Source organism: Centruroides sculpturatus, unplaced genomic scaffold (assembly GCF_000671375.1).
Source record: "Centruroides sculpturatus isolate CEXI.00-Female unplaced genomic scaffold, Cexi_2.0 scaffold342, whole genome shotgun sequence".
In the NCBI taxonomy this organism is placed as follows: domain Eukaryota; kingdom Metazoa; phylum Arthropoda; class Arachnida; order Scorpiones; family Buthidae; genus Centruroides; species Centruroides sculpturatus.
In genome coordinates, this window is record NW_019384666.1 from 380,742 (window position 1) to 452,830 (window position 72,089).

At 26.9% G+C, this 72,089-nt stretch overlaps 4 protein-coding genes and 1 non-coding gene across 5 annotated transcripts in view; 3 read left to right on the forward strand and 2 right to left on the reverse strand.

Moving 5' to 3' along the window:
* The first annotated feature begins 589 nt into the window (after positions 1-589).
* Positions 590-25,758, forward strand: LOC111626649 (tolloid-like protein 1). Its single transcript, XM_023370101.1, has 19 exons — positions 590-1,086; positions 3,414-3,735; positions 7,217-7,409; positions 7,486-7,595; positions 7,950-8,070; positions 8,153-8,331; positions 8,402-8,635; positions 8,705-8,926; positions 12,037-12,159; positions 12,254-12,399; positions 12,478-12,673; positions 14,115-14,237; positions 14,311-14,471; positions 14,553-14,739; positions 15,371-15,496; positions 22,661-22,788; positions 23,053-23,266; positions 24,883-25,133; positions 25,251-25,758. Exons 2-19 carry the CDS (start codon positions 3,570-3,572, stop codon positions 25,389-25,391), a joined length of 3,021 nt encoding a protein of 1,006 aa, XP_023225869.1. The 5' UTR covers positions 590-1,086; positions 3,414-3,569; the 3' UTR covers positions 25,392-25,758.
* On the reverse strand, positions 15,167-15,254 carry Trnay-gua. The gene is given in 2 exon segments: positions 15,167-15,202; positions 15,218-15,254. It is a non-coding gene; the product is annotated as a tRNA-Tyr (tRNA).
* Positions 25,759-32,525: 6,767 nt separating the features above from the next.
* LOC111626660 (tolloid-like protein 2) lies at positions 32,526-34,529 on the forward strand. Its single transcript, XM_023370119.1, has 3 exons — positions 32,526-32,763; positions 33,648-33,904; positions 34,022-34,529. The coding sequence occupies exons 1-3, from the start codon at positions 32,526-32,528 to the stop codon at positions 34,160-34,162; spliced, it is 636 nt and encodes a 211-aa protein (XP_023225887.1). The 3' UTR covers positions 34,163-34,529.
* A 16,480-nt stretch (positions 34,530-51,009) lies between these two features.
* LOC111626663 (cadherin-86C-like) lies at positions 51,010-57,835 on the forward strand. Its single transcript, XM_023370123.1, has 18 exons — positions 51,010-51,039; positions 51,109-51,249; positions 51,315-51,393; positions 51,465-51,583; positions 51,650-51,850; positions 51,927-52,085; positions 52,155-52,319; positions 52,393-52,463; positions 52,549-52,798; positions 52,872-53,120; positions 53,203-53,282; positions 53,346-53,417; positions 53,519-53,593; positions 53,668-53,710; positions 53,792-53,907; positions 53,986-54,090; positions 56,416-57,648; positions 57,727-57,835. Exons 2-17 carry the CDS (start codon positions 51,169-51,171, stop codon positions 57,623-57,625), a joined length of 3,075 nt encoding a protein of 1,024 aa, XP_023225891.1. The 5' UTR covers positions 51,010-51,039; positions 51,109-51,168; the 3' UTR covers positions 57,626-57,648; positions 57,727-57,835.
* Positions 57,836-66,332: 8,497 nt separating this feature from the next.
* LOC111626661 (cadherin-99C-like) overlaps positions 66,333-72,089 on the reverse strand; it is a gene marked incomplete at its 5' end in the record, with an annotated part of 28,231 nt that continues 22,474 nt past the window's right edge. The window contains 7 exons of the mRNA XM_023370120.1: positions 66,333-66,695; positions 66,766-67,043; positions 67,129-67,225; positions 67,298-67,555; positions 67,666-67,740; positions 69,990-70,085; positions 70,159-70,250. Coding sequence (XP_023225888.1) covers positions 66,575-66,695; positions 66,766-67,043; positions 67,129-67,225; positions 67,298-67,555; positions 67,666-67,740; positions 69,990-70,085; positions 70,159-70,250 — 1,017 coding nt within the window. The remainder of the gene's footprint in view (positions 66,696-66,765; positions 67,044-67,128; positions 67,226-67,297; positions 67,556-67,665; positions 67,741-69,989; positions 70,086-70,158; positions 70,251-72,089) is intronic.

The window sequence follows — 72,089 nt, forward strand, 5'->3', positions numbered from 1 at the left end:
ATTATTAAGTATAATTAATTTTTATTATATATATCTGGTTTGTTTCATATTAGTAAATGAATATTTATAACCGTAAATAAATGATTATAAATTTTCAAATGCTTATTTTAAATTTCATTTTATATAAAACAAATAAATAAAAAAGGTACTTTAAAAAATTTTATAAAAGTACTTTTAAATCTTATATTTTAATCATTTTAAAATGTTTATTTATTTAGTTATTTTTAAATTTTATTTTATTAAAAAAATTAGTAATTTATTTATAAACAAATAAATAAAAATGTTAAAACTATATATAAAAATCTTTTAAAACTTAATTGAATTTAAATTGATCATTTTCAAAATTTAAATAATAAAATAAAAAATTAAAATAAAATATTTTTAAGGATTTAAATCTATTTAGACACTTTACGGATTGGAAAGAAATAAATAACTTTTTTGTTTTTAATATTTTAATGGATTTAAAACGAAATTGAAGCCATAGACGTCGTTTGATATGTCTGAATGTGACGTCACGTTTTGACGTAAGCGTGAAGTAGCCCAGTCGAAAAATTTTGCAAAGACAAAAATATGACGTATAACTCTCGATTCTATCAAGACCTGTTATTTAGCTTGAATTTTAGACGTCAAAGAAAGAAAATTGATCTTTCAGAATAGAAAAGATAGAGCAATGGATTGAGAAGTTTGTAAACTTTTCGATTATCCTCTTCTCTGTCTGCGAAAATTTTTTCTTTATTTTCATTTTATTCTATTTACAGAATTAACTTATCACGAAATTTATTCTGTATATTATTATCGCCGACTGTAATGTTCTAATGCCTTTTTTCTTTTTCTTCTTCTTTTTTTTGTATTTGTGTGCTTTGACAAGCGAGTTGTAGGTTCTTAGATTAATGCTTTTCAATCGTTCTGGAGGCAGGAGACAAAAACATGTCCACCTGTTTTGTCAGCCCGAGGAATACATTCCAAAATCACGTGATTAAATAGGCATGCGTGATACCAAGAACAGATGAGTGAGTAGAGATGCTTGAATTTGACAGCTGACTAAAAGCAATATAGAAACTAGAGAGAGAAAAGTTGCAAGGAAAGGTATAAAAAAATTATTTTTTAAATAAATAACAATAATAATAATTCCTTAATTAATTTTTACTATAGTAATAAATATAGTTTTACTTAGAAAAAAAAAATTAAATATGCTTAATTTAAGTGTCAATTTTAGTGAATGGGAAAGCAATAGAGAAGCTTCAGTTAATGTGTAGAATATGTTAATTTTATTTAAATATATTTGCAAAAATGTTATGTTTTTATATTTAAATTTTTATATTTTACTTAAAGAATTTAAGGCAAGAAATTTTTAAGTTGTAAATTTTTATTAACCCTGACCTGAATATCCTTATATAAAAATCTATCACCTGTTCTTGGAAATCATCTTAATATTATGTATCTATCACCAGATGTATTACGAATTCGATCTTGATAAACATAAAAGTAAAAATTATCATCATCGTCTCTATCATATTTCATAAATAACGACATTTAATACATAATTCTGTAAACGATTTATTATTTTAAAATTTGAAAAAACGGTCGCGATGATGTCAAAGAAACCGAAACGTCTGATTGGCGGAATAAAATTTAAAATAGTTTAAATTAAAAGTTTAAAAAGAGGCGAAATCTTTCGGAACCATTGATCATATATTATAGGCTAATTGATCGACTCTCATTATTTAAACTAGAAAATATTTAATTTTATGAAAACCGCCGTTCCTTTAAATATAAAGTTCTTGGGGATAATCTAAATTGATAAATCACATACAAGATGAGTCACTCATTGCCAAGGTTGGGGTATCTAATTGCATTTAATGACATCGAAGATGAGTAACATTTATTGGTTACTATGTTACTTTGCATTGACCAAAAGTAATAGTTACACCAATTACGAGTAACTAACTACAGAATGTTAAATTACGTACAGTTCACCGTTNTATTATTAATTCTTTGATCAAAAAATTCATTTATAAAGTATTATTTTATGTAATTAGGTTATTATTATGTAAGAAGATTAATGCAATCTTGTATAATAATAGTTTTAATAATAATTAAAAACATAAATTAATAATTTAATGTTGTAAAGAACATTAAAATTAATTAAATATAAGAAAAAATAATAATTTTATCGTATAAACGAATGTAAAAGTTATCGATATTTATAAAAAATGCAATATTTTTTCGTTTATTTTTACGTAAAGAAATGCTTTTTCTATATACGCGAGCGCAAAAATTACTGGTGTTTATATAAATATTAATCATTTTGACACTAATTTATGCAAAATGTATGATTTTTTTTTGAATAAACGAGCTTAAAAATTAGTCTTATTTATGTAAGAAAATGGTCATTTTCATGCTCATCTATGCTATTTAAATATATTTGCAAAAATTTTATGTTTTTATATTTAAATTTTTATATTTTACTTAAAGAATTTAAGGCAAGAAATTTTTAAGTTGTAAATTTTTATTAACCCTGACCTGAATATCCTTATATAAAAATCTATCACCTGTTCTTGGAAATCATCTTAATATTATGTATCTATCACCAGATGTATTACGAATTCGATCTTGATAAACATAAAAGTAAAAATTATCATCATCGTCTCTATCATATTTCATAAATAACGACATTTAATACATAATTCTGTAAACGATTTATTATTTTAAAATTTGAAAAAACGGTCGCGATGATGTCAAAGAAACCGAAACGTCTGATTGGCGGAATAAAATTTAAAATAGTTTAAATTAAAAGTTTAAAAAGAGGCGAAATCTTTCGGAACCATTGATCATATATTATAGGCTAATTGATCGACTCTCATTATTTAAACTAGAAAATATTTAATTTTATGAAAACCGCCGTTCCTTTAAATATAAAGTTCTTGGGGATAATCTAAATTGATAAATCACATACAAGATGAGTCACTCATTGCCAAGGTTGGGGTATCTAATTGCATTTAATGACATCGAAGATGAGTAACATTTATTGGTTACTATGTTACTTTGCATTGACCAAAAGTAATAGTTACACCAATTACGAGTAACTAACTACAGAATGTTAAATTACGTACAGTTCACCGTTAAAATAATGCTATTATTAGCATATTATGCAAAATTATTCAGTGTGCACGTTAAATATCGTTAGTTAATATAATAAAATAATATAAATTAATATTATTATCGAATATAAAAGTATATATTATTTATTTTATAGATTATATTGCAGATAGATAGCCTTAAAAGATAGCTATATCTATATATTTATTTTTAATGCATAGATATTATTAAATAAATCTTAAAATATATACTTTTCTTATGTAAATGATTATGTAAATATTATAAAAAAATTTTTTTAATAAATTTATTCGTAGAGTACGGGATCGAATTTCGGTCTCAACTACCAGTTATTCTGGAAAGTATTCGCTTAGGCACCACATTACCGCTATCGGGATACCAAGTGTGTGTGTGTGTGTGTGCCATTTGACTGTCTAACAATATAGCAGATCGTGTGTGCGTGTGTGTGTGGGATGAGGCAGAGAGGAGGGATGCAGCTCACAATCTGCTTCACTATTTATACTTTTGCTTTATTAGAATCAGTTTTTTGTGGAAAAACTTTTACAATACAGGAGCTCTTAACTACCAAATTTTCGCGTAAAGTTTCTGATGACTTATATTTGGATCCATGTAAATCAGGTGAGGAAAAAAATATTTTTTTCTTATTAAAATTCTACTTTAAATAATTAATTCGCGCCTTTAATTAATGTGTATAAAACTTGTTTATTAATTAATAAATTGTATGCTTATCTTTTTTTATTATTTATTTAATGATATATCATAAAATTAATAAATTAATATATTTTACTTAAAAATATGCAAAAGTTTTTAAATTTAATCGATATTTTTCTGGTTTTTTTCCTGTTAAATCATACGTAAAGTTTTGAGATGGAGCAGCAAAAATTTATGAATGATTCTCTTAACTTTTCCTTGTTTTTTTTAAAGATTCAATATATATTAATGGTTTCTTCAAATAAAAAATTAATTTTTCCAATTTTATAAATGACTATTGATGTGAATTTTTAACATGTATAAAAATAGATATAAATTGAAAAGGATTTTTTGGAGGAAAAAACTTGAAGCGAGAGAGGAGGAAGAGAGATAGAAGCAAAATGGGTGCAAAATAACATTTTTTTAAGTGTATAAAATAGGCGTTATACGCTAAAAAGTATGGTTAAAGATATCTTTTAAAATATATAAAAATAAATAAGACTGTAAGCTATTGAAAAAGCATTATTTAAACATATTGATTCAAGTCAAATTTGCTGTTGAAGCATTTCTGAAAGTGTCCACTTCTTCAGTGTGATTAATGAACAAAAGTAATGCTTTAAATTATTAGAAATATTTTATAAAGTAATTAATATTATATTAAATCTTATATTTATCATCTAAAATTTAAGGATAATGTCATCTTTATCTCTTCAAATTGAATTGTTTATCCTGTAGATTTTACTTTTTAAATTTTTTTAAAATTAGATTTAAATGTTAAAAAATTAACAAATTCTGCAATTTGAACTTTATATAGTTAAATTAATTTATAATGCTTAATAATTTTTGTATTAAATCTTTCATTTACTATCTAAAATGGAAGCATAGTATCATTCTCATTGTTTGACTTAAATGTTTATCTTATAGATGTTACTACTTTACTTCTTTAATTTTTTTTAAAATTTAAATCTTTCTAGCTTAAATTTTTATAAATTTATTTTGCCACACTTTAAATTTTATTACACACAAGTCTATAAGATATTATTCTTATGAATAGGGTGTTATCTATTGTTTAGAAAGGAATAGTTCAAGTCTAAATTCTTAAAATACTTCTTACTTGTTGTTAATTTTGAGATTTATTGTGGAATTCTTTAAAATATATTAGATATCCTATCTTACCCTAAGTTGTTTTTAACAAAACATCAAAAAATGGGAGGATAAATGAAGGTCAGGAGTGCAAGTTAGGTGAGATATATAAGTTGCTAGGTAGTTAGAGGTCAGAAAAGGTCATAAAAGTAATAATTAACTTACATCAACTATGAAAATTGATATGATAAAGTTTTTTATGTTAAATCTTTTAATATTTTTTAAATGTAGAAATTTTTTTAACATTCAAGAAGATGCTACTTTATAGGAGAACATTGATAATATGAAGCAAACATGTAAAGAGTTGTAAATACTTTATTTATCTTTAAAAAATTACTTTTTATAAAGTACTAATTTTTTAAAAAGAGTGTTTTTAATCATTTAAAAGGTAATTTTTTTTAATGGCCATCCACTCAAGGTGTCAAAATGTGGGTTGGAAACATCACTCTCTATAGGTCAAGGTTAATGGTATTTTAGGTATTCTAAGATACAGGCATACTATAGCACTTTTTAGAAGTTGAATATCATTAAATGATGCATATAAGATATCTCCCATTTTATGATGCTTCAAGTACATTTTTTCTTTGAATATTATTAATTCTTTGATCAAAAAATTCATTTATAAAGTATTATTTTATGTAATTAGGTTATTATTATGTAAGAAGATTAATGCAATCTTGTATAATAATAGTTTTAATAATAATTAAAAACATAAATTAATAATTTAATGTTGTAAAGAACATTAAAATTAATTAAATATAAGAAAAAATAATAATTTTATCGTATAAACGAATGTAAAAGTTATCGATATTTATAAAAAATGCAATATTTTTTCGTTTATTTTTACGTAAAGTAATGCTTTTTCTATATACGCGAGCGCAAAAATTACTGGTGTTTATATAAATATTAATCATTTTGACACTAATTTATGCAAAATGTATGATTTTTTTTTGAATAAACGAGCTTAAAAATTAGTCTTATTTATGTAAGAAAATGGTCATTTTCATGCTCATCTATGCATAAAATAATTTTTTTTTGTATTTATGAGCGTAAAAAATATAAATATTAAGAAAAAAAATTAATTTTTGTTTAAATAATTGAAAGAATTATTGATATTTATATAAATATTAATCATTTTGACAGTAATTTATGTAAACTTAATAAGAATTTTTTTGTTTAAGCGATGTAAAAATTATTTTACTCTCACTTTTACTTTCATTTATATATGAAATAATGCGCTTTTTTTATAGCTACAGAAGTGCAAAATTGATTAATATATATAAAAATAGTAATAAATTTTATATAAATTCTCGTGATTATGAGAAAAATGTATTTTCAAAAAAAAAATATCGAGAGGAAAAAAAATCGAGAGCTATGACAAAAATAATTTGTCTCTCTTGATTTTTATGACTCCTCTCGGTGAAATAATATTATGAAAGAAGGATTCTGATTGGTTATCGATGCGCTTAATTCTAAGTTTTATGTATCCTGCTGTGGTTTGAAGATAAGAGTCATTACGTCATTGGATGGTGATTGATACGATCTTAAAACGATATATATCCTGTTTTTATGATCAGAACGTTTTACTAGTATCTTTGTAACTAAATCTCTTATTTTAAAGCAATTTTAATGAGTTATTTTTTTAAAAAAATTAAGAAATAATACACCTTATATAGTTCCTCATACGTATTCATTCCAAGAATGGTAACCGTATCAGGTCTTATGTAACCTGTTAATCTTAGAACACTTCTTTCACTTTAAACCATGTTTTTATATGGAAAAAGGTTACATTTGGTAACGATTTATAGGAAATGTATAAAGAAAAACTGTTATGTTTTATAGGAAATAATTCATTAGTTATAAATAGTTTATGGATATTTAAGAAAAATGGCAAAAATTCCAGTTAGTTGAAAGGGAAAATCATCTCTCACTCCCTGTCTTCCTTCATGTACGTATCTCACTGTTTTTTCCTCCTGACTGTAGTAATTAAGCCATGCTGAGATAAGAGTTGTGCGGTTACCTTTAACACCCTATACAAGGGGGAGGGTTGGTGCTATCGGAAATGCACAGTTCCCCTATAATTACTTGGTAAGCATAGCCGATAAATGTCTCATTAATAATATGCATTTTGTTCAACTTGGCAGTTGAGGTGGATGAATTTTAGAATATTAAAGTCAATTTTGAATGGTGAATAAATGGATTTTTTGAAAAAAGTTTATTCTCATTCCCCCCTTTTTTATTGTTATTGTTGTTTATTGTTACGTAGAGAAATTTTATGGAGATATCGCATTGACACGAAGCGATTACTTAGCATTACCATTACGAAAAAATCATATTACATCATCCTCTTTATCATCATCATCATCGTCATCATCATCCGATGTACAAGAAGCTAAGATGATAGCGAAAAACCTTAAGAGAAAAACAAAACGTGGAAGAAAAAGGAAATTACGACGAAGGTAAGAATTAAAATTTGCTGTGTTTCTGTTAATATAGTGTTTAATTATGCTAAATTTTATTATTTCTTCATTCTAGGCATAAACATTTACACGGTAAAAGAAGAAAACCCCGTGCAGCAACAGCTAAAGTTGAAAGATTGTGGGATAATGCTATTATACCTTACGAAATCGATGCGAATTTCAGTGGTAAATTGAAAGAATATCTTAAAAATTTTGTCATGTCTAGAAAATTTATAGCTTAAATTTTATTTTGTAAATGTAATTTGCATAAATTCTTAAAATATTCAACCAAAGAAAGAAATAAACACAGCTGAAAACCGAACCTACGCCTTTGTAAGACGTGGGTTCGGTTCCGTCTCGACTAATATGCATTTTGTAAAGACATGGATTTGGTTCCTAACTGAAATTGAGAATATTCTCCTCAGTTTAAGTCATAATTCCTTTCATTAAAGGTCTATGGGACTTATGCAATTTTGTATTAATTCTTAAGATTACCTATACTTACTTCACGAAAATTAATTTTATTTACAACATTTACAGGTGAACATCGTGCATTGTTTAGACAAGCAATGAGACATTGGGAGAATTACACGTGTGTAAAGTTTATAGAAAGAACATCTGAACACACAAATTTCATCGTATTTACAGAAAGGCCTTGCGGGTAATCCATTAATTCTAATTTTAAAAGATAAGTGTAAGTATTGTTATAAACATCTAAAATAATGTATTTTTACGGCTTTTAGATGTTGTTCTTACGTTGGAAAAAGAGGCGATGGTGCTCAAGCTATATCAATAGGAAAAAATTGCGACAAATTTGGTATTGTGGTACATGAACTTGGTCACGTTGTCGGTTTCTGGCACGAACACACGAGACCAGACAGAGACGATCACGTCAAAATCGTCACAGAAAACATTATGAAAGGTATATTAGCCTTTAAATTTGATCAAAAAATCATTGATACTGTACTAAAAAGTATTCATTTCTCAAACAGGACAGACATATAACTTCGACAAACTAACAGGGGATGATGTGAATTCGCTAGATTTACCATACGATTACGATAGTATCATGCATTACGCACGTAACACATTCTCGAAAAGTACTTATTTAGATACAATCCTACCACAAGGGGATCCTACAATAAGCAAATTACCAGAAATTGGGCAAAGAGTTCGACTTAGCAAAGGTGACATCGCACAAACCAATAAACTTTACAACTGTCCAGGTCTGTAACTTAAATATATCTATACTTTAGTGATATATTTTAATAATTAAAAATTAATGTGTTTTATAGTTTGCGGCCGAACGATACAAGAACCCAGTGGTACTATTTCTTCATCCGATTATCCATTTCACCAATTCTCTGAAGAACAGCTGTGCGAATGGAGGATTTCTGGTACTCATGGTGAAAGAATTGCTGTAGATATCACAGAATTAGATATACATGATTCTGATGACTGCGAAACGGATTATTTAGAAATTAAAGATGGCTACATGCAGAAATCGCAAATTTTAGGTATGTTCCTATCTTAATTTGTGGATTAATTAGGTGCGGTTTGGGTCGAATTTCGGATCAATTTTGCATTATCTGAGAGTCATCAGAAGTTTTCTAATCGATTAATAAACGATTAAAACAGAAGAATGAATGATGCTTTTATCAGAAAATCACTGTTTATGACACTTTCATCTAATTTTTCTTAACTTTAACTGTATTTAGGTCAAGGCTAATGGTTTGTTTCAAATCAGCATGTGTTAATCTAAAATAAATTTTATGCAAGACTTTAGTTTGTCAGGGTTACTGTAAAAGTAATCTTATTTTATATTTAATTATATTTATATATTAAAAATATAGCGATATATTTTATAAAAATAAACTTTTAAATGAATTTTCTGCATGGAAAATCACGAAAATACATTAAAAATTTTCTAATTGTCTTTTATTTTTTTATATTTTTAATCGTTCCAATTATAAATATAACTAATATATATATATTATGGATACAACTATCATTACAAAAATGAAAACCTACATTTTTTCATTTTTTTGCACTCCTACAGTTTCGAATACTATAAAACTCTTGCTGATGGTTAAACCCTATAGGATATAGGCCTACTTGTATAGTGGGCGTAGTGTTATTAACAAAGGGGAGATGATGATAATGACATCTTACCCCCAGTAATTTCGGGGAACCTATTATTTTCATTAACAATCGGAGGTCAAAGTTAAGTAGTCGAAGTGAGGTCGAAGGTGAGGCCTATTCTTCTCACAACATTCTCAGTATTTTAATGGTTATTAAACCGATGATCGTCGATAAGTAGGGTTTTGATAGGAAAAAAATTACGATTTATCACTCAGATTGTCCAAATTCTTCCATTTAGAAAAGTCCCTTTAGCGATTTTTGAATGTTCTTTATTTTTTTTTACAAAAACAGCGGCTCTAATGCAATCTTAAGTAGGCCTATACAGTATTCTTGTTGCAATATTTGTGATAGTATATTATTTTATAATTTTATTTTATGCATGGAATAAGCAGGTATTTTCATAAAAATTGTTCATATAATTGTGAGATAGTGTGATATTTCATGAATATATTGAGATCTTTTGAATTATGCTGCTACATTCGTGAACGATGGTAGTATATTCATAAAATATGCTACTATATTTCTGAAGGATATTAATGTATTTATTATGCTGGTATTATATACAAGAGAAGTTATTACATCCACGACAGATATTTCTACTTTTCTGAAAACTGCTACTGTATTCACGGATGCCACTGAATTTATCAGGCTGCTACATCCATCAGGAATATTTGAACTTTCGTGAAGTATCACTACTGTATTATTGAAAATGCTGTTGTATTTATCATGTTGTTATTGTATACAAGAGAGATGCTTGTACTTTTACCAGGGGTACTATTCGCGAGAGATTCGCAACATAAGTTAATATAGTTAAGAAGAATAACAACGTAAGAATGCCAGTAAATATGCCAGGGATGCCGCATACTTACGAGATAATTAGACATTCATAAAGATTGCTTTAATGATCCTCAGATGGTATAGTTTAGTATATTTAAAAAAAGGATACTGGCGTATCAAGATATTAGCATATATACTGGAGTGATGATAGTGAAGTACTTTGATATATCGTACTACGTATAATGTGGTATAGAATTGCGTAGAGGAGTAATGAACTTTTTTAGAGATGCGTGCCAAAGCAAGGTGAAATAACATCTACCAAACAATTGCGTGCCAACTCAAAAAATTTTGTCACAAGTTCATACCGTTAACACTCATCGCAATTTACTTTTACTTTAGATAAAAGCCGACGTCCTCTTTACAGGACGTTGGCTCGAAAAAGAACAAAAAAAATTTACTTTAAAATCTAATTTAAAACAAATAGTTAAGTAAATTAATTAGACCTCTTTTTTTAATTTTATAGAATTTTAATCTTACGTTGAATCAAGCAAGTTTTTAGCACTTTTTTTTAAATAAATTTATTGAAATTTTTAAAAATTATATTCTTATTTTGATACTGTTTTATTGTTAAAATATGGTAATAAAGTTTCAAAAAATAAGATTTAATTAATAAACTTTTTTATTTAAAAAGTTTGAATGTGCTTAATTTTTTGCATAATTTTTTCAATAATTATTTTTGTATATTTAATCATAAAAATTAAATCTTTTTATAATTTTTTTAGAAGGGGAACACTTTATTAACTATTTTATTAAATTTTTTAAGCTTGAAACATTATTTTATATAAAAACTAAAACCAATAGAATTAAGTTTTAATCAAACAACACAAAAAATTTTTGGAATTAAAATTATTTGATAAATTAATAAAAATAAAAAAAATGCAGGACATTTTTTAAAATTTGATATGTGACACTATTTTATTAATTATATTTTAGTTTAAAAAATGTAAAACAAATTTAATATAATATTAAAATGCATAAAATTTTTAAATTATATTAATTTTTAGGTTCGTTTTGCTTAATTAATCTAAAATCTAAAAAATAGAAAAAACATATTTTGGAATTTTTTGAAAAAAGTAATTTCAACCTTTAAGAAAGAGACTATCAATTAATAAAAAAAATATAAAAAATGACCCATTTCTATAAAAATTCACGCAACATTCTACAACCTCTTAAATTATATTTTTATATTGAAAATTACGAGGCAATTGTTTTAAATCTACATCAAAAAATCCTATAAACGTCAAAAGAATTTTTTAAAGAAAAGTTATCGATTTTCCCCCTTTAAATTTACAAAAATAAAAATATTATATTAATATTCGCTCTTGTATAATATATTTTAATAGCCCATTTTTATATCTAAGTGCGGGTTATTAACAAATTAATTGTTGCTATAACTATTACAAAAAAGGGGGGAAAATCCACTTTTTCCAAGATAACTTCTAAAAATGCTCGTTGCAAATAAAGAACTTATCTTGTTATGGGTTAGTCTATGGTGTTTTTTTCAATGGCCATAACTTCTTACACTACTGGATCGATCGTTTTAAATCATTTTTATTACCGGATCGATTTAAATTTTATTATTATTGTTATTTTACTATTTTTTTTTCCTAAAAAATTTGCATATCTTTCTTACTATATTTTGTTTCAGGTCGTTTCTGTGGAAGCGGTAAAGTGCCAGAAAAAATTATCACTTCCGGACATAGAATGATTATCACCTACAAAGTAACTACAAATCAATTGAATCATAAAGGATTCAAAGCGAAATTTGAAGGTATGATATATTACAATAATAAATCATTATATGCAGTTTTTAAAATGAAAATATAGCCTATATATACATATATATATATTTCTTTGAATGAAAGCGTTATGCGGTGGTGAAGTGGTTCGTGAAGAAGGTGTTTTGCAAAGTCCGAATTACCCTGAAGATTATCATCCTGGTAAAGAATGTATTTGGAAGATTACTGTCCCTCCTAATTATCAAGTTTCTCTTCGTTTTCAATCGTTTCAGGTAAATTAATTTGCATATTTTGCATTATACTTTGAATTTCATTTAATAGTTAATTGTATGCAATTTTTTCCCTTGTAGATCGAGAATCACGACAATTGTGTTTATGATTATTTAGAAATTAGAGATGGACACGATTCGAGTAGTTCCTTATTAGGGAAATTTTGTGGACATAAAACACCGGATGAAATTCGTTCTACTTCTAACAAATTGTATGTGAAATTTGTATCCGACACTTCGGTGCAAAAACCGGGATTTTCTGCTGTTTTTGTTAAAGGTAACTAAATTATTTATTTATTTATTAACTAGTTAATTAATCTGCATGATGTGTAACGGCATGGTAATGGGCACGTTTTAAGTAACTTGAGGTTCGAAGAAAGAGGTTTCTAGTAGTGATGACATTCGAAAAACAGGGCTTGTGGTAACTGGGATCAGAAAATTTAGGATTATGATAGAAATAAGTTCGAAAAAATCAAAGTTACGGTAAGAATTGGGTTAAAAATGTACGTTTTCTTATGTAAAATTTGTATATAAAAATGTAACTGATGATATATCGAGCGTCATCAATTAGGAATGATCCGAAACGTCATCAATTACAAGTATAAAACATGGTGGTGCATCGGAAAAATAAACAGGATTTAACAGTAGCGATGTTAAATAAAGTCGACCTTGACAGAAAAATTTAAATGCAGTTAATTTAAATAGATTAACAAGGTGAAAAAAGGATACGGCTTAATGATTTGTTAGTGGCAACAGTTGTTGACAATTAACTGGGCAACATATAATCAGTTGCGTCATTCACAAACTTAATCTGTTCGGAAGGGTTGAAAATTAACGTCAAAACACGAAACATCCCGAAACGAATGCGGTTTTGCGCATGGTTTACGAAACGACTTTAAAAAGACACGAAAAATGCATTAAAGTGCAATGTCGATGGTAAAAAATGTTGTAAATTTTTTTACAGAAATTTAAGAAAATTAGGAAAATTTTCGTAGGTTTTCTTTTAGTATACCGTTTTTTTCGATAAAATAACCCTGTAACTTCTGTTGCTTTTTGTTATACTATTTGCTGTTTTTGTTTTCTACTTTCGGATAGATTCGACTTCTTTTATGAAACTAAGTGATGTTTACTTTTACAATTTAATTGTATTATAAATAGTTAATAGTATAAGTTATACTATTAATTATTGCAATAAGTAGCAAACGTACTGGTATAGAATATACTAACTTTGATAAGGTAATAAGATAACTGTTCTTTATGAAAATAAAGATAGATTATACCGTACTTGGTTTCTTTTTATGGGGATGGATTACTGTCTTCTGTTTTTGATATTGGCTGGTCATAGTTTGTATGCATTAGTTTGTAGGCATTAATTACATTTCTATCTTTTGATAGGAGTGAATATATTAATTTTTATATTAATAAGCTGTATTTTCTACTGTTTTTAGTAGGATAAGCAAGTAGCCTACTTTCTACTGTTTTTACTACAGTGGGAAAATACTTTCTTTAGTTTTTTAGTAGAGTAGGCAATGCTATTAGTTTTTTAAAATAAGTATTGTGTTTTAATAACATTTTATATACGAGTATTGTTTATTATTATATATTATGTTTTACTGTTTAACAGAATATTAAACTGTTTACTGTTTTTAATGTGTTCAGCTCGATAATTATTTCAAAATTTGATTAATTTACTCTACCCTTCGTGGCACTTTTTATAGAGTATGACGAATGCAAAGGAACTGATCACGGATGCGAACAACAGTGCGTTAACACAGTGGGAGGTTACAGGTGTAACTGCGACATAGGTTTCGAGTTACACTCCGACGGAAAGACTTGCGAAGGTATTTTTAAAAGATCATGACGTAACCGCGTGTTTCGAACACAAAAATTGATGGCAATTTTCTTTTCTTATAGATGCGTGTGGAGGGGTCATCGCTGCCGTTAATGGTACTATAATCAGCCCTTCCTTCCCAGAACTGTACCCACCGAATAAGAATTGTGTCTGGGAGATAATAGCACCGCCTCAATACAGAATAACCATGAATTTCACCCATTTTGATCTGGAAGGAAATAATGTACTTTTGAATCCTTAATCGCCATGTTTTAAATTTACTGTTAAGACTTTTTTTTTTAATTTTTTTTATGATGGCCTCTAGCACGACTGCGAATACGATAGCGTGGACGTAAGAAGCAAACTTGGTGACATTGAAGTGAGGAAACACGGGGTGTTCTGCGGTGCCCATCTACCACCTGTCATTACTTCGGACGGTAATAGCTTGAGAGTCGAATTTAACTCTGATAATTCGGTTCAAAAAAGTGGTTTCGCTGCCGTATTTTTTACAGGTAATCTACTTTTATGCGTTATTTTTATAAAACGATTATGACGTATCGAAAATGTAGCCGTGAAAATAATCTTTGAAGTTTAGTGTTAAATTTACTCGACAGATGGCAGCATTTTTGATAAATTTAAACTTTTGAAATGTATTTAATAAAAAAAAAAACAATCGAAGTTTTACTAAATTAATATCTTATAAATAACAAACTAATTAATCTACATAATTAAAAAAAATTATGTAGAGTATTTTTAAAGGAAAAATGTTGATAATTTAGTTAACATTTTTTATACCAGATGGCGACTTTTATTTAGTCATTAGTGAATCTTAACTTATATATGTTTTAAAGAATATATAAAGTTTTTACAGTTTAAACTACGAAAGCAAAATTAAAAATATTGTTTAAAAATAATAATAATAAAGGGTAAAAAAAATCCTCCGTCGAGGCGGATTTGAACCACCGACCTATGGATAACTACAATTTACATCTACAGTCCACCGCTCTACCAGCTGAGCTATCGACGGAACAATTTAAAGCTGCAAAAGTCACTATATAACCTTTAAGAAGAATATTTTAGATTTATGAATATAATTGAATTGATTATTTAAGTAACTTAACATTATTAACAAATTTTTAACAGATAAGGACGAATGTGCTAACGATAATGGTGGCTGCCAACACATTTGTAAAAATACCATCGGTAGTTATTACTGCGCGTGTCATAACGGATACGTTTTGCACGAAAATAAACATCAGTGTAAAGAAGGTATTAAATTATAATTTAAATGTTCTTCTACTATAATAAGAAAAAAATATTATTATTATTATTAATTAAGAATTTTTTTTTAATATAAGTTTTAAACTGTTTACATTCTTTTTATTCAAATTTGTAGATAAAGTTTTTTGTTAAAATATATAATTGATACTTTATTCGTCAGATGGCAGATGCATCGAGCAGTTTGATGGTTTGAAATTACAATATTCAGATTTTGAATTTATTTATCTATTGAAATTTAAAATAATTAAAATCATTTTAAAATATTTACAGGATGACTTAAAAGTTAGTTAATGAATAGTATAATATTCAAATTGTATTTTTGTTAACTGACTTTTTGGTCACTCTATTTAAAAGTACTCATGTATATTTTTACCTGTACGTATCGTAAAGTATAAGAAAGTTTTAATTTTTTAGCGATAAACTAAATTTAAAATATATCTGGAAATGAAGTGAATCATTTGCAGACAAGCGCACTCGAAAGCATCAAGTCAAACGAAAACATTTGCAACAAACGAAAAGTTTATTAAATTTTGCATATACAAGGTGGCCTAGAAGTCACTTAACCCTATATTTTCAAGAAATTCAGCAAAAGTGTGTCGGTATAATCTTTTTATTGAACAAGACGAATTTTCCATTTTGAGCAATCATCGCAGAATTTTGTAAATAATAAAATACCTCAATAAGATAGCAATTTAGTCTTTACAATGGCTAACCGAGTTTGATGTTTTACTGACTGGACGGCCGAGAAGGTTAAGAAAGAGTTTATCACGCTGTTAAGGGGCCGTCCATAAATTACGTAAGGGCGATTTCGGCCATTCTAGACCCCCACCCACCCCTGTGTAAGAAATTGTAAGATTTTCTTTGATCCCCCTCCCCTTCCCCTTCCCTATCTTACGTAATATTTTGGCATGATTTTATAGAAAGATTTTAAATTAACCAAAAAAATGTTTTTAATGAAACCCTAAACACATTAGGTCCAAAATATATAATTATTAACTAGTTAATTAATCTGCATGATGTGTAACGGCATGGTAATGGGCACGTTTTAAGTAACTTGAGGTTCGAAGAAAGAGGTTTCTAGTAGTGATNAAATATATTAAATACATAATAATAATAATAATAAATGACTAGAGTCTGGTATCGACTTGTAGTTCGTTGGCCTCGTGCGAGGTTGAATTATGATAATAGTGTAATTGGAACGTTTGGTTTCGAACACTTGGCTGCTTTTACTAGTCATTATCTATACGAAAATCAATGATACCTTTTTAATTTTTAAAAATATCTTCAAATATTTATTTATTTATCTGTTTCTTCATCGAAAACATGTGACTACTACTGTTGAATATGTTGAAATATAAAATATATGCTCCATACATTGCAGATATTATTGTAATTTTATTTAAAACATAACGTTATTAGTAAGATATTCATAGTAATAAAATGTTTAATACTAGTTAATTTGAAATGTATTAACATAATTATGAGAAGTACAGTATTGTAGATACAGCAATATATTTGTAATATTGTATATATTATTAGAGATAAATTGCAGAAAAAATAATATTATTACTGTAATAAATTACATTAAACTTCGATTTTATGATCTAATTGGCTTCAGTAAGAGAGTCTTTATGGAAGCCGTCGTAAATCGAGTTCGAAGTGACCATAGGCTTAGTGTTGTAATATAAGTTTACGTTCACGGAAGTAAACTTTAAAATATATAAAATCGACCCAAAATGCCCAAAAAATGGTACATAAACATGGCATTTCATATTACCATAATATAAAAGCGAGCGGTCGTAAAGCGGAAATTTATTGCAATACAAAGAGCATGCTGTATCACAAAATTTATAATTGCAAGCTTAATGAGTCTGTGTAATAATAAAATTTTATGCAATATTTTTTTCTAGGTTAAAGTTTTATCAGAATATCTGATTTATGTATAAAAAGCGTGATAATTCTTACTAAATAAGTTGTATCGATGCTGGTTTTGGAATATATGAACGAGAAAATCCACACCTGTTACGAAAGAACGAGGACATTTCGTGAACGGTATTTAGACACGAATTCGATCTACGAATTGAAATATTAATCTATAATTATACTAGTTTAATGGGTTAAAAGAATTCAGTATAAGTTTACTTAACTTAGTTAACTGTTTTAATGTAAAAGTAACTAGTAAATTACATGAAATGAGAAGAACTAGTAAATTAACTAAGTAATCAGTTATGTAAGTTAGGTCGATACCATGAACGTAATCTCATTTTATAATACTGAAGTCTACAGAATATTAAAGCTTGCTTAACGACGAATTTCTGAAATCAATTAAAAAGCATAATAGTAGAATAGAAAGTATTTTTTTAAAAAAGTAAAATATATTATTAACTTTCAAAAAAATCAATTAAAAATTCTCAAAATATCTATTCTGTAGCATATAATTTATAGTACTTTTCAGGTTTTTTTGCNTTAAAAAAGTAAAATATATTATTAACTTTCAAAAAAATCAATTAAAAATTCTCAAAATATCTATTCTGTAGCATATAATTTATAGTACTTTTCAGGTTTTTTTGCTGTTTATTAAAGTGGAATTATAATTATTTATGTATAACTTTTTTAGAAACCTTCGTATTACTTTTTATAGTTATTTTCATGAATATAATACACAAAAAAATTAATAAATAAGCAATAATAAATTTGAAGCTCTTTTCGAAAATAAGTAGAGAGGTATCATTGATCTCTGCACGCATAATCATTAATAAAAGCATAATTATTCTAAAACAAACCTTTTATATATGCGTCCTGATTAAATAAAAAATATAAAAATAATTCACAAATATTTTCAGAATGAAGATCATGAATTAAATCACTGATCAATAAACACGAATGTTCATTGAAGAAATCAGATAACCGTATTATTTGCATGAAATTCATCAATTTTTGCATGTATATAAATAATGAATTATAAAATTAAGACAAAAATTAGTCTTTACAATGGTTAACTAATTTTTGGGCCACCTTACCTATGCAATACATTATTTGCATAACTGATATGATTATTTACGTAAATAGCCAATTAATTTGTAATTATATATCATATGTTTCTTATAATTGTATTTCTAGTGATTATAGTTATTATAAATTTGATAGAACGTAACCAGTTAAGCGTGTTACCTGTTACGCTAGAAAAATTGTCCATCTCTAAGAACTACTTTTTTAATTATTAACGAATATCAATATTTATGATTATTTCCTGTTTAGTTTTATGTAATAAAGTATTCATTTTCCTCATTAAATATTCATTTTACATTTGATTCTAAACAACAATTTTTATTTCCTTGAACAATTATGTTATTGGCTATTGTTAATCGATTCATATTTTCATTGGAAATACATTTTTCTACTATTTTTATTTATATTTATACTGTATGTTCTATAGATTTTTTTTAGTATTTTCTATAATATATAAAGTATTTTTCTGTAATATTTTTATTTAATAATTAATCTTATTATATAATTTATCTTAAAATTGTTTTATTGTATAATTAATACACAGAAGTGGTAAAATAGAATACAAATATCAGTAAGAACAATATAATTTATATCCATTTTTGCATAAAGGAAGTGTAAAAGTAATTTATTTTATGTATTAAATGTTGAAGGATATTGAAAAGATAAACTTTATGTAATAAAATACAGTTTTAGCATTATTTTCTAGACTTAACTCCGTATAATTGACCGTTTTATCATCGAAAGTAGTAGTTTCAATCTTGCTCATTTATAAGTTTACTTAAATTAACAGCTCGTTAATAGTCAAATGCAGTAAATCATGTCTAAAATGGATGGAAAACTGCCTGAACAGAAATAAATCTCGGTACTGAGAGATTTACTACATAAAATACTATTAGAAATCAGTAACTTATCTAATGTGAAAACGATGACTTTTTGAATACAGTTATAAAACCCAAGACCAGATATTGAAAGATTAGAGGACGGAGGCCCCGATTAACTATATACGAACGTCCAATTAAAACCGGAAGTCATATTATTTCAATTCAACCCCCCGAAAGCAGTTAATAGATGACCGGCACAACTCTATTGTTAAAGGAAAAGTAAGATGTACAGGGACAAGCCACTACTAATCTGAGGTGGATAGCATATATTTAAATTAAATACATTAAAAATATGATTTAAAGTTGTAGCCCCGACATTGTGACGATGTGAATACAAAGTATTATTATATTAATGATTTTTTCCTCTGTGCATCTCAAACACGTTTTGTTGTTTTAACGTCTTTGAAACATAAAACATCGGAGAAGCAGTTCTAAATGTATGGAAGTTGTAACAGTTTTTGAAAAACTTTTTACATTTCTATACTAATAAAAAATGTAACACTCTTATAAAACGGAAATCTACCAAAACGGAAAATATCCGAGCGATACTAGTCACGTTTTGTTTTAGACAGATTTTACTATATTAAACTTTTCTAAATTTTATAAAAATAGAAAAATTCTTTAAACAATTTTTTATCCTCTATTATCTTTACTTATTTTTTTATGGAGAGAAAATCAGTACTCTGTCTCATTAGATATTACTGATGTTGATATTTTCAATTCAATCCCTACATATTTTAAGTTTCTGATTCTTTTCAAATGATAACATTTTGTAACTAGGAATAAATATAAAAATAAATTTGTATTGGTTCTAAGCAGAGAGAAAAAATACTATTGATACATGTAAAAATTGATAAGTATTATCTCTGTCTATAAAGATGATTCCTTGAACCTATCTAGAGAATTAAAAAAAAAAAAGAANTTTACCCCCACCCACCCCAAAATGCCTTACGTAATTTATGGACGGCCCCTAACCCATGTTCCATGACTAACCTTGGACGACAATCACCAAGAATAACCAATTTTTCTTGGGGCATCGTTCCTGGTTATGAATCCACCCCTGGACGAGCGCATAACGGCATGCTGCTAAAATGTGCTAGGTGCACCTGGGGACTAAATAATAAAGCTTATAAAACTCTATATAATGGGGCAATACAACCAATGCTACTTTACGCGGCTTCTGGCTGTGATCATTAACTAGTAAAAATTCAGTAGCAAGCAAAACTGGCTCGTCAAAGCCAGTTTGCCATCAGAATTTCAAAGTACTGCAGAACTGTTTTTACTAATGCCTCTCTGATAATAGTAGAACTCCTTCCTTTGCCACTATGTATTGTAGAAAAGGTTCTAAACTACTACTACATCAGAACTACAAACGTCAACGCTCAATAACGGTCTCTACTCCTATCTACGGTCTCTACTCCTATCTACGGTTGTTCATATGCTACCACATTGCAATTACCCTACTATCTCTGATCATCATCCTGTAAACAAGGTTATTTGGTGTCATCCGCTTCCTCCATGGATAATCATGCAGGCATCAATATCTACACAGATGGGTCCAAAAGCTCCCTTCTTGTCGGCTCAAGTATCTCTATCTTCCTTCAAACTTACATATTTTGCCAAAAATATGTTAAAAGGTACAGATACCTCCCATATACCTCCATCTATCAAGCTGAAGAAGATGCTGACTACTAAGCTGTTCAATGGGCCACTTCATTACCAAACAAAACTCTATCAACATTTATAGTGATTCTGTCTGTCCTAAAAGCTCTATTAAATCCCAATTGCAATAGGAATAAAATCGCATATATCCAGCACCATATTAAAAATCTTGTAAATAAGATAATTTTTATATTTGTTCCTGGCCATACTGGCGTACTAGGAAATGAAAACGCCAACAGTGAGGCTAAGTCAGTTGCAAAGGAAACTGACTCGGACTACACTCACATCCCTCTCTCACATAGCAGCCTTAAAAATTATATTCGTGACAACGCTATGCGAAAGTGGAATCAGTAAAGGTAGTTGAGCAGTAAAACTTGTAGAATAACACGACTTTATTTTCCTAGTGTCGAATGTAGGTTCCATCACTACTTAGCGATTTAACGTTTGCTTCTGCTCAACTACTTACTGGGCGTGGTAATTTTAGAAGCTACCTGGAGATGTATTGATATAACCGGGCAGAAACTGCTTCTTGCTTTTGCTCTACAGAAAACCTAGACACCGTCGACCACGTGATCTATCATTGTTCAATTTACAATCAACATACATTTATTCTGAAATTAGAAATTTTTACACTTGGTTTCAAGTGGCCATATCCACTCGATAAGCTTGTTCAGAAACCACCGTTTGATGCTTTTTACAATTATGTTCAAAAAATTTGGAAGAAAAGACTATTTATAATTTCTAATTTCTAGTTTTACATTTTAGTTTTCACTAAAAGTCGAATACTAAATTTATGTTTATTTTGTATCGTGTATTTTGGTTTATGTATTCTTAGTGTTAAACATCCATAGGAGTGGTGCACTTATTCTAATAAAAAACAAGAGAAAGAAACCACCACACGGACTTTCTCCCATGACAAAAAATGTGTAGAACGTGAACCTGCTAGCGTTATTAGTCTACACGTCACACGAGACAACAGCGTTCTTAATAGAAACCGCCAAATTGAAGCCAAATTCAAAACGCCAACAATCAACAAGGTCAAAAAATAAAAATAAGAATATTACGTAAGACGAGATCTATTATCCCCCTACCCCTGAGTAAGAAATAGTAAGAAATTTTTTACCCCCACCCACCCCAAAATGCCTTACGTAATTTATGGACGGCCCCTAACCCATGTTCCATGACTAACCTTGGACGACAATCACCAAGAATAACCAATTTTTCTTGGGGCATCGTTCCTGGTTATGAATCCACCCCTGGACGAGCGCATAACGGGCATGAAAAAAGCCCTCTTAGTGCCCACAGGGTGAAGGGAACAATAAAGTGATTAACTGAGTTTTGGGCCGGCTTCTATACGAACGTATCTGTAGCTTAAATAGGACAAATATCAAAATACATCGGTAAATCTACATTTATTATAAAAACTGAATATTTTAGATACAAAATAAACAGGAAATGAACCTATACAATAATTTACATTCAAAACTGTCTTTCAATACAGTACTTTAACCTCTGTTAGCAATTTTCCTCCTTGCCTAAATTTATGGCATGATATATATTATGTTTTACATGAATAATAATTGAAGTAATGTTCTCTTAGGGAGCTGCATCCATCATATATCTTCTCCCGTGGGAGATATAGTTAGCCCAAATTTTCCAGATTTCTATCCGAGTAAGAAAGATTGTGCTTGGCTTTTTACAACGACACCCGGACATAGAATTAAATTAGTAAGCATTTTTAAATATAACATTTTAAGAAATGTTTTGAAAAGTTACTTTAAAAATCATAAATAAATCTTATTAATTTATTTCTTATGTTTTTAGTGGGCTAGTTCAATGCTATTTTTTTCTCTTAATGATCTTTTGGGAATTCTTGATATTTCTCCTTTATTTTCTGTCATAAATTTTATTACTTTATAACGTATTTTTTGTTTTTGTTGTTGTCGCTAGAAATAGAATTTCTAAGCCACCTTTTAATTTATAAATTTTAAGGTATTTAATGAATTCGAACTGGAGCCACACCAAGAATGTGCTTATGATCACATAGCTGTATACGATGGTGATACAAGTGATAATCACATTTTAGGAAGATTTTGCGGCAGTAAAGTACCACATCCTTTAATTGCTTCTGGAAACAGAATGTACTTAGTATTTAAATCAGATTCATCTGTTCAAAGGAAGGGATTCAAAGCTAGACATTCTACAGGTATTCATTTGTATATAGTTATCGGCACGTTTCGTATTTAAATCTTTCAAAATAATTTTAGATTTTACTGAATTTAAACGTTATAATTCGATTTAAAATGTTTCAATGGCTCTCTTTATACTTTATAAATGCGAAGTTATTTTATTGTAAATTATTACATAAATTTTTATCTTGCAAGATTTTTACATTATGTAAGGTTACATATTGTGATTATTTTACTGTAAAATGCGATTTTACAATAAAGCTTAATTTATAATTGATGAAATAATCTACCACTTAATTATCAATTATTATCAATAGGTTAATTATACAATAATTTAATTATAAATTCTTGAATCCTAAAGATTCATCAGCTTTAGAAATTGATTTAACTTTTATTGAATTTATGTTGAATTCTATTTAAAGCAAGTATATAATTAATTAATGAATAAAAGAATTATTTATGAATTTTAATAAATACAAATATTAATTTTTTAAATGTATCATTAATGAGTCTGATTACATGAATCTAATTTAATTCTTTAAATATATGATAGTAAAGTAGTAAATAATGTATGATATTACCATTAGACTAATTTAAACTTGTGATATTTATAGTTTACAGTATTTTAAATTATAAAATTTACAATTATTTTGGAATTTAAAACTGAAAATATTTATAATTATTTTTATTGTAATGATGTACAATTGAAATATACAGTCGGGTTCAGATATTGAAATTTGACTAAATAGCTCTGATTGCACCTAATATAAAAGGACCCTCAAAATTGAGACTTACTATATATTATTTTTTCACCATTTTTTCATAAAAGATATTTGTTTATTCATATATTTTTCATCATTTACAACAAGAAAAAATTTTAATAATAATTTAATAGAAAACAAAATAATGTTTTAGACAGGTAGAATCTCTATATGCCATTGCCTGGGCTAAGTGGTCCTTCTGGCATTTATTTTGTCTATATGGACCTGACTGTATATAATTACTACAAATTATTACGATTCTACATTATTAAAAATTCAGATATTGTACTTCTAAATGCAATTATTTATATTTAGAATTACATTTTCAATTCTAAATCCCAACAATTTGCGGCTGACCTTAATCTAGCCTCTCTCAAGCACCCTCCCTATATACAATTGTCAGGAATTGAAATTGTTATATTTTCAATTATAATATTTAGAGCTGATTATATTTATACTTTCATCTATAACAATAAAAATAAAATATATTTTTATTGAAATTAAAACAAGCACGATTATCTTAAGTAGCCTTAGCGTGTATTTTATAGCATTTCAAGGTATGATTTAATTGAAATAACATAAAAAGTCAGTTTCAAAAAAATAAAATGAAATAATTTATATAAATTTAAACCATTTGCAAAGAGTTAGAATGGCAATTACTAGAAATTTTAAGTAATAAAAGCTAAAAATAATAACAGACTTTTTGAAATAATTTTTTATTTAAAACAGTAATCATAGTATTAATATATATATATAGGCCTATATATTTAATTTGGTCTTATAAAAATACTATAAATGTTTTATTTTTATAACTGTTAAATAAAATACAATTTAATTTTATAGGGTTTTTTAATATTATAATTATTTTTTAGCATGTGGCGGACGATTAATACCACATTCCACACTAGAACATTTGTATTCGCATGCCAAATATGGTGATCAAAATTATGAAAATAAAGAGGATTGCGATTGGATAATCAGTGCAAAAGACAATCAACGCATCCAGTTAAGATTTTTAACATTTGAACTAGAACACGAACAGGACTGCAGTTACGATTACGTTGATATCTTCAATGGTTACGACGATTCTAGTCCTCATCTCGGTCGCTTCTGCGGTAACAAGGTGAGAAGTACTTGTTGCTTCTGGAAATATAATAGTTTTCTCGTGAAATACTTGTTGCTCTTTGGAGGTATAACCGACATGTTACGAAAAATTTATAAAGTTTTCTCTTTTTCGCAGGTTCCTCCTGAAATCCTTTCCTCTTCGGATTCGCTTTTAGTACGGTTCAGATCCGACGATACCATTAACAATAAGGGATTTTCAGCAGCATATATCGCTATAGACGGAGATGAAGTTTATCCAAAATTAGAGAAACATTGACAAGAATTACGTAATAATCTCTTTTTATAGATTTCGTCTTCCTTTATTCAAGAAATCGCACAAAAACAAAAATTTGAGCAATAAGATCTTTCATACTTTGAAAATAAAGCGGTTGAATTATTATAAAAAACGCATGTATGTATACAAAAAATACTGTATACTATATTTGCATACGCATACTGTATATGTATGTATTATATATACGGCATATATAGTTAAAGTATCCAATAGAATGTTTGTGTTGTGATGTATATAGTAAGATATTAATGGTGTTTTTGTCAATATCAATGTAGTTATTTAAAAATTATTGATACGGTTATTATCAAAAATTATTTAAAAACTATATATAGAATTTATTTTGGGAAGTTTTAATGGGTAAATATTTGATTTTTTTATTTTTAACTATATTATTTTTTAACTTTATCGAAGATATATATATATATATATATACATATATGTATTTATCAAAATAAATATGTGATTCATTTTTTCTTTATAAATTCAGATTTATTATTATTATTCCTATATTGAAAGAGATTTCCGCATTCTTTTAATCAATTTTTATGCTAGAATTTGCAGGAAGCGTGTTAACTATATATGATAGATACTAGGAAATGTCCAAAGAATTAAAATATCGACCAGATGTTAGTTATAATATTATGCAAAGGGCAATCACCTCATTTGTTAAGTTAGGGATATAAAATCGATTTTAATAGTTGAAAAGTGTATTAAAAATGTGATGAATCTAGTTTTAGAATTAGATTTATCTTATATTAAAGTTTGCTGGAAAATTCCAAATTCTATAGAATATGCTTTTAAAATCTTTGGAAAGATCTCCAAATTCTCTAAAATGTTCTCATATTGAATGTTAGAAATTTCAGATGACCGAAACAAATGTTGAGAGGTTCCAGATTCGCTAAAATGTGTTCCAGGATTGTTGGGAAGATTCGGCTTCTATAAAATGTATTACAAAAAATCTTTGGAGATGTTCCCAGCTCTAAAATGTTCTCAAAATAAATGTTAGGCGATTGCAGATTATCAAAATTATGCCCAAAACAAATATTGGAAAAATCCAGATTTTCTAAAATGGTCCCAAAAAGTATGGGGGGGATTCTAGAATATATTTAAATATACGATAATTCTTAAGTCTATAAAAATATATTTTTTTAGATGTAAGATTTTGGATTTTCCAATAAGACGTGAAGGATTCAAAATTTTAAAAAAGTTCTTATGTATATTGAAAACTGTTTTAAATTTTATAGCATATTCTTAACTTAGGAGAGAGATTTCAGAATCTCTAAAAATAAACTTTAAGATGTCAAAGCATCTGAATATTCAAAAGTTTTCTTTAAAAAACGAATATATTAAAATATATTTAAGATATCTGAGAAAGTCTTTAGATTTTTCTCGATTCTATTAAAAAGATTAATAAAAAATTATATTATATACAATAAAATAATGTAGGCATTTCTATATTCGTAATAATTTAACCTAAATTATCTTATCTATAAATGTATTTAGAATAGAAGACGAACTGTTTTTTTATTTGGCTTGAAACCAACGGGGAAATTACTAAATGGAAAAATTAGATTTTCTAGAGCTACTATGGAATATAATTATTGTTAAGTGGTATCTCCAGAACTATATTCTCAAGAGTATACATTAGATTAAATCGAACATTTATCATTTATAAAAAAAAAAGGGTGCTTCAAAGAAACGAGGACGACATGAAGGATTGCACTTTGCGATGAGCTGGTTTTGTCTTCTCATTCTAATTGACATTAACCTACTTTTTCGTATTATTAATTATAATTATGTGTATATGTAATATACACATTTAACTTTTATTTATTAATCTTAATTTTATGTATTAGAAATCATAAAATTGCTTTTTGTGTGTGAATTCTAACGCGTAATGTAAAGCCAGCTTCTCCTTATGTCATTGAGCTATGCAGTGAAGCATCACTTTTCAATTAGTTAAATTGTTTAAGCTGGTATAAATAATCAAAACGCCGATTTAAATACCTTATTATAATATTTTATAATCATTATAAATTGTTAAAACTCTTTAATTACACTGAAATATTATGAAATTGTCTATAAAATGAGTTCAAGACCCTTAGAACCGCGATCTACTGGTTGAAAAAATTAGTATATAAATTGTTGCATTTTTAAGTTTTAGTAAATTAATAATTTCATTATTCGTTTATCATAAGTAAAGCTTTTACTGATCTTATTGAATTTTTTAATACCAAAATTGCTCATCTATCTTCGATTTTCAGAATTATAAAAAAAATCAATATTACAGTATATCAACCCTTTTCAATAGAATCGCTCTTAACGATTGATTATTCAAAATATGGATGATTCATACGATTTTCATTTNAATTAACAGCTCGTTAATGGTCAAATGCAGTAAATCATGTCTAAAATGGATGGAAAACTGCCTGAACAGAAATAAATCTCGGTACGGAGAGATTTACTACATAAAATACTATTAGAAATCAGTAACTTATCTAATGTGAAAACGATGACTTTTTGAATACAGTTATAAAACCCAAGACCAGATATTGAAAGATTAGAGGACGGAGGCCCCGATTAACTATATACGAACGTCCAATTAAAACCGGAAGTCATATTATTTCAATTCAACCCCCCGAAAGCAGTTAATAGATGACCGGCACAACTCTATTGTTAAAGGAAAAGTAAGATGTACAGGGACAAGCCACTACTAATCTGAGGTGGATAGCATATATTTAAATTAAATACATTAAAAATATGATTTAAAGTTGTAGCCCCGACATTGTGACGATGTGAATACAAAGTATTATTATATTAATGATTTTTTCCTCTGTGCATCTCAAACACGTTTTGTTGTTTTAACGTCTTTGAAACATAAAACATCGGAGAAGCAGTTCTAAATGTATGGAAGTTGTAACAGTTTTTGAAAAACTTTTTACATTTCTATACTAATAAAAAATGTAACACTCTTATAAAACGGAAATCTACCAAAACGGAAAATATCCGAGCGATACTAGTCACGTTTTGTTTTAGACAGATTTTACTATATTAAACTTTTCTAAATTTTATAAAAATAGAAAAATTCTTTAAACAATTTTTTATCCTCTATTATCTTTACTTATTTTTTTATGGAGAGAAAATCAGTACTCTGTCTCATTAGATATTACTGATGTTGATATTTTCAATTCAATCCCTACATATTTTAAGTTTCTGATTCTTTTCAAATGATAAAATTTTGTAACTAGGAATAAATATAAAAATAAATTTGTATTGGTTCTAAGCAGAGAGAAAAAATACTATTGATACATGTAAAAATTGATAAGTATTATCTCTGTCTATAAAGATGATTCCTTGAACCTATCTAGAGAATTAAAAAAAAAAAAGTAATTTACAATGCTTTTAAATGACCAAAATTGTAAGAAGTTAGAATCTTGAAAAAATCTTTAATTTTTATCTCGAATAATTCGTTATAATATTTTATTTTTGTCTTTAAAGTTTTTAATGGTTTAATTAATATCCTTAATATAATACATTAGAACGAAATTATTGGTGAGATATTAAATAAAATCTTAAAATGTAGACAAAATTCGTAAGAACATAAATAGTATATTTAAAATCCAAAATATTATTGTTATTTATTTCAATTTCAACCAATTATCGTAGAGATAATCTTATATTTCAACCAATCGTCGTTAAAGTCTTTTCACTTTAAAATTTTTCTTAAATACAGTATGGCCAAAAAGTCTGTTTCTGAACGGATGTAACACATTCTGGGAAACACTACTGTTGGTCCGTTCTTCTACGAAAATAATGGACAACACACATACCGGAACATGCTGGATTTTTCTGTGCTGGATTTCCTAGATGACTTCCTCTGAGTCAACGATAGGATGGTACGGTTCCAGCAGGATGCATTAGCGAGGTTGCGGCCGACGTTTTCAACACGTAAACGTGTACGTCGGACGTTCAGCGCCGTCTTCCTGTAAGCCTAGAAGATTGATAATGGCGTTTGGAAGGTCAAGCATGATTCCACTGACGTCCCAAACCCCATTGTCAAATTTCTAGGTTTACAGGAAGACGGCGCTGAACGCCTGACGTACATGTTTGCGTCCGACGTTTTCGCGTTAAAAACGTCGGCCGCAACCTCTCTATTGCCTTATCCGTTCGGGAGGAACTTAATGCAATGTTTCCAGGACGTCGGATTGGTCGCTGTGGCCGGTTCCTCGTCACCTTCACGTTCGCTCGGCTTAACCTCTTGGGATTTCTTTCCGTGGGGTTACGTGGAGCAACATGTCTTCCAGACACTGCCCGCGTCCGTCAACGGATCGAAAGACAGATTTGATACCGTTCTTAACAACATTCCACGTGCGACTCTTGCAGCAGTGAAGCGTGAAGTTCTGTGTCGTGTACGACATTGTAATCGATTGTGCAAACAACATTTTGTACTTGAGCTTCAATGAGTTTCAGTAGTGTACACTCTATACTCACACTAGTCGTAACCTGATTGTCACACAAGACTGCATTAAAAGTCATTAAAGTCTTTACAGTCTCTTTCATCTGTAATTAGCAATATGTCCTCTTTCCCAATTTGGCAAGCGACTTTTTGGCCATACTGTACATCGCAACGAACTTTTTATAAAAATATTTTTAAGTTAAATTGTAGTCTTAGTTTTCTTTTTAATTATTGTTCGATGTAGATATATACAGTTAGTCATTTTAAAATATTTGTGTTTTCTATAAAATAATACTTCTAATTACTTCAACCAATTTTTCCGCTCACCAGTGGCTGAGTGGATTAAACCACTGGAAACTGGTCGTGGGTTCGTGTCTCTCCAACGTGTTGGTCACGTGAAGTTTCCGGTTTTCTTCACATTTGTAGCACTTAAATATGTGCCAGTTTCCCATAAAAGATCTTCCGGGAGCATCTCCTAGCGAGATCACCCACAAATATCAGTAAGAACAATATAATTTATATCCATTTTTGCATAAAGGAAGTGTAAAAGTAATTTATTTTATGTATTAAATGTTGAAGGATATTGAAAAGATAAACTTTATGTAATAAAATACAGTTTTAGCATTATTTTCTAGACTTAACTCCGTATAATTGACCGTTTTATCATCGAAAGTAGTAGTTTCAATCTTGCTCATTTATAAGTTTACTTAAATTAACAGCTCGTTAATAGTCAAATGCAGTAAATCATGTCTAAAATGGATGGAAAACTGCCTGAACAGAAATAAATCTCGGTACGGAGAGATTTACTACATAAAATACTATTAGAAATCAGTAACTTATCTAATGTGAAAACGATGACTTTTTGAATACAGTTATAAAACCCAAGACCAGATATTGAAAGATTAGAGGACGGAGGCCCCGATTAACTATATACGAACGTCCAATTAAAACCGGAAGTCATATTATTTCAATTCAACCCCCCGAAAGCAGTTAATAGATGACCGGCACAACTCTATTGTTAAAGGAAAAGTAAGATGTACAGGGACAAGCCACTACTAATCTGAGGTGGATAGCATATATTTAAATTAAATACATTAAAAATATGATTTAAAGTTGTAGCCCCGACATTGTGACGATGTGAATACAAAGTATTATTATATTAATGATTTTTTCCTCTGTGCATCTCAAACACGTTTTGTTGTTTTAACGTCTTTGAAACATAAAACATCGGAGAAGCAGTTCTAAATGTATGGAAGTTGTAACAGTTTTTGAAAAACTTTTTACATTTCTATACTAATAAAAAATGTAACACTCTTATAAAACGGAAATCTACCAAAACGGAAAATATCCGAGCGATACTAGTCACGTTTTGTTTTAGACAGATTTTACTATATTAAACTTTTCTAAATTTTATAAAAATAGAAAAATTCTTTAAACAATTTTTTATCCTCTATTATCTTTACTTATTTTTTTATGGAGAGAAAATCAGTACTCTGTCTCATTAGATATTACTGATGTTGATATTTTCAATTCAATCCCTACATATTTTAAGTTTCTGATTCTTTTCAAATGATAACATTTTGTAACTAGGAATAAATATAAAAATAAATTTGTATTNAAAATCAGTACTCTGTCTCATTAGATATTACTGATGTTGATATTTTCAATTCAATCCCTACATATTTTAAGTTTCTGATTCTTTTCAAATGATAACATTTTGTAACTAGGAATAAATATAAAAATAAATTTGTATTGGTTCTAAGCAGAGAGAAAAAATACTATTGATACATGTAAAAATTGATAAGTATTATCTCTGTCTATAAAGATGATTCCTTGAACCTATCTAGAGAATTAAAAAAAAAAAAGTAATTTACAATGCTTTTAAATGACCAAAATTGTAAGAAGTTAGAATCTTGAAAAAATCTTTAATTTTTATCTCGAATAATTCGTTATAATATTTTATTTTTGTCTTTAAAGTTTTTAATGGTTTAATTAATATCCTTAATATAATACATTAGAACGAAATTATTGGTGAGATATTAAATAAAATCTTAAAATGTAGACAAAATTCGTAAGAACATAAATAGTATATTTAAAATCCAAAATATTATTGTTATTTATTTCAATTTCAACCAATTATCGTAGAGATAATCTTATATTTCAACCAATCGTCGTTAAAGTCTTTTCACTTTAAAATTTTTCTTAAATACAGTATGGCCAAAAAGTCTGTTTCTGAACGGATGTAACACATTCTGGGAAACACTACTGTTGGTCCGTTCTTCTACGAAAATAATGGACAACACACATACCGGAACATGCTGGATTTTTCTGTGCTGGATTTCCTAGATGACTTCCTCTGAGTCAACGATAGGATGGTACGGTTCCAGCAGGATGCATTAGCGAGGTTGCGGCCGACGTTTTCAACACGTAAACGTGTACGTCGGACGTTCAGCGCCGTCTTCCTGTAAGCCTAGAAGATTGATAATGGCGTTTGGAAGGTCAAGCATGATTCCACTGACGTCCCAAACCCCATTGTCAAATTTCTAGGTTTACAGGAAGACGGCGCTGAACGCCTGACGTACATGTTTGCGTCCGACGTTTTCGCGTTAAAAACGTCGGCCGCAACCTCTCTATTGCCTTATCCGTTCGGGAGGAACTTAATGCAATGTTTCCAGGACGTCGGATTGGTCGCTGTGGCCGGTTCCTCGTCACCTTCACGTTCGCTCGGCTTAACCTCTTGGGATTTCTTTCCGTGGGGTTACGTGGAGCAACATGTCTTCCAGACACTGCCCGCGTCCGTCAACGGATCGAAAGACAGATTTGATACCGTTCTTAACAACATTCCACGTGCGACTCTTGCAGCAGTGAAGCGTGAAGTTCTGTGTCGTGTACGACATTGTAATCGATTGTGCAAACAACATTTTGTACTTGAGCTTCAATGAGTTTCAGTAGTGTACACTCTATACTCACACTAGTCGTAACCTGATTGTCACACAAGACTGCATTAAAAGTCATTAAAGTCTTTACAGTCTCTTTCATCTGTAATTAGCAATATGTCCTCTTTCCCAATTTGGCAAGCGACTTTTTGGCCATACTGTACATCGCAACGAACTTTTTATAAAAATATTTTTAAGTTAAATTGTAGTCTTAGTTTTCTTTTTAATTATTGTTCGATGTAGATATATACAGTTAGTCATTTTAAAATATTTGTGTTTTCTATAAAATAATACTTCTAATTACTTCAACCAATTTTTCCGCTCACCAGTGGCTGAGTGGATTAAACCACTGGAAACTGGTCGTGGGTTCGTGTCTCTCCAACGTGTTGGTCACGTGAAGTTTCCGGTTTTCTTCACATTTGTAGCACTTAAATATGTGCCAGTTTCCCATAAAAGATCTTCCGGGAGGCATCTCCTAGCGAGATCACCCACATGTCGCGTTGTTGTAACCAAATAAACCAAGCCAAACCTCAATGTTTTCGTCAATTTTAGATTAATTCGATCCGATAAATAATAACTGGGTGTGTGATTCATACCAGTATATTTTAACAAAACTTCAACTGAATATTTTATTTTTGCAACAAGTAAATGAACAATTTTTTAAAAATATAACCTATAATTAAAAAGTATATTTGGACGATTTTAATTAATACATAAATTTCATCGTGTTTCGATTAAAATTTTAAAATTAAACGAACAATTATTTATTGTAACATGTTCACAATAAATAATTGTTATAATTGCTGCAATTTTTAATCATATTTTTTTAAANATATTATAATTATTTTTTAGCATGTGGCGGACGATTAATACCACATTCCACACTAGAACATTTGTATTCGCATGCCAAATATGGTGATCAAAATTATGAAAATAAAGAGGATTGCGATTGGATAATCAGTGCAAAAGACAATCAACGCATCCAGTTAAGATTTTTAACATTTGAACTAGAACACGAACAGGACTGCAGTTACGATTACGTTGATATCTTCAATGGTTACGACGATTCTAGTCCTCATCTCGGTCGCTTCTGCGGTAACAAGGTGAGAAGTACTTGTTGCTTCTGGAAATATAATAGTTTTCTCGTGAAATACTTGTTGCTCTTTGGAGGTATAACCGACATGTTACGAAAAATTTATAAAGTTTTCTCTTTTTCGCAGGTTCCTCCTGAAATCCTTTCCTCTTCGGATTCGCTTTTAGTACGGTTCAGATCCGACGATACCATTAACAATAAGGGATTTTCAGCAGCATATATCGCTATAGACGGAGATGAAGTTTATCCAAAATTAGAGAAACATTGACAAGAATTACGTAATAATCTCTTTTTATAGATTTCGTCTTCCTTTATTCAAGAAATCGCACAAAAACAAAAATTTGAGCAATAAGATCTTTCATACTTTGAAAATAAAGCGGTTGAATTATTATAAAAAACGCATGTATGTATACAAAAAATACTGTATACTATATTTGCATACGCATACTGTATATGTATGTATTATATATACGGCATATATAGTTAAAGTATCCAATAGAATGTTTGTGTTGTGATGTATATAGTAAGATATTAATGGTGTTTTTGTCAATATCAATGTAGTTATTTAAAAATTATTGATACGGTTATTATCAAAAATTATTTAAAAACTATATATAGAATTTATTTTGGGAAGTTTTAATGGGTAAATATTTGATTTTTTTATTTTTAACTATATTATTTTTTAACTTTATCGAAGATATATATATATATATATATACATATATGTATTTATCAAAATAAATATGTGATTCATTTTTTCTTTATAAATTCAGATTTATTATTATTATTCCTATATTGAAAGAGATTTCCGCATTCTTTTAATCAATTTTTATGCTAGAATTTGCAGGAAGCGTGTTAACTATATATGATAGATACTAGGAAATGTCCAAAGAATTAAAATATCGACCAGATGTTAGTTATAATATTATGCAAAGGGCAATCACCTCATTTGTTAAGTTAGGGATATAAAATCGNAAAAAAAAAAAAAAAAAAAACAGAAACCATAAATAGGATGTAAAAATTGTAACAAAAGATAAGAAAAATTCAACTTTGGTATAAAAAATTGTCTCAAAATTTAACTTCGATTCATAATTAATTACAATTATAAACTGATGTTAATTATGAACAGTCAATTATCAAAACATTTAAAAAATTAAAACTGAATCATCATCATCTCCTGCCTATTTCAACAAAGTATAGGACAACAGTTTTCAAAGAAACACTTCCGAAATGATGGCGGAAAATTATTTTCTATTACCGCTTTCAGATTCAATTTATAATAAATGCCAATTACTTCGCACTGATTAAAATATTAACGTGTATCGCTGTTACTTTCGTACATAGTTACCAGTATGCTTGTAAAGTTGACATTAACGTAATTTGACGCAATGGAGAAATTACCTTACTTTATTATAATTAAGGTAAGTTTTAACTACATTAAAAATCTGTATATTTTACCTCTCGTAGATTCTGAAACCATACAGATTCATTAACGTAACAAATAGTAAAACAACAGAAACTTTTTGGAAGCTTCAGGATGTTTGGATCATTTTGTGCATAGAGTAAAAAGTTTTATGGATGTTTAAAATCCTGCATTTGTAAAGATTTATATATTGTAATATTTCATAAAATATCGGATTTTTTTGAAATAGTTTTCCCTATTTTTAACTTTATAGTATTTATAGTAATTCTTATTTACAATGAGTTTGTATATACAATGGAAAAATAGCTTGGGAAATTAAAAATGTTTAAAATTAAGTACAGAAATGATTTCAGATTAAAAAAGAAAATAAAAATTAAAAAGCCTCTACCGGACTTCTACACATCATAGTTACCACATTTACAAATTTTGATATAATGTGTTTTGAACGATTCCATATTTACATATATTTATATGTATTATATGAAACAGGTTTACAAGTAATCTCATCAAACTACTAAACTAAATCATATACTGAATAAACTGGAAAATATGAAATTTATTTTCTCTTTTTGGTTCTGGATTTTCTACGTCTGTCCGGTTTCTTTGTCTTGTGAAGTCTTCCCACATGTACTCCTTGTCTCCTCCTCACCAGAAGCTGTTGCTCTACTAAATCTGCCAACTTTCCTTGTTCTGCCAACATCGATAAAAATGTGCAAATAAATTGATCGTAGCAATGCGTTCTCCGACAGTCATCAATCTGTTAAACAGATTTATTATTATTATTCCTATATTGAAAGAGATTTCCGCATTCTTTTAATCAATTTTTATGCTAGAATTTGCAGGAAGCGTGTTAACTATATATGATAGATACTAGGAAATGTCCAAAGAATTAAAATATCGACCAGATGTTAGTTATAATATTATGCAAAGGGCAATCACCTCATTTGTTAAGTTAGGGATATAAAATCGATTTTAATAGTTGAAAAGTGTATTAAAAATGTGATGAATCTAGTTTTAGAATTAGATTTATCTTATATTAAAGTTTGCTGGAAAATTCCAAATTCTATAGAATATGCTTTTAAAATCTTTGGAAAGATCTCCAAATTCTCTAAAATGTTCTCATATTGAATGTTAGAAATTTCAGATGACCGAAACAAATGTTGAGAGGTTCCAGATTCGCTAAAATGTGTTCCAGGATTGTTGGGAAGATTCGGCTTCTATAAAATGTATTACAAAAAATCTTTGGAGATGTTCCCAGCTCTAAAATGTTCTCAAAATAAATGTTAGGCGATTGCAGATTATCAAAATTATGCCCAAAACAAATATTGGAAAAATCCAGATTTTCTAAAATGGTCCCAAAAAGTATGGGGGGATTCTAGAATATATTTAAATATACGATAATTCTTAAATCTATAAAAATATATTTTTTTAGATGTAAGATTTTGGATTTTCCAATAAGACGTGAAGGATTCAAAATTTTAAAAAAGTTCTTATGTATATTGAAAACTGTTTTAAATTTTATAGCATATTCTTAACTTAGGAGAGAGATTTCAGAATCTCTAAAAATAAACTTTAAGATGTCAAAGCATCTGAATATTCAAAAGTTTTCTTTAAAAAACGAATATATTAAAATATATTTAAGATATCTGAGAAAGTCTTTAGATTTTTCTCGATTCTATTAAAAAGATTAATAAAAAATTATATTATATACAATAAAATAATGTAGGCATTTCTATATTCGTAATAATTTAACCTAAATTATCTTATCTATAAATGTATTTAGAATAGAAGACGAACTGTTTTTTTATTTGGCTTGAAACCAACGGGGAAATTACTAAATGGAAAAATTAGATTTTCTAGAGCTACTATGGAATATAATTATTGTTAAGTGGTATCTCCAGAACTATATTCTCAAGAGTATACATTAGATTAAATCGAACATTTATCATTTATAAAAAAAAAAGGGTGCTTCAAAGAAACGAGAACGACATGAAGGATTGCACTTTGCGATGAGCTGGTTTTGTCTTCTCATTCTAATTGACATTAACCTACTTTTTCGTATTATTAATTATAATTATGTGTATATGTAATATACACATTTAACTTTTATTTATTAATCTTAATTTTATGTATTAGAAATCATAAAATTGCTTTTTGTGTGTGAATTCTAACGCGTAATGTAAAGCCAGCTTCTCCTTATGTCATTGAGCTATGCAGTGAAGCATCACTTTTCAATTAGTTAAATTGTTTAAGCTGGTATAAATAATCAAAACGCCGATTTAAATACCTTATTATAATATTTTATAATCATTATAAATTGTTAAAACTCTTTAATTACACTGAAATATTATGAAATTGTCTATAAAATGAGTTCAAGACCCTTAGAACCGCGATCTACTGGTTGAAAAAATTAGTATATAAATTGTTGCATTTTTAAGTTTTAGTAAATTAATAATTTCATTATTCGTTTATCATAAGTAAAGCTTTTACTGATCTTATTGAATTTTTTAATACCAAAATTGCTCATCTATCTTCGATTTTCAGAATTATAAAAAAAATCAATATTACAGTATATCAACCCTTTTCAATAGAATCGCTCTTAACGATTGATTATTCAAAATATGGATGATTCATACGATTTTCATTTAACAATTTACATCGTTTTAACAAAACGTAATTAAAATTTTACAGTAAATTATCAGAAAAATTTACTTTAAAAATCACTACAAAATCTTTAATTAATCATAAAAACACTTAACAGGAAATGACATCATTGAAAACAAATGAATCAATTGTGTCACGTGAGGGCGTGTGTCGTATGCATCTCCATGGTAACTGTTGTTATCAGCNCTAGAATAAACTAGAATAAAGATTATAAGTTAAGATGAAGATTTAAATTAAAACAAATTATTGAAAATTATCTTTAATACTTTTTCTTTAACTACTGACGTTGATAATAATTTGGAAGATGTTTTTAATTGTATATTGAAAATTAAGTGGAATATTCTGTTTTTGGAAGATAAAGGCGGGTAAAGGGCAGATAAAGGCACTTTTAAAAGTTACTATTCTTTAATTTTACTAAATCATAAAATTATATGAACAAGTAAGTGACAAAATCGTTAGATCGTCGTTTAAAACAGTTCAATATCGACTGCATAGTCACAAGGTAAATTATGCAGTTTATACGAGTTCATATATCATGTGAGTATGACGTAAATATTCAGCACGTTGCAGAAGTTAACAGTTCTACACGTGCTGAATGTTTACATCACATGATTAGATTGAACGTTTTACATCATATACTTCACCAAAGTTTATACCATATACCACATGGGAGAATCATTTTATTAAGTCACAGAGAAACAGTATTAAACAATGCTGTTCCTTTGTGACATAATAAAATGATTCTTCCATGTATCTCTGCTGAATAATTCTACTAAATGATAACGAATTTAAAACTGAAATAATAATTTTTTTTTTACAATTTCAAACTATAAAATTTAATTTACTTAATAATGATTTAATTTAAAAAGTTTTACATATCTCTCAAGGATAGTGTTTACAATGACTGCCTATCCATCATCCCATAAATGGCCCATAATCTAAAATTATTTTATAAATCAATCTATTATACTTACAAGTAACTTCTCACCTTAAATTGTTTAAGCTGGTATAAATAATCAAAACGCCGATTTAAATACCTTATTATAATATTTTATAATCATTATAAATTGTTAAAACTCTTTAATTACACTGAAATATTATGAAATTGTCTATAAAATGAGTTCAAGACCCTTAGAACCGCGATCTACTGGTTGAAAAAATTAGTATATAAATTGTTGCATTTTTAAGTTTTAGTAAATTAATAATTTCATTATTCGTTTATCATAAGTAAAGCTTTTACTGATCTTATTGAATTTTTTAATACCAAAATTGCTCATCTATCTTCGGTTTTCAGAATTATAAAAAAAAATCAATATTACAGTATATCAACCCTTTTCAATAGAATCGCTCTTAACGATTGATTATTCAAAATATGGATGATTCATACGATTTTCATTTAACAATTTACATCGTTTTAACAAAACGTAATTAAAATTTTACAGTAAATTATCAGAAAAACTTACTTTAAAAATCACTACAAAATCTTTAATTAATCATAAAAACACTTAACAGGAAATGACATCATTGAAAACAAATGAATCAATTGTGTCACGTGAGGGCGTGTGTCGTATGCATCTCCATGGTAACTGTTGTTATCAGCATTGAGCAAATTTGTAGAAGAAAAATTTGTTTTTAAAGTGATTTTTAATTAACAAATATTCAATTTTTGAATTTCTATATCATAAACACCTCTTAATCCTTAGTATACATTTAAAAAATTATTTTTAGAGGAAACTATACATTTATTAATAACTTTTTTAAGAAATCATTAAACATATTACTTTCTATAACGATTAAATCTTATTTTTCTCGAAAAAGTTTCCGTATTGAAACAAGAAATGGGCTTTTCCATTAAGGTAATCTCCTGCTACAGTTACAGGTGCGCATGCGTATTATACTGATATTTTATAGATTCCATGAATAACATGTCATTCCAATGCGGTTTAACTAACACACAACATCTGATCTGTTTAAGGATAAGGTTCTAAAAACTTCTGTTTATGTTCTTCAGTTCTCAAGAGCACAGTTGAAAGGTAAGTCAATTTTTAAATGGAAATTTCTAACCTCGCACACTGTCGTTTACTAAAAATTTCATAACGAGAATTTATAATATGCTACATTTTCGTACATTGTCCTTCACTGTAGATTTCAAGTGGTGATTTGTAATTTACTACATTTTCATAAATTGTCCTTTACTTAAAATTTTAAACTGTAATTTGTAATTTATTACGTCATCGTACATTGTCAACTAACTAAAATATTTAATTAGAAATTTGCAATTTACTGTATTTTGAAAAATTTTCTTTAATTACAGATTTCAGATGGAATTTTCGTAATTTTAAATGGAAATTTATAATTTATACAGTAATTTCACGTATTGTCTCTTACTTAAAACTGTAAAATTAGAAATTTATAATTTAATATATTTNTTATTTTGAAAAAATGAAATAAAATAACTATTAAATTACTTCGTAACTTGTTAAAAGCATGAAAAGTGTTCTATGAAAAAACTAATCATGTGAAAAGCATGAGAATGCTTTCATGCCTTAATCACATTCGAAACATAATAATTGAAATGACAATTCGATTTTCCTAATTCATTTGGATAATGAGAATGAAAAAAAACTGAGAAAATGATAATTGAAATGGGTTCAACAATCTTTCATTCCATTTTTTTTTTCTTCAGAGAATTTTATATCTATTCACTAATAAAGTACATTTCTAAATGGAAAATGAATTGGAACAGTCGAAGTTGTCACTTCAATTATCACATTTCCTACTTGATCAATAGAAAAATGCTATTGCAGATATGAAAATATATTTGTTTTATTATCAAAATTAAATTGTTATTTTTAACAATATTTTTTCATTCTCTATAAATAATTATATTAGGATGTAAAATTTAATTTATAAAATTATATTTTTAGATTATATAATTAATACTATGGTCTTTAACTTGGGGGGCATGTATCCCCGGGAGTATGATACAGCTTTTATGGGAGTGTAAGAGTATTTAATCGCCCTGTATTTCTAATACAATGTTAACACTGGTATGGATGTAACTTGTTATTCTGGGTTTGTAGTTGCAGATGGTTCTCTATCATATGCACGAAGTCACCACCCAATTGTAGAATTCTGAAAAATTACGGCCTACTGCTCTGCGGCAGTGACTTTGCATCCTCTCCATATATATTGTAGTGTTACATTTTTTTTTTAAATCACCCTGTATTTTAGGCGCGATGTAATTCCATTAGCAATTATTAAAACTTTTGTGCAAAAAAGTACATTTAATTACTAACAGAAATAAAGCTAAAGGTTATACCGAAACATTTTGTTTAAAAACTGCTATCATTTACTGTATATGTCCCTAGAATTTACTATCAGTTATTTGAGTTTCATACCAGCCTAATTTTGGAGATTTGTCTTGGAGGGAGAGACTTTCTTGATCGCTAAAACTGTATCAGAAGTTAGGCTAAAATATACTTGAGAAAATAGAATAATAATCCCTTAAATAAAAAGTTTTAACGAATTTTTTCTTGGAAATGTAAGAGCACATTAAAAACGAAGGCAGTCTAATATTGGCATCTTTACTTCTTTACCAAATATAGAATTATTGGATTTTCCGCGCTTTTAGTAATACACGTAAGAAGTGTTACGGCACTGCTCAGCACTATATAGTACTGTATTCCGGTTGAAAACCACTAACTTTACAATCATTGAATTAATGAATAAAAACGCATTAATTTAACGAACTTTTGGGAATTTTTCAGTAGTAAATTCAAAATATTTTTAGTTTTAAAATAGGTTATTAAAGATCTCGCATATAACTTGAATCTTTTAATTATGTTTGAAATGATAACGACTATGTTTAAAATGCTTAATTTAACTTATGTATTTATAAATGTTTCATGTATTTGTTATATTTATGGTCTTTATAACAAATACAGTACATATATTTAACAAGAAGAGTGGAGAGAGAAAAATAAAGATGTAATATTTCTTCATCTATCAATCATTGATATAGGTTATATAGAATATTTGAAAGTAAGTTATAGGCCTACCTATAGGCCTATTGATTTCTATAAATCATAATGTTACAGTTTCTTCTTTGTTAAACTAGTTACATATGTAACAATAACTCATATTTTAGAAATTAAAAGATTTCAGAAGATATCAAAAATGGCATCTACACTCACTTGTTTGTATAAGTGTACCTGCATTGAGTTAATTTCAGTACTGTTAAGAGTGTATAGTGCTATGAATTAAGAAGATTGATTTATAAATGCAAGATACCAATTTAACTATGTGAGCATCCTTCATTATGTCCATTAAGGGCAGAATTGACACGCAAAACATAATGCTAATATTAATGAGGAATGCATAAAGAATCGATCGAATTCAAACTTAGTTTCCTCGTGTAGTAGATTAACATCTCAGCATGACAATATTCAGTCCATTGAACTAAGAAATTATAGATTTATCTGCATCATTATTTCATTAAATATGCACTTTCATACAATATCAACGGTGTGACTTACCGCTGATAACGTATGAAAATTCAGTATTGAAATGGAGCTGCTTCTTCGAACGGTGTTACTCCCTGTTCAAAGGGCAGTTCATGAGTCATATGGGGATCTCGAACGTTAATGGTGAAAATCATGCAACATATAGGCTATATCATCATTCGAATATTCTAAGAGTAAAGCTACTATGCCTTTACAAAAATGATAAAAAATATTTCAGTAGAAAAGATAAGTCACGTTGTATTAACGTCTATGAAGTAAGTAATAATAATCCGAGTGACAGAATGTAGCATTGTCGTGATACATTAACATTGCTGTGTTATGTGGCGTTACCACAACATTGGTTCATGCCAATGCTGCTCTTTAATTGCAACTTATGAAATGCGTCTAGTTGGGTATCCCTGCCGTAAATGAATTAGAAACTATGAATTTGAAAATATTTTCTTGTAAAAGGCAACTAAAAGTGCTCCATATCATACTGGCATTCTATTTGTTTAACAGAGCAGAACTATAATTAATAATTTGGAGTTAAATTTTGTTCTTGCATATTGCAGGAATTATGAACAGGGTGTTTGCAACATGCAAATACAATATTACAGTTTAAATTATATATTTTTCGGGGTTCTGTCCCGTGCATGGTCGTTATTAAAAAAAGTCCACGGGGCAAAAAGAATAAAAAAAATATTTTAGAACCTTTGCTATATTGAAAAATTAATTTGACAAATGGGATTATAATTGTGTTACAATCACAGACAGTATTCTAATAGTTTACTAATTTTAGAAAATATATATTCATTAATATTTAAATTATACAAATTATGTAAAAGTTAGAGCTATTCTTCATGCGAAAATAGCATTAAAAATCTTGACATGATTTTAATTTAGTGCCATGTTTTTGATGGCACCAAACATATTTACAAGGCGTGAAATGAAAGAACAAAGAGAGATTTTTAAATAGTTTAAATTAAAAATTTAAAGAAGTTATTTTAAAAAATTAAAAGAGAAATTAAAAAAATATTAAAATAGTTATTTTTTACGGGAAAATATATAAAATTTTGTTCAATTATTTGACTTACAATTAGTTATAGTTTTTAAATTCTTATTAACTTTAAAAATTTCAATTTGATTTTTAAAAATATTTTAAGTAGTTCCTGATGTAAATCATTACTTCAAGAGGGTAGAAATTTCAAATCAATTATATTTATGAAAGGTCAATGATCTCAATAATTTATCATTTAAAACGATTAGAAAGATGTATTGAATTTAATCATATCTGTAAAAATAATTAAACAAGAAATGGGAATTTTATTTTATAACATCAAAAATTATGAAAGATGTCTATCAGACGGCTAATTAATTCTACAATAAATCTATAGATTTATTATTGAAAGATAGCTTAAATAAACAGTATTTTTAAATGTAAAAAACTAATTAAAAAATAAAAATAGTATTTTCTAGTAAAACTTATTCTAAGGAAGAGTAACAATGCTTAATTTCAATGAAACAACATTAAGAAAATGAAAAAAATCTTTCAAGATTTGCAAACACAATAAAAAATATGGTTAGGAAAATGCGAAAATTAAAAATATTTTACTTAATTTTTTTATTTTTTATTAACTTATTATTAATTTTATTCGTTTAAGGAGTTTATTCCTTAAACAAATAAAGTGTCCAGCAGTGACTGAGTGGATAAAATCACAAAATACCTATAACTAATCGCGCCTCACCCACGGGATGGTCACATGGCGTTTTCCAGGTTTCTTCACGTGTCTAATATCTACGTAGCGACTTACCAGAGGACAGCCATGTGCAGTTTTCCCAATTTTCTGCAAATGGTAAACACTAAATAGACGCCAGTATTCCATAAAAGGAATCCTCCCGAGAAGCATTCCTCTTGGCAGATGGTCCACATGTTGCGTTGTCATATCCTAATAAACCTTAAAGAAATAAAACAATGCTTTTATAAATATAAAACACAAATTTCGTTTTATTAAACGAAAAGTTTCAGTTCTTTCGGCAATTCCGTGTCAATTAACAATATACAGTATATGTAAAATATTTTTATACATAAAACTAATTTAATAAAAGAATAAAGAGCATACAAATAGAAAATTTTATTTCGACATGTTGACGCGAGTCTACGCTATAGATTTTTATGTGTATAGAATATAAATGAATACTTAAAATAGCAAGAAAACCTTGAAAGAGCATGTTGTAACGTAATTAAATTAAATTTTCAATTTTTTAAAACACGAATTAATTAAAAAAATTAAGCTGTTATAACGTTATTAAGGTGCATCACAGTTATAATGATATAGATGTATATAATACATAAATATATTAAAATATAGAAGTCTTGTTAGTGGAATTCATTCATAGTCACGAATTACAAAGAAAAAACGTTTTATTTTTAAAATTTTTGCACGATAGAATGGTCAATGGCATCTTTTCTTTAACATAAACAAGGATACTCGTTAATGTTTAATGATACACGAAGACGGAAGTAACATGTCGACAAATTCATAATTATTTCATCAAATGAAAATAATTGTAAAAGTTGTAATGATATAATTCACACTTTGTTATATAATATGATTCCTATAATTAACTTTTGTACATTAATATTGATTATATTCCTTTATATACACGTATAAAAGCTAAAGATGCAGTTGGATGCATTCATCCTGGATACGCATCACATAAAATTCTTCAATTTTCTTATTCTAAATTACTCATAAAATTTTCCTTAAAATTAATTTATATTAAATTTAAAACAATTTTTCAAATATAATAATTTATTTAATGATTTTTAAAATGTTTTTCTTTCAAAAAAATTATGTATTTGCTTACACGAAACACGCAATATTTCGTGAAAACTTGATAAAAATATTGAAAATTTTAAATATATAAAAAGATAAAAAATATAATTTTCTTAGAAATTTTTACAATATCACGAATTAACGCTGTTTTTTTATTATGTGCTATGACATTTTATTAAATGTTATCACTCTATAATTAATCACTATAAATATTAAAATATGATATTTATCAATTCAGCAACATATGTATAAATATGATAACAATACATTTATCATTGAGAATTTATGGTTGTTGCTCACATAATTCTTTGAATTTTCATTGGAGAAGTTAATGCTATTAAATTGTCTTTATTTTTATATTAATTTAATGTTTATTTTGTACAGAAAAATACATAAAATTTGGAAGTTTTTATTGAGTAAATTACTCATTTATCATCTGTATCATCCAAGAATTCTTCACCAAATGTCATTATTTGTAATAATAAGTGACTCTGCTTATAATTCCAAGGCTATCAAGTTCTCATATATCATGATATAAACTCACTTACTGAAAAAAATACCTTATATATATATAAAACCGAAGAATGTAAATGCTAAACCATATTTAACTGTTCTATATTTTTCGTAAATTTTAATGAAGATAACTTATATTTGGGTGTGGTACTTTAACGCGTATTTTTGAGTGATGTTCGACTATCAAATAAAGAATAAAATAAAGGATAAAAATATTAAAAATTTACATTGAATTTTATAAATTTGCGTGATTAAATTTAATCATTTTCGTATTTATCTTTACGGTTTTCCCCGCGAGATTCGAAGAAACATCATTCAATTACTTCGTTTTTGACAGGATTCTATGATGAAAAAAATGTATTTATATAATTTAATTTTAATTTTGAATTAGAAAGAGACTAAATTTAATTAGTAAACATTATAAATTTAAAATATTTAATTAAATAACTTAGGATTTAACCTGTCAAAACAATTATGAAGTTGATTTGGTTGTTCTGATGCAACGTTAAATTATATATAAATATATTTTATAACTAAAATAATTGAAAATTTATACATTTAATTCAAAATTTAAACGATGATTTCATACTTTTTATAATAAAAATATTCAAAATTTAAGAGATTATTTATAATTTTTAACATTAAAGTTGTATCGTGATGAAACATATTTCATTGTATGACTTTTCTATGAATGGAGAAAAGTTATGAATAATTTATTAAAAAATAAATATATATATAAAAAAATTTAATTTATATTTCATTCAAAATTTTAAAAAATTGAAATAATAATTTTTTGTTTAATAAATGTTTTTTAATGTAAATTTCGAACAATTTTCCAATTTTTTGTAGTGTTTTTCTCTTTAATAATTTGAAATTTCGAATTATTTATTAAAAATTGTTTTAGATTTATCCAGAAATTCTAGAAAATAAACATTAAAAATCAAGTTTAATTTCTCCTTTTACAGACATATAAATTAAAAATTGGATTTTATTAAAATTGCTTTTAATTCACGTTATTAACGATCCTGTTGAATAGTTTCAATAAAGTATTTAAAATTATTTTAAAATATTCAATAAATATTTATTTTTTAGAATTAGGATTTAATATTATAAAAGTTTTTTTATCTTGTTTTTTAATTAAAATTCCGTTTTAAATTTAAAGTTCTCTCACGTTTTTATATCGATTTAACTCAATAAATATAAGTCCATTAATTCGAGTAAAAATTAAAAATTATGATGAGTAAAAGCTTCAAATATCTGAAAATTCATTAAAAAAATTTTAAATAAATTCAACATATTTTTAATAATCCTTAAATAAATTAGAAATTAAAATATTTAAAAAGATTTTGGTTAATTTAAGGATTTCTTAAACTATTTAAAGTGTTTAAAAATTTCTTGAGAGTTTATAAACATATTAAAGCTCCCTGGAATTTTTAGATTTGAAAATCAGAAAACCTTTTCAATAATAATAGTATCAAGTCATTATTTTCGAAAATACTGCACTTTAAAAATTAATGTTGCATATCTTCAATAAACCCAGTACTTTATTTGGCATGCAATGTTTCGTTCTTACTAACTAAAATCTATTCAGATCAACTTGCTAATTCCTACTAATAACTTGATCAATATGTATATAGGATAAAAACATGAATTCGATTAACTTAGAATCATTTATTTAATAGTGCTAAATTTTAATTCTCTTATCTCGAATCAGTAAGATAAATGATATATTTGTTTAAATTTTCATTGATTTAAGTAAATTATCTGGTATAATTTATTACATTTTCTTCCAAAATGAATAATCAAAAGTTTTTCTTGGGTTAATGTAATCGAAGAACTGTAAATCAAAAAGATTAAAAGTGGAATTTGTTATTTTAAAAGCATTTAAATAGCACAAATTCCATTGCAATATTTTGGCTAATCGGAACTTTTAATATGCTCAGAATATTGAAAATTATATTTAGGATTTCCCAAAACTCAGTTAACTATTGTATAGAATAAATTACTGTCTTATTCAAATAATCGTAAACTTTGCGAATATTGTTCGAAATGAGTTCCTTCTTTTATTATTATCTTTTATCTAATATTATATATATTATAAAAATTCGAATAAACTTCCATAAATTTCCAACTTTCTTGCAAAAATTGCTGAATTGCTTGTCAAAGGCCTATGTTACCCGACTTTTGAGCCATTCTATATATCGAATACTTCCAAAATTTATGAAATATTTTACTATTTTAGTAGTAATTAATTTAACAAGTGCGATCTGAATTTAAGAGTGCCTTCATTTCTTCATTTTCTTTAATTTCTAGAATAAATAAATTACCTTTTAAAAATATATAATAAATATTCTATTATTTTAATCAATTTAAATAAATAAATCATATTTTTCGAGTATTAAAATATTCATTTATTGTATCAGTAATTTTTCATAGAAGTAAAAACAAAAAATACAAACAGGAAGATTCATGCACTTAACTTTTTAAATATTAAATTTTTTATTCAGGATTAAAAAATAAAATTTTAAATATGCTAATAAATATATTGATATATTTATAGTTGAAAATATACCTGGATAATATTTCAATGAAAAATTGTTAATGAAACATTCAATAATATAAATTTTAATGGATTAATCTAATGGGAGGTGATAACCTACTGCACAGAGGCACCGGGTTAGAACCCAGTCCAACAAACATTCGCCATTTATTATGGGCAAGATGTATACAGATTTGTTTCCCATATTAAGGGCACAGTTTAGAGTTTAGCCAGTAGTAACACCAACGTTTTGAGGATATCGCATGGTACAAACTCATTTAAGTGAAGCCATTTTACTGGACGGTTTGTACTGTATTATTCTTAACTTCATTATATTTTAATGCGTTAAATCAATTAGCTTTAATGTGCAATTTTAAACAATTTTTTTTGGAAAATTTGAAATTTTATGAAATTTTATTTTGTTTTAGAAATTTTAAAATTTTTTTCTTTATAATGAAATTTACTAATTTATGTTTAATATTTATGTACGTTATTATAATAAGGTTAGTCATATTGATTAAGCAAAGCACTTATATAGGTTGATGGTGATCAATTGATACTCGTCAAACCATACACAGATACTGAACGATCGTTAAGTGTGCATCGATCGTGTACAAGATATTTAAATTTTAAAAATAAGGAAAAAAAATATTTATTTTAATTACGAAATCTCTTATTCTTGTAAACATTTAAGAAAATTCAGCATACATTTTTGGTGTTTTGTATGCTTCTGATTAATTAAAGAACAATTTAAAAAAAGAATTATAATTTCTTTTCTGTATTTCCTTAATTTTGCATTTAAAACGACTAGATAAAAAATTAAGGATTAAATTAAATAAATTTAAAAAAATAATTTTTTCTGGATTTTTTTCGTATCGTTTAATAAATAGAAATTTATTTTTATTTCTGAAATTAAGTGTTGAAATTAAATTTTTAACATGTTAATACAGTTTAAAATGCTTTTATTACTTTGAAAATGATCAAAAAACACGATTTTCCTTTTCTCAGTTTATTGCTTTAGCTTCATGCTTTTTAATTTTATTTACTTCTCGGAAAAATTCCACTTTTAAAATAATGTTATTGATTGAAATTAAATCTGAAAAGTGTTATGATAATACTTGGAAAATAACAATTTAATAGATAATATAGGTCAATTTTTATCCCTTTTATACTAGGAAAGTGACTTACATGCTTAGACATAGTGATATATTGATCTGATACTCTTTTTATTTTATATTAACCATTGAACAGATGTTATTTTCCATTTTATTTTAACTTTTCATATACTTTACCTACATTTTAAACTCATTTAATACTTTCAGTATTTAAAACTAGGTATGTTAGCTTTAAATTATATTTTGAACACAATTGATTAATTTAATTATTACAAAAACTAAAAATTTAACTTTACAGAATGTGAAATTGTATAGAAATGAAGATTTTATCAGTTATCATCTTCGTCATTATACAAAAAGGTGTTCAAGGTAATGTTATAAATTACACTTTATAAATGATAAATTTAATATCTTTTGTAAAATTTATGAGCTTTTTAAATTTTAAATTAAATATTTAGGTGTAATACCGACATTTTTCGAATCAAATAACATGAGGGTTTTGCTTTTACCAAGAGATACTAAAACAGGTAAGAAGCGTACCAAATGTACTCAAAGTGTATTTAATTTATTAAAAATATTTTTATTTCGGTTAATTTTCTTTATTTATAAACAGGTAGTGCAATTTATAGGCTCAAAGGTTCGGATCCTGATGCCGATATCCTTACTTTTGGAGTCCTAGATTCAGTAGGAAAGCAATTGGTACAAATGAAATCCGTGTCAGCAACTGAAGCTGATGTTATCCTTATATCAAAACCTACGGTTAGATGACTTTAATATTAAAATATTGTTTTCTAAATTAAATAAGTTTCATAAGCGCTAGTTCATTTTTAGATAAAAATTCATCCTGTGAAAAAAGAAATATAGAAATATCATTACTTTAAAAAAAGAAAAATGTATATTTCCATTAAAAAAAATTTGCTATATAATTTTTAAATGTAATTTATACTTTATAGTGAGAAAATAAACAAATTAATAAAATTAAATTGTAATTTTAAACTTATTTAAAATAAATAAATAAATTTTATCTAGACACAAAAAATAAAATGTTATCATCATTACCTTTTATGTTCTGTTTAGAATGAAAACGGATGTAAATATGACGTTTTAAAATGTGTGCATATACATTATATTGTCATATAATCAAATTTTGAAATTTAAATTAAAAAAAAATATTTTTAAATATTGATATAATTTATGATACTATAATTATAATAAACTAGCAGACCCCGCCACGCGTTGTTGTGGCTCAAAATGTATCTATTATAAATGTATAACACTTCCCCCGTGGGGGGAAAATTTTTCGAAAAATTTGTTGTTAGTGTACATTCTGTTGACGTACCCTATTAAAACGCAATCAAAAACGCAAAATCCCGCATCTAAAATAATATAATAGAAGTCAANTATAAATTAGGAAGAGAATAAAGAACCGGAACACTTTTTTCTACGTCCAGTTTTTGGTCCAAGAGGAGTAAGTAAAGCTGAGTTAGAGGTTGTTCGTGTTCTTGATTACGAAGGTCAAAACGTTTTCAAATTGACAGTAATTGCTCAGGTAAATTCTTAAATAAATTGTTTATAATTTAAATTTTGTGCAATTTTTTAATTATTTTATCTATTTTAGAATGCTTGGACGAACGAAACAGTTGATACAAGAAATGTATTTACCTTGGATATCGTTGTAATGGTATCAGATACTCAAGATACTCCTCCAATTTTTAAGAACTTACCTCCAGTTGTAGCCATTTCTGAAAGCGTTAAAACGGTAATTTTTACATTTAAAAAATATTTATTAATTAGAATTTAATATATTAATATAAATATTTTTAGGGGGATCAAATTTTCAAAATTACAGCAGAAGATGGTGATTTTGGCAAGTCGCGTAATGTAACTTATAGTATTGTTCCAGGTGAGAATTTTTTAAAAATTATTTTTAAAATTTATAATATATCGTTGTAAATTGATGATAACTATCTTCAGGAAGTTCTTCTACTTATTTCTCTGTCAATCAATTAACTGGAGCTATAACTTTATCCAGACCAATGCAGGAGTTACGCCAATTATATGCTTCAGTTTGCCCTCTTATACTTGAAGTTAAGGTGAGTCATATATGAAAATATTAAAGAATTAATGTAAAATCATTACCACGATTTAACTAAATTTAGGCTAGTGAAGTAGTATCCGGACCACAATCGGCACTTACTTCATCAACTGCAGAAGTTGCTCTTGTGCTTTTAAATACAGAAAACCACAGTCCAAGATTTATGAGTACGAAATACGTTGGCAATATTGAGGAGAATAGTCCTCCATTAACAGCTGTAAAATGGGAAGGTGCCACAGTTGCAAAAGTTGTAGATGAAGATAGGGTATGATGGAAAATTCGCAAGTATAATTGTTTCTGATTATCATGTAACAATACTTAATTAAATTTCATAATTTTAGGGTAAAAATGGAACTTTTCAACTGTACTTGGAGGGTGATGGAGGAATATTCGAAGTACAGCCTTCAACCGGAATTAATGAAGTTACTTTCGCTCTTCTAGTAAAAAATCCTACAGGACTCGATTACGAACTTAATGAAAAAGAATATTTAGATTTTACTGTAAGTAGGAATTAATATTTATATTTTAATTATTAGGATTTACAATAGGCTTTATTTTTTAATGTTTAGATTGTAGCAAGAGAAACAGAATCAACAATTCCTTTATCATCAACAGCAGATATCCGTATCAAAATCATTGATACTAACGATAACATACCGCAGTTTAAAGAAGAAAGGTACGAAGCAACTATACCTGAAGATGCTGTACCTGGTACAACTGTAGTTAAAATTGAGGTGAGTAAAAAGAAATTAATTTTAATTAAATAATTCTATAATTAAAATTAAAATTAGTTATTTGTGATATTAGGCAACAGACAAGGATTCAGGTGAATTTGGAGAGATAAGATATACATCTATCAACGGTCCTATAGCTAGAAAGTATGACGCTTTACATGCTTCATTAATATATAATTTTATTATTATAATTTATAACTTAGTCATTAAACTATGTTTATTATTTTAGCTTGAATTTAGATCCACAGACTGGAATAATTACTCTTGTATCAGCGAAAGGATTGGATCGTGAAAGAGTTCCTGAATATACTTTAACAGTGGAAGCTAGAGATGATAGAGGACGAGGAAATAAAAATGTAGTAGAATTATTATTAAAATTGGCAGATTCTAACGATAATGCGCCCATGTTTCTTCAACCACGATATAATGCAGTACTTAATCCCGACATGAAGAGTTTTACTGAAAGATTGATAGTTTCGGTAGGTGAATTTTTTTTTAATTTCGAAGGAGCATAAACTGGAATTAAACAAACTAGAGTAATTTTTCATAAAGGCAGAAGATGCCGATAGTCCTGGTCCTAATTCTAACATCCGCTATGAGATTGTCAACGGTAACTATCAGGGGAAATTTTCAATTGATGAAAAAACTGGAGAAATTCGACTAAAAGATAAACTCACCCCAAGCAATGGCCAACAAGATCCTTCTGAAAGAGTGTTACCTGTAATAACTTTAGTTGTTAGAGCTCATGATCAAGGTGTTCCCGTTAGATCGAGCACCGTAGCGGTTCAAGTGCATAATCAAGTAATTTTATAAAATAAATATAATACAATCTATATTTTGCCTTGAATGTAAAGCTTATATGTAACTTTTTTTTCATAATCAGGAGTATCTAAACAGAACGATAACATTCATCTTACCAGAACACGAAGAGGTATATAAGGACAGAAAAAGTGAATTAGAAAGGTAAATAAACCGATAAAATATCCATTTTTTTAAACTTTAATAATCGTAACGACCTCATGTTAGAGGTCTTTCATCTTTGACAGGAGCGCACGTCAATATCCATTCCATTAAACCGTATAATACAAGTAGAGAAAGGTATACTAAAAAAAAAACTTAATTATGATCTATTTTAATTATCTGCCATGATTAATAGCATCTCTTTTATTAATGTCATAAAATGGCTATTCTTTCTTTAGATCTTTAATAAAAACATGGGTTGCTTATCCATTAAGTTCAACAATCGATTTAACAGGATTACAGTTTATGGTTAGGTAAGCTGAACGATATGTTTAATTAATATATTAATTAATAATTAACTTTTATGTAATTTAATTTTTACTTTTAGCGATATTTTTGGAAGACAATATCTCTTTTCTGATGGTCCTACAGTGAGTAACGTTTTAATAATTTATCCGGTTAAATGCGTTAAAATTTATTAAAAATTATAAGTTTTTAAAATATATTTTCAGGTCGAAACGGTTAGAAAAGCACAATTTGATACAGTATTTTGGTTACTAATAGTTCTGGTGATCATTTTGATTTTAGCGTTGTTTGCCTTGTGCTGTTATTGTTGCATGTTCAGAAGGTAAATAAGATTACGAAATTGAAGAAAAATATTATTTTTGATTAAGAAATTTAAATATATTTTTAAAATTTTACATAGAAAAAAAGAAGGTTCAAGATCAGGTTCAGCAGGTAAAGTTGCTCCTGCAGAAACTATAATGGGTTATCAAGAAAATGGAACATCAGATAACCAAGATGGTAACAGGCCAGTATTTGTAAAACGATTAACTGCACCTTTTATAATTTCTTTTACTTCTTTACATCTGTCAAAATTCGTTTCTATTTATTCTATTACCTTAAAATTATTATAACATCTTAAAATAATTCATAAACGTTAAAAATTACCATTTTGAGGATTATTCAAACATGGTAATTTAAATTTCTACATATATCTGGAATTAATTTTATCTTATATTTTTAACATTAAACTAATTTCTATGAAGAAATTACTAGAACTATTTTAATTATATTCATATTCATTTCAATATCATCAAGTTCTTAAGTCTTTACTAATTCTTGAGTTTTCATTGTTGCACATTGAGTTCATTTTTTCTGCAAACGTTCTAATTATTGTATAGATAATTTAATAAAATTATTTTAAAATAGTATTATTATCCAAATAAGTTTAAGTATTCACTAATCATTTTTCTAATTCATGTCTGTAATTAAAGACAAGGTCGTCATATTATTTTTATAGTTAGACTGACAATGAATTATATTTCAATATTTTTGTTCTAAACTTTAAAATTAATTGTTTTTATTCTAAAAATTTCTAAGTACAGTACTGTAAGTGATTGAAATTTTAATTAAAGTTTTTAAAATTAATATAATTTGTTTAAAAGTTTTAAATATTCGTTACACTGTTTTTTATTTTCTGAAACATTAGAAATAGATATTTGATTTCACTTTTAATTCCTCATCGTTGTCTTATTGCTATTGAAGCTTTATTCCAGCTGAAGAAATTCTTCTCCATTCCTTTTAATACTTTCAAATCTGAAATTCTTCCACTTTGCTCCGGTCTTATTTATGTCATTCGTCTGCTCTCCATCTTCTTTAATCTTATTTACATCGTTCTTCTCTTATTCTTCATGATCAATTTTATTGTGCATTTTCTTTTAGTTGTTCTCTCCATATTTTCCTAGATTCTTTTCTTTGACTACAAGTTTCTTCTACAAAAGTTCGTTTTTTTCATTCGTTAAACTACTCCATTTCTTAAGTAATTATCCTGATTTTTCTTTATACTTTCAGTTTTTCATATTATGGCTTCATTTCTAATTTAGGAAGTTGTATTCTGAAGAAATTTATATTTTATTTTCTATTTAAATTTATAAATTTATGTTAATAATTATGCTTTAATCAGTTAACAACACAATTATAAAAATGATACTTTCGAAGCAGATGAAATTACTTTTAAATTATATCTAAAAATCACTCTAAATTATTACAATGATATACAAATTAGTTCAATAGAAATAACTTTTTTATTGTTATTTAATTTAAATCTATTATGCAATAAGGATTTTCTGGGGAAAATAAATTACAAGTATAAATAGAAAAATATGATTAATTCTTTTAATACACGAAATTTATGCACACAGTAACGAAAGCAGAACCGTTACTTCCATTAGAATTATTCACCTTATTTTTAGATAAACTCTTTATGATTAAATATATAGATTCTTCCTTAATTATTTTTGTTTTTTTTTAATAAAATAATGGACGATATTAAAAATTTTTTATGCTAAATTAAATTTATTTTAATTAAGTTAAAATATAAATAAAAAGCTGATAGGATGCAAGATGGATGCCTCAAACTTGCAGATTTCAGATTTTAAAATTCTTCTTCTAATAATCCATTACTTTGCACTTTTTTATTTTTTTCTAATTGATAGCAGTATGATTTCAGATAGAGACTAATAATTGTGCTAAGTTCTCAAGTTACTTTGCTATTGAATAGCAGCCAAAAACTTGAGATATACTCTATATTATATTAATGGCAACTTAATGGATCACCCAATAAAACGAAAATTCTACGTCTTTAATTTACATACATTTTTATAAAAATAAGTAGTTGAAATTTTAATGAAGAAGCTGAAGTAAATCCATACTTTCTTCTTTATAAAAGAAAAATATTAGGTCATAGTCTACTCAATATAAAACTAAATTTATGAATTTTTAGTCTGCTTATCCTGATATAAAAATTTAAAGATTTATCACGTTAACTCTTTAAATGTTCGACAAAAAAAGGCATTGATGATAATATAAACAATGTAGAATTGATTACCCATATCAGGTTATGCGTTATACAGTTCAGTTTCTTAGAAAATATCATTGTAAATTATTGATTTACCTGTTTATCTGGAACACAGGTACCATTATATTTAATGATTCATGCAGCCATTTTTATATTTCTTATTACGTCATTCAGCTGTTGTATTAATTTAATAGAATTATAAATTTACAAAAGAATTTAATAATTAAATAGACATTGCAAAACATTTTCTTGATAATTTTAAAATTTTCTTTTCAGATCTAGCATCGCGATGAGATTGGGTTGGAAAAGAGGCTATCCCCGATTTTGGAGGCGACCTATGTCAGCCATTGAAAGAGGAGAAAAACGCAATCGATCAGAAATAAATCTACTTGATCCAAGAAGGAATGGTCACCTGTATACTCCTGAGAGTAGAAGAAGGGAAGAGGAATACTTGAGGACCTTGGAGGAGCATCTGGCACGAGAAGGAAGAATGGAAAGGATATATCGACAAGGTCGTCCTATATCTCCTAATAATGAAATTCTATTCGATCAACCACCTCCTGAAGATCTTTCTGGAAGGCAACTGGGAAAGTATGTTATATTTCGTAAGGATGTAGATCCCAGAAATAGAGATACTGACGGTAGATTGATAAGAATGGATAATTATCCATTAGATTCGTCGGATCGCACCGAACTGAGTCCAGACCATAGGAACGAAGCAGCAAAAAGAACAGAAATTCTATACATCAGAAGTCCACCTAGAGAAGATATAGATCAAAGATACTATACTGACTTCGTGGATGGAGAAAGAGTAAGAGGTACAGGATTACATCGTAGTGTTAGTGAGACCGCAATTCATGGTACTTCAAGAACATCGAGAATTCCGAGATATTCAGATTATAGGGATCACGATAGATTAAAATTTTCTAGATATCATCGAAGAGATAGTGACGTATATCTAGATGGAGATGTTCCTCCTCGCGATGGAAGACCAGAACCATATCAACCACCTTCAATGTCTTGGAACCGCCGCATTGCGGATGCGGATAGTAGGCAACAAGAAGAATATATATATAATTCCGAAAACAAATCGAGAAATCATGTTGATACATCCTACGAAAGGGATGAATACATTCAATCGGATGTTAGACAAACACAAGTAAAACGGACTAAAGCTCAATCTGGAGAAAAAACTATACCACGAACTGCAACTATCAGAAAAGCCGCCAAATCGGGTGAAGTAAGCCAAGAAGTTAAACAGGAAACCAGAAAAAATGAGATATCTTCACAAAATACCAGAGCAGTACCTGGTGCAAGTAGCTGGGGTCAAGAAGACGATTCTGATTCAGGAATCGGACGTGATCCCGGTGGTTTGAAATTAAAAAAGAACAATCTGTTAGAAAAGAAAAGTTTATTTACAATTGCATATGATGGAATGCAAACACAAAGATTAAAATCCGAAGATGGTGGCATTCCAACACCGTGAACATCAAAAAATTAAAGGAAAAGGTTACTTCCAAAATAATTTTTATGAATTTCTTTGTAATCATGTACATATTTTAATGATATCCGTCTATTCTCTGTCAGATATTTCTAACGCAGTATGGAAAAGAGAAAAGGAAAGATTAATATTATTTGATAATTTTTGATTAAAATGCATCGATTTTCCATCATTTAGAGAAAAGAAGGCTGCCAAATCAATGCAATTTCCTACTTAAATATAATTTGCAACAACGAATAATGATAATTTATTTCGCCATCTAAAAAAACATATTTTATAACATCTATATTCGAAAATCTGTGATATAAACATAAAAAAATATCCTAAAATTCTCCGTCCATCAGAATTTTAAAACATTCTTAAAAATTCCTATATTTATTTTCACGTAAAGACATTTAAATTGAAAATGTTCATGACTTAAGATTAAGAATTTCGCTTTCTTAGGCAAATGTGTGTCTATGTTGAAATTCATGCAATGCTTATTACTTCACTAAAAAGTGATTATTATGAAAGAAAAACATTAAAGATATTTTTAACTTTTCTAATATTTCATAAAAATAATTATTATTTTAAAAAATTTTTTAAATATCAATTGAGTATTTCTTAATGACAAATTCTTAATGGAATTTCAAGTTATAAAAATATTTTATAGTAATTTCGATTTTGTTTTCAACCTGGCCTATTTATATTTCTGTCAAGTTTGTTTATACAGTAGCATGCCATTTTAAAATTTCATGTCACGATGCTTTTGTTAATGGATAAGATAGATTTTTTTCTTCTTAATTGAAAACAATAGACTAAACCATTAAAAATTTTACCTTGAACGACTGACTGTAACATATTAAATTTGTTCTTTTGAATTGTGTATTTTTTTAAGTTATCAAGAATATTTAGTCTATTTTTACTTACTTTCAATAGTTTTAAAATGTTTTATACAATAAAAACTCCCTTAACCGGGCTATGGAAAAAGATGTGCCCGGATAATCAAAAGTCATGGATAACAGAATTCCATATACATTAACTATGTTTTCATTATTTGAAGACACAAAGTTATAATTTACGTGTCTAGAGAAGAAAATTCAGAACTGAAACTGGAAGGTGTGACGTATATGCATACTCTTCTATGGAACTACAAAAACCATTTCCATGAGAATAACATTTTCAATCTTTTATCATTAAATTATTAAATATTCATTTGTATATAATCTACAATTTGTTTTTTAACAACTTTGCATGCCAAGACTCAGGTTGATCAAACTCCCAGTTAATGGAGTTTATTCATTTGTTATAAATTTTGCATAATAATCACTTTTTGCAATTACCATGGATTAATTACTGTATAAAATATTGTAATATTGTAAGTTCTGTATATTGGAAATTTAAAATTAATACAAAATGAATTATTTTAAATGTCAAAAAATTAATTACTAAAACAGAATAAAACAATCAAATTAATTTTTATTATTAAAAAAAATTGACTCCTATTAAAATAATTAGATAAATAAGATCTTTTTTTGTATTCATACAAATTTCAAGAATATTTATAAAATTTAATTTTAATTAAAACTTTCATTAATTTAAATTAAGGAAAGTTCCGTCCAATTGTAAAAATCTAGTGCCAATTTATGCTTATAATGAAATAATTTTTGTATCATAAAACTGTGCTTTCTTGTTTCACATAAGTTTGAATAAATTTGATGTTTTCAAAGTACCTTGATCAAGATTTATTTTTAAGTTTAAAATTTAGTTTATTTCTTGATTTTTAATTCACTCTTTTTGAGGAATGCATTTTGCTACTTATTTATAAACAAAAATCTTTTATATTGATAAATAAGAATCAGAAATTCGTAAAAATAAAAACTCTGTTCTTGCTTATAAATAATTTCACATGCAATATTCCCTATAACACTGTTGATTATTCCATTTTATATGAATTCCATGTTGTACGAGTCACTTAAATTTTACAAATAGGTGTGCCGGGCTGTGAATGGCTCACGTATTTGTAAAATCTAAGTGACTCGTACAACATGGAATTCATATAAAACGGAATAATCAACAGTGTTATAGGGGGTCGACTATTCGACTGTACTTAAAGTTTCTTTTTTTTAAATACTGTTTTATACTTGATTTTTTGCACATTCAGATTGTTACAATTTTACTATTTTCAACACTAAATATTTTAAACTTATGAAATTTTTTTGACTTTTTATGATTAATATTTAATTTTTTAAATAAAATTTCCAATTATTATCAGGAATTTAATGGACAGATAACGTTATTTCACATCCTCTGTTACCATTTTAATTTAGAGTTTCTTAAATGACTATAATCGCCCTGTTAAAAATTCTATTGTTAAAACTCCTCTCGAAAATATCTCGGTAAATCTATTAAAACGTTCTAATTTTATGATATTTTAATAGCTTATAATATAAAAAATTAATTCATTTATTCTTTTTTAATTATCTATTAAAAAATAAAATGTTAACGAGCGATTATTTATTGTGAGATCGTCACAATTCCGGATTGCAATTTTTAATTATGTTTTTAATTTATTTAAAACTCAATGATCAGTTAATAAAAATGAGTAATTGGGCTGCAATTTGAAAGAATTGTAGACCTATAAGTTCCCACTGTTGTTCGTCCGACTATCTTTCCTTAATCTCGAGAATAGAGTTTCATTTATCTAACTCCAAATTAGATATGGAAATCTTACGGAAAGGCGGCCTCGATTAACTATATACGAATTTCCAATGCCAACAGAAAGTCATGTTATTTCAATTAAAGTTTTCTCCTGAAAGTAGTTCATAGATGATCGGCACGACTCTATTGGTAATAGGAAAAATTGATGTACAGGGACAAGACACTATTAATTTGAAGTGGAGAGCATATATTTTAAATTAAATAAATTTAAAAAATATGATTAAAAACTGTTGCCCGGAATTGTGGCGATGTCATAATAAATAGTTGCTCATATTTAAATAAAACAGTAAATTATATATTAATTGGTAAAATTTCATATGTAATATTTTAAAAAATATATAAATAATTGTAAACAAAATTGAGAATATTTTCTAAAAATTAATTCGATTTTCATGTAAAATCGTCTATGAGTGAGTGAAAGTACAGTTTTAGTGTAAAATTTATACACTAAAACAATGTACTGTACACTCAATAACGTTTTGAAACCATAATTATCTGATTTCTGCAAAACGTGGCATACGCTAGTTCTCAGACAGATACGTAAATGTTACAGCTGTGGTCTGATTGCATGCTAGGCAATGTCATTAAAGTGCCTTAAAATAGCTATTTGAATATTCTATTTTAAAAAAATCTTACAGAGACTTATTGTATTCAGTTTTCATATACTGTACCTGTTGTTTGGAGGTGTTTGAACGCCAAGCATGCCTGTATGATGCAATCAAAGGCATTACGCACAGCTAGCGGAGTTTGAGAAAGGTTTAGGATTAAATCAGGCTATGGATGTCCCAGAGAGATCACCAGGAGAGATGATCGTCTGATCGCGAGACGCACAAACAGCTACAGAACCTTATCCCTTACCGCGCCAATTGGCAGGCGACCAGAAGAGGCAAATTTTTATGCACGGTAATGCCACGAGATCTATAGTGCTCGAAGAACCACTATTCAGAGCTTCAGTTCCACCTTTACTGTCGAGCAGAGCACTATCTTCACCCTGGCATACTAGTCTGAGAAGCCATCTTGTATGATAGTCGTCATCCCTAGTAGAGGTAGAAGACAAGAGACATTGACGACAGTACTTCTTTCAATGGTTCTTGAGTAATTATGTGTCACTTTTCATGGCAGGACTGCAAACAGCCATTTTCCAGCAAGATAATGCTTGACCGCACAAGACTAGGTTTCCCCAGGAATGTCTCCGTCTCTTTGCTACACTTCTTTGGATTACTTTGGTCTCCAGATTTGTCACCCTTTGAGATTTGTCTTTTGGATTACATGCTACATGGAACTCCAACTTTGGCTATCTACGAATGTGAAGGACTGGCAGTTGTAATACAGTATTTATGGGCAAACTTATCGCTAGATAGCATAAGGTACTGTATATGTGTGCCTCTATGGCCATACGTATCGCCGCATGTATCCAACAAGAGGAGATAGTACAGAGGAAGGAACTAAAAGTTAGTTTAAAATGTATCATTGTTTCAGAGGAAATTGTTCCTTTACTATGATATTGTAATCACTTACTACCTTCGTCATTACATTCACACTAATAAAATTGTATTCCATTCCAATGCATTTTTGTTCATTTTTATTAATAAGCGTATAGTTTTTACATTAAAATCGCATTTTTAATCTCTATAAAGATTGAGTGGTTTGTTACTCGTTTTTATATTTCATTTACAACTTTCGATCTCAATCAAAAGGTTCAGATATAATGCAATTAAGTTGTAAAATACGTTGTAATTTATCCATTAAAAATTGGTTTACATTTAGAAACTTTATAATTAAAAGATTTTTATTTATTTCTCCATAATTAATTTTTATTCTGTATTTTATTCAAACTTTTTAAATTAAAATATTCCAAGAACTCATTCCTAAGCATTTAAATAAAAATAATCGAAATAAAAAATAAAATTTGGATTTAAATGTAAGATTTAAATGGTATATTTATAATATCTTCAGATATATTCAATATAAAGTAATAAATTATTTTTATCTAGTTATTTAAATGTTTATTTTATTCCAAACATCCTCAAAATGGCCTCGAATAAAGTTAAAAATAAATTATACAAATTACAAAAATATTATAATGAAGTGTTTACTTTAAATAAATATGTTTGTTGCTGTTCTTATGAATAAATTTATAAGAAATAGCTTTAAAAATATTTTTTTTTAAATGAATGCGAAAACGGTTAATGATTCACATAAAAATTGCAGGTTGTGACTATTGACCACCTGTCTTGCAACTTCTTTTGTGATTCTTTCATATACGTTATCAAAGAAAACTGGTCATGAAGAACATTTTATGAGATTAGGAAGTCAAAGGTCGTGTTTGCTTCTCACATCTAAATCGCTACCTTTTCTTTATTCTTTACAGGAAAAATATTTCGTATCCTACTTCTAAATAAACAAATAAAACATTAAATTTTGTTCTGAAAAGAAGAGAAACAGTGCAATTCATTTTTTAAAAATAAAATAATCTGTAGATATGAATTGTTTTATGAATTAAAAATGACAAAAATAGAATATTTTGTTGTAATTTGCTTCAGTAAAATATAATTTTATCAGATGGTAAAGACAACTTCCAATGTTTATATAATTACAATATTACAGAAATAACTAGTATTTATAGAAAATTAAAAAATAAATAATTCTGTATAATTCTGTATAAATAAAAATATATAAATCTGTATATAAATAAATAGTAAAAAATAAATAGATCTGTTATATAATTCTGTGAAGAAAATGAAAGTTTGCCTACCAAGCAAGATTAGCAGTATCATATATGGCTTGTTTTGAACTCTGAGAAATCTAAAAAGGCTTCCATTATATTAAAAAGTATAAAATAACCATTAAAAAATTGCATTATAAATATTTTTTGAAATAATATAATTTGACATAAAAATAATGACTTTTCTTTAATACACAAGCAACGGAATGAATTATTTGTAACAGATATTTTTGAAGTATCATAAATATTAGGCTAAATTGTTCTGTTGCTTCTGTGATAAAGCCTGAATAATCAATATTGAATATAATAATATCACTATATTTTAAATTGTAAAAAAATCTACTTTTCTAAAAATATTTGATTCATAAGTATAAATTTACATTTATTTATAAATTTTCAATATCTACTGATTCATTAATGTATTTAAAATGATGTTAATTCTGATATATATTTGTTCTTAAACAATTATTTGATCTCAGTTTTTAAATCAATTTTTATTAAAATGGCAAAAATTTATTTGACATGAAGATGATAAAATATAATTTATTAATCTTAACATCATCATCATCTGCAATTATCTACTACAGGGCTCTTCAGTGGCTTCCTTTCTTCTGTCAATCTTCTGATTCTGTCCATTGTTTCCAGCTTTTCTTTCCAGGTCATCTTACTATATTCTTCCTGTTATTCCTCTCATTTTCTTCCTTCTCTTGGCATCCATTCAATTATACTATTTGTCTAAATTTCTCATTATTCAGTTATTTATTCTAATATATACCATTATTCTTTTAAAGTTATAAATAATTTTATATTAAGAAAACATTTCCCAGTTTAATTCATTTTACTAAACATCCTTATATTTAAATTTTATTCGTTTTAATTTTAAATTTTAAGGTGTAAATCAGGCAAGTTAACTACAAATAACGATCTGAATGAATTAAATTAACTACCATTCAAAGTAAGAATTAACCAAGTTAAACTATTTTTAAGGTGAGTTTTAACCAAGCTAACCACGATTTAAGGTAAGAATTAAACATTTTATTAAAGGATAAAACATAATAACTCAATTAAACGTATAAATTTATATATTTATAAACTTAAGATATATAAAATTATATCTTAAGTCTAAAGATTTTATATTCTTTGGAAAATTAATATTTATTATTGCTATTAGTGCATTTATATCAAAATTAAATTATATTTATTTCATAAAAATGTATTTAATTTTAGTAGAAATGAATCATTTGGTTTATTAACTTTTTTTTTATATTTATTAACACAATTTAATAATATTGCACCATTTAATCTATTAATATTATAAATGAAACATATTGAAGTACTAACATAATCAAAAATGTCATTTATGAAAATATATGCTTATAAAAAAAAANTCTGAAAAGAAGAGAAACAGTGCAATTCATTTTTTAAAAATAAAATAATCTGTAGATATGAATTGTTTTATGAATTAAAAATGACAAAAATAGAATATTTTGTTGTAATTTGCTTCAGTAAAATATAATTTTATCAGATGGTAAAGACAACTTCCAATGTTTATATAATTACAATATTACAGAAATAACTAGTATTTATAGAAAATTAAAAAATAAATAATTCTGTATAATTCTGTATAAATAAAAATATATAAATCTGTATATAAATAAATAGTAAAAAATAAATAGATCTGTTATATAATTCTGTGAAGAAAATGAAAGTTTGCCTACCAAGCAAGATTAGCAGTATCATATATGGCTTGTTTTGAACTCTGAGAAATCTAAAAAGGCTTCCATTATATTAAAAAGTATAAAATAACCATTAAAAAATTGCATTATAAATATTTTTTGAAATAATATAATTTGACATAAAAATAATGACTTTTCTTTAATACACAAGCAACGGAATGAATTATTTGTAACAGATATTTTTGAAGTATCATAAATATTAGGCTAAATTGTTCTGTTGCTTCTGTGATAAAGCCTGAATAATCAATATTGAATATAATAATATCACTATATTTTAAATTGTAAAAAAATCTACTTTTCTAAAAATATTTGATTCATAAGTATAAATTTACATTTATTTATAAATTTTCAATATCTACTGATTCATTAATGTATTTAAAATGATGTTAATTCTGATATATATTTGTTCTTAAACAATTATTTGATCTCAGTTTTTAAATCAATTTTTATTAAAATGGCAAAAATTTATTTGACATGAAGATGATAAAATATAATTTATTAATCTTAACATCATCATCATCTGCAATTATCTACTACAGGGCTCTTCAGTGGCTTCCTTTCTTCTGTCAATCTTCTGATTCTGTCCATTGTTTCCAGCTTTTCTTTCCAGGTCATCTTACTATATTCTTCCTGTTATTCCTCTCATTTTCTTCCTTCTCTTGGCATCCATTCAATTATACTATTTGTCTAAATTTCTCATTATTCAGTTATTTATTCTAATATATACCATTATTCTTTTAAAGTTATAAATAATTTTATATTAAGAAAACATTTCCCAGTTTAATTCATTTTACTAAACATCCTTATATTTAAATTTTATTCGTTTTAATTTTAAATTTTAAGGTGTAAATCAGGCAAGTTAACTACAAATAACGATCTGAATGAATTAAATTAACTACCATTCAAAGTAAGAATTAACCAAGTTAAACTATTTTTAAGGTGAGTTTTAACCAAGCTAACCACGATTTAAGGTAAGAATTAAACATTTTATTAAAGGATAAAACATAATAACTCAATTAAACGTATAAATTTATATATTTATAAACTTAAGATATATAAAATTATATCTTAAGTCTAAAGATTTTATATTCTTTGGAAAATTAATATTTATTATTGCTATTAGTGCATTTATATCAAAATTAAATTATATTTATTTCATAAAAATGTATTTAATTTTAGTAGAAATGAATCATTTGGTTTATTAACTTTTTTTTTATATTTATTAACACAATTTAATAATATTGCACCATTTAATCTATTAATATTATAAATGAAACATATTGAAGTACTAACATAATCAAAAATGTCATTTATGAAAATATATGCTTATAAAAAAAAATATATATATATATATTTAGATCATTTAGAAATTAAAATGATGTCCTAGATATGTTACTAGTGAAGTTAAATGGTGCAAATTTATCGATCCATTCATTCTATGTTATGAAAGTAATAATAACCCAAGTATCTTTTTTTTGTTATTATAAATTATCTTTAAATCAAATAATTTATTAAATTACAAATAAAATTATTTTAAAATGGCGAAAAAATAATAGTTTTAATACAATTTGTCAAGTTAGTTGTACATTTTTTATGGCACTTTATTGACCACTGTATAAAAATCGTATGTATAATTATTTACAAAGTTGTACAAAAAAAAATATTAAGTCTGATGCCTTTGATATATTCTTTTGGCAGTCTTCAAAAAATGAAGATATTACGAAAAAGTTTCTGGCTTGATATCTTCTTATTTTTCTCACTAGAATGGAGTTGTCATAATTCAGTGGTTGTCTCCACATGGGGTATTTTATGAAGAGGCTTTGATGATTTTTGTTGAGTTTCTTTCAAATCTAAATCATCTCGATCTAACGAAGGTTCATCATCGATATCATCACTAAAATATATTCATAGTTTAGTATTTTTTTTAAAAATTAATCTTTACTATTAGTAGCATTGATACTTACAGATAACCGTCGTATAATGGATTTTTCACAGGAATCATCATATCATCTTCAAGTTTCGGATGGGTATTCATTGAATTATTTTCAATTTTCATTTTATCTACTTGAGAAATTGAATCACCTCGAAATGTAGATAATGTTCTGCCACCAAAAGCTGAAGCAGATCCATCACCTCTATCTCTGGTGATGTAAGAAACAGCATCGAGCCCTTTTAGATTTATAGGTAGATTAGGATCGGGTATACTTCCTTCTTCGTCTAATGGAACACTCATTTGCAGTACCTAAATTTATGTAAAAATATAATAAATGCCATATTTTCTTGATATTTAAATCAACATTTAAATATATGCTTCTGCAATTACATACCTGAGTTTCATATTCTTTCAGACTGGGTTCAACAAAAACTGGTTCGTATCTTGGAGCCACGCAAAGGCGTTTCATTCTTTCTCTGTATGCAACGTATCTATATCGAAATTAAGCTTAAAATTTAATCAAAAATTTATAAAGATTTAATAATTATTAACTTATAGCTTACCTTGACCACATAAAGCAGTGATATATAATGCCAACTACACCTAAGAGTACGATAATGCATGCTAAAGCGATAAGAGCAGCTCCCAAATCACTCACTCCTACTTCTGCTTTGACAGGTTTGACTCCATGTTTAGTATTTCCTCCTGAATTATCTGGATTTGTTAAAACAAAAGGTAGTCTGATATATTTGGCTTTAATTCCTAAAACACTGGATACTTCAGCAACCAAACCAAGTTGCGAATCATCTTCTAAAACCGTTCTGAAAATTTCAAATTTTAGTAATTTAATTATGATTTATATTATAGAATAATTAATAATTATTTGAAGAATTTACTGTATTAAATATATATGTATAAATTAATTACGTACGATTGTATACGAGGATCGTTTCTATCCAAGATACGAAATGTTACCGGATCTACCATATAAAACCAAAAATCGCTCCTAGAAATGTAATCTTTATTAATTTCATATACTTAAATGTAAATGTATAATTTTATATTATTAATATAGAGTATTAACATGGAAATATTATTGTAATTTACTGATTCTATTATAAGGTAATTCTAATACTTATAATAAATATAAAATTAATTAATTGTATATTCCATCACCAACATTTTATGTGTATAGCTTATATATATACAAAGATAGATGTTTATGAATCAGCAGATAACAAATATATTTAAGAATAATCAATAATATGCCAATATTTTAGCGAATTTGTATACAATAGAAGATTTTTAATTTTGATATTTCCCATTTAAATTATAAGTCTTGATTCTTGTAAATNGAACATGATAAAATATAAAATTAATTAATTGTATATTCCATCACCAACATTTTATGTGTATAGCTTATATATATACAAAGATAGATGTTTATGAATCAGCAGATAACAAATATATTTAAGAATAATCAATAATATGCCAATATTTTAGCGAATTTGTATACAATAGAAGATTTTTAATTTTGATATTTCCCATTTAAATTATAAGTCTTGATTCTTGTAAATAATTGGCATATATAATGGAAAGGATAAAAATGACAAGATGAAGATTGTGAAACGACTTTACATGACTAACTTAACTATTCGACTTTATTTCCATAAAACATGTGGTTAAGATGCACTAAGAATGAACTTTTATAACCTGTGGGTCGTGACTGCTGAGTGGGTTGCAAATGGCAACCCACTTCAAATGGGTCTTGTCGTTTTAAATAAATTCGAAATTATATGGTTGAATTTTCAGTAAATATATTTATGTAATTGGAATAATTTTCATTTTGTCAGAATTTTAAGTAATGTTAATGGAACTGGTTTTAGAGATAAGCAAAAATTTTATTTTCGAAATATGAGTTAACAAAACGATTCCTTATGTTTTAATCTGAAATTATTCAACGTTATCTATAAAATTCACAATACTTTCTCAGTTTAAGATGATAAAATATACAATTAAAGTTAGTAAAAGTAAGAAAATTTGAATATACTTATGTCAAAAGTTCAGAGTTCAAAAATTCAAGATATTCCATGCTAAGTATATCATTGTACACATTTATAATTTTGTGATCTTTAATCTTTCAGGATACCTCATTGAGATATTCTGAAATTCTCAAGGAAATTTCTTCTCAGAATCTCTTTACACATTAGGAGAATAAGATGATTTTTGTGGATAATAAAACTACAGTTTACATGATTCTACATTTAACTGCTTCTGAATGATTATGATCATATTGAAAGTTTAATATTGCACTCAATTTTGAATCAAGTTTCCAAAAATAATCTCAGATTTATATTAAATGTTTGGAAAAATCGTTTTTCATTTTGCATATTGTATAAAAACTGTATTAAAAAATTCAGAAAAAATTAATGCTTTATCCTTAATAAATACTTAATATTATAAAAATACAAAATATAAATCAATTGTAAAGGGAAATAATTTATATGAACCAAAAGAAACATATAATTCATTATCGTCAATATTATTAATGAATAATTCAAATATCTTGGTATAATCTCTAATTACAGTTAAAAATGAAATTATTTAATTTGTAAAATATATAAGAAAAATATTTTTAAGCTTTTATATATATGTAAACTTGTAATAAAAATGTTTTAATGGAGCATAAAACAATAAAAATTCAAGCACGTTCCTGTGTTATATAAGCTTACTTCATCTAGTATTGGAAAATACTTGAATCTTTTTCTATTTTTCTACTCTATTATGGCACTTTTTTTAATTTTATAATGTTCAATGTTAATTTTATAAATTTAAACATTAAGCAGTTTTGTAAAAGTGCTACTTTAATTTTAAAGAAGTAAAATAGTAAGCTTACTAAAACAAAGGTAAAGTATATTATAGTGTACTTTGAATGTATAAACTTACTTTAATTTATTAATAATCTGAATATTGATTAATATACCTTTGTACATTTTTATTTGTATTTTTTTTAAATTAAAGATTTGTTTCCTTTTGTTGCTATGGGGCTGCTTATTTATATGCAATACAGTTTATAACTGCACTAAACTTGTATACAGATAAATACTTGACAAATATTATATTAAAAAAAGTAAATAAATTTTAAATAATTAAATCTAAATATAGACTATAAAGATTTATTTTAAATTAAACAATATATTTTACATTCAAAATTTTATTTTATTACTCGTTGAAACTGTAAGTAACATTACTTACCCTGTGCTATCTGTTTCAATAGAATTATTTTTCAGTAATTTTAGAATGGAAACCTTCTCAAAATCGGGAATTATTCCCGTTCTTTCTTGAATTACGCTAAAGAAAATATTAATTTTTAATACAATTTATGAGAAAATGAATTAATTTAAATTATTTCTTAACTATTTACCTTAAGATATTTTCTTTCATATCTAACATCTGATTTGGTAATGCATCCTTTACAACTAAAACCATTCGGTTATCGTCGTTAATAACATTTATCTGTTTATTATTAAATAAATAGAAAAAATTTTATTTTTAAATTGAAAAGAATAGTGAATAAGAATTAATTTATTTATAATTTATTAAAGTGACAAATACATCGATATGCAATAGACCTCGCTTTACGACCTCTCCATTTACAACCTCTAATGTTTGAACTGCTGTAGACTATATGAAATTTTGTGGTTTTTTTCCATATTTTATAATTCAAAAAAAATTCCAAAAACTAAATCTCAATTTATCATAATGAACTTAATAAAACTATAACGGTTCACTTTACGACCTAACGCTTTAAAACACACGATACAAAGTATATAGATTTTCTGATATAACAAGCTTCAATGCTGTATCTTTCTTATTGCATTATATAATTCAAAAACTATTTCCATAAATGTAATTTAAATTTATCATACAAAATCTATAGAAAAATAAAATCCAGCAACAAGTTGTGTAACTTTCCCAGCAATATATAAAAGTGTGTGTGACGCCATCTGTTACGGTATTTTATTTTTAAAAAATTTTATATTATTAATTATTATAAAATGATAAGGGCTTAATTTGAGGGTAGGGATGGGTTTTATAATAAAAAAAAAACTGTAAATGCTAATAACAAGTAAAATCTACATTAAGTCCGACACAACTTGAGCTGACACACGACCCCTTCTATCTGCTCACCCCAATAACCTTTAACCTCCAAAATTTAATAGCATCAATGCTCCTAATACACAAAACTTCATACTTTCCTTTTAAGTTATATAACAGCCGGGAAAGTAATAACGTTTTGTTTATGACGTTTTCCATGAATCACTTGGATCGTAACTATGGGATTCTACTGTATAAAAATCTTACGTTTATAATAAGTTTGTAGAATTTTTAATAATATATTTTAAAAGAAAAATTTTGAAATTTATGTTATTTTTATTAATTATGAAATTTAATAAAGGAAAGCTTATAAAAGCTTACATTTCCTTTTGATTCTAATCAATATTTAATTGACATTTAAGGAAGGAAAATTATATTCCTAAACTTTAAAGATATCAATATTTTCCTTTTGTGTAACCTTAATCTGTTTTCCTCTTATGTAAATGAATATATTTACAAGAGATTTTAAAACTTAAATATCTATTATTATTCTTTTTTTAACTGTTTAAAATTAGATTTTAAATTTAAAAATTTTACATTTATATATAAAATTATTCTTAAATATAATTAAAAAGAGATAGATCAGTATGTGAGTATTCTAACTGTTTACAAAAACTTAATTTAAATCATAAATATTTATAAATGTATGTAATTTATATATGAATTCTCTTTGAATTTCCTTATATATACAAGGAAAGATAAGGAAAATGTATGATAGTGTAATTTTCTTCGAAGATACATCATTTGCTAAAACTTAATTTTATTATCCTTTAGGTTTTACTAATAAACTGTAATGTTCTATTGAAAAATTTTACGTTAGTAGTATAATGTTGAATTATTTTAGAATAATGAAATACTTTTATCCACATTGAAAAAGAGATTTGCTATTTTTCTACATATTTTTATGATCATAATAATCAGAATTAATTTTTTTATTAAAGCTCTTTGGTTATGGACGCAATCTCCAGTAAATGGAGTTAAAAATGTAATGCTTTTTCAATGGGAAAATCCTTTTACATAAATTTTCGAAAACGGAAACAGATAGAATTAAACTGTTTTTTTTTCTTTTTTTGCGTTCGAATCCTATTTAACTCTTATATTAATATACGGTTCAGAATTTTGAAAATCAAATTCGTTAATTTTCTAAGAATTTTGTACAACTTTAAAGATTCGTAGAAAATTAACGAATTTGATTAA

Excerpts from the sequence above, each read along its gene's own strand:
- LOC111626649 (XM_023370101.1), top strand. The coding sequence starts at position 3,570 with ATGAGGCAGAGAGGAGGGATGCAGCTCACAATCTGCTTCACTATTTAT. Across the intron at positions 8,636-8,704 it reads TAAACTTTACAACTGTCCAG|TTTGCGGCCGAACGATACAA; the intron begins GTCTGTAACTTA and ends TGTGTTTTATAG. Across the intron at positions 15,497-22,660 it reads TAAACATCAGTGTAAAGAAG|GGAGCTGCATCCATCATATA; the intron begins GTATTAAATTAT and ends ATGTTCTCTTAG.
- LOC111626660 (XM_023370119.1), top strand. The coding sequence starts at position 32,526 with ATGCAATGTTTCCAGGACGTCGGATTGGTCGCTGTGGCCGGTTCCTCG. Across the intron at positions 32,764-33,647 it reads TCTGTGTCGTGTACGACATT|TTTTAGCATGTGGCGGACGA; the intron begins GTAATCGATTGT and ends ATTATAATTATT. Across the intron at positions 33,905-34,021 it reads GTCGCTTCTGCGGTAACAAG|GTTCCTCCTGAAATCCTTTC; the intron begins GTGAGAAGTACT and ends TCTTTTTCGCAG.
- LOC111626663 (XM_023370123.1), top strand. The coding sequence starts at position 51,169 with ATGGTATCAGATACTCAAGATACTCCTCCAATTTTTAAGAACTTACCT. Across the intron at positions 51,851-51,926 it reads AAGTTGTAGATGAAGATAGG|GGTAAAAATGGAACTTTTCA; the intron begins GTATGATGGAAA and ends TCATAATTTTAG. Across the intron at positions 54,091-56,415 it reads GATAACCAAGATGGTAACAG|ATCTAGCATCGCGATGAGAT; the intron begins GCCAGTATTTGT and ends TTTTCTTTTCAG.